General features: G+C 36.2%; 6 protein-coding genes and 1 long non-coding RNA gene across 16 annotated transcripts in view; 5 read left to right on the forward strand and 2 right to left on the reverse strand.

The window, feature by feature from the left end:
• The window catches only part of LOC126707641 (villin-4), a 12,180-nt gene extending 8,833 nt beyond the window's left edge, over positions 1 to 3,347 (forward strand). For 2 of the 3 annotated variants that reach the window (XR_007649040.1, XR_007649039.1), the window contains exons 18-24: positions 309 to 449; positions 894 to 1,019; positions 1,100 to 1,165; positions 1,908 to 2,235; positions 2,335 to 2,546; positions 2,645 to 2,833; positions 2,922 to 3,347. Coding sequence is in view for 1 of the 3 variants with exons in the window: in XM_050407395.1 (XP_050263352.1) it covers positions 309 to 449; positions 894 to 1,019; positions 1,100 to 1,165; positions 1,908 to 2,235; positions 2,335 to 2,546; positions 2,645 to 2,758 (987 nt within the window). In the remaining 2 variants the exon portion in view is untranslated. The remainder of the gene's footprint in view (positions 1 to 308; positions 450 to 893; positions 1,020 to 1,099; positions 1,166 to 1,907; positions 2,236 to 2,334; positions 2,547 to 2,644; positions 2,834 to 2,921) is intronic. The other variant, XM_050407395.1, reaches the window with a different exon arrangement.
• Positions 3,348 to 5,788: 2,441 nt separating this feature from the next.
• Positions 5,789 to 11,961, reverse strand: LOC126705704 (probable hexosyltransferase MUCI70). 5 transcript variants are annotated; one of them, XM_050404862.1, is made up of 8 exons: positions 11,823 to 11,961; positions 10,712 to 10,825; positions 9,668 to 9,820; positions 8,738 to 8,806; positions 8,453 to 8,652; positions 7,690 to 8,105; positions 7,334 to 7,518; positions 5,789 to 6,539 (listed from the first exon to the last, which is right to left on the reverse strand). In XM_050404862.1, exons 2-8 carry the CDS (start codon positions 10,791 to 10,793, stop codon positions 6,166 to 6,168), a joined length of 1,479 nt encoding a protein of 492 aa, XP_050260819.1. In that variant the 5' UTR covers positions 10,794 to 10,825; positions 11,823 to 11,961; the 3' UTR covers positions 5,789 to 6,165. The 5 variants fall into 5 exon arrangements, with proteins under 5 accessions (XP_050260819.1, XP_050260817.1, XP_050260818.1 ...); XM_050404860.1 differs by having other exon boundaries at positions 9,668 to 9,847; XM_050404861.1 differs by having other exon boundaries at positions 11,787 to 11,954.
• Positions 11,962 to 15,418: 3,457 nt separating this feature from the next.
• On the forward strand, positions 15,419 to 18,921 carry LOC126704648 (uncharacterized). The gene is made up of 4 exons (XM_050403681.1): positions 15,419 to 16,211; positions 16,487 to 17,398; positions 17,747 to 18,275; positions 18,414 to 18,921. The coding sequence occupies exons 1-4, from the start codon at positions 15,419 to 15,421 to the stop codon at positions 18,919 to 18,921; spliced, it is 2,742 nt and encodes a 913-aa protein (XP_050259638.1).
• Positions 18,922 to 26,869: 7,948 nt separating this feature from the next.
• On the forward strand, positions 26,870 to 32,030 carry LOC126706874 (uncharacterized). The gene is made up of 4 exons (XR_007648733.1): positions 26,870 to 27,095; positions 31,194 to 31,399; positions 31,479 to 31,580; positions 31,663 to 32,030. It is a non-coding gene; the product is annotated as an uncharacterized LOC126706874 (long non-coding RNA).
• Positions 32,031 to 43,452: 11,422 nt separating this feature from the next.
• On the reverse strand, positions 43,453 to 44,510 carry LOC126704649 (uncharacterized). The gene is made up of 2 exons (XM_050403682.1): positions 44,169 to 44,510; positions 43,453 to 44,049 (listed from the first exon to the last, which is right to left on the reverse strand). The coding sequence occupies exons 1-2, from the start codon at positions 44,508 to 44,510 to the stop codon at positions 43,453 to 43,455; spliced, it is 939 nt and encodes a 312-aa protein (XP_050259639.1).
• Positions 44,511 to 47,862: 3,352 nt separating this feature from the next.
• On the forward strand, positions 47,863 to 62,269 carry LOC126704556 (putative glucose-6-phosphate 1-epimerase). Of its 4 annotated transcripts, none has more exons than XM_050403532.1 (9): positions 47,863 to 48,211; positions 48,701 to 48,775; positions 53,124 to 53,180; positions 53,263 to 53,423; positions 53,599 to 53,739; positions 55,305 to 55,407; positions 55,473 to 55,572; positions 59,042 to 59,289; positions 61,249 to 61,689. In XM_050403532.1, the coding sequence occupies exons 1-8, from the start codon at positions 48,074 to 48,076 to the stop codon at positions 59,254 to 59,256; spliced, it is 990 nt and encodes a 329-aa protein (XP_050259489.1). In that variant the 5' UTR covers positions 47,863 to 48,073; the 3' UTR covers positions 59,257 to 59,289; positions 61,249 to 61,689. The 4 variants fall into 4 exon arrangements, with proteins under 4 accessions (XP_050259489.1, XP_050259488.1, XP_050259490.1 ...); XM_050403531.1 differs by lacking the exon at positions 61,249 to 61,689 and adding an exon at positions 61,894 to 62,269 and having other exon boundaries at positions 47,864 to 48,211; XM_050403533.1 differs by having other exon boundaries at positions 47,864 to 48,211; positions 61,426 to 61,689.
• Positions 62,270 to 70,526: 8,257 nt separating this feature from the next.
• LOC126706609 (peroxidase 45-like) overlaps positions 70,527 to 70,861 on the forward strand; it is a 5,135-nt gene continuing 4,800 nt past the window's right edge. Inside the window, exon 1 of the mRNA XM_050406146.1 lies at positions 70,527 to 70,679. Within this exon, the coding sequence (XP_050262103.1) occupies positions 70,677 to 70,679 (3 nt within the window). The 5' untranslated portion in view covers positions 70,527 to 70,676. The remainder of the gene's footprint in view (positions 70,680 to 70,861) is intronic.

Genomic DNA, 70,861 nt, shown 5'->3' on the forward strand with positions numbered 1-70,861 from the left:
TTTCTATGGTTTGTCTAGTGTAGCTCCTGATGGTTTGATACTTTGTCTTGTATTCAGTTATATTTATCATATGAGAATATCTATGAAACTTTAATAATGAGATGATTTATTATTCACCATTCATGGGGAAAGTCATGCTATAAGGGTCATTACCAATTGCTAGTCCCACTTAAGTGCGGTCAGGTCCTAGGGGGGTGGCTGGGAAAGTCTTGCTATAAGGGTCCTACAGCGTTTTTATATGAAAGTCATACCATATTAATTCTATTTTATTTTTGCACCATGAGTTTATTTTGATGTCATTCTTTCAGGTGACAGAGATATACAACTTCACCCAGGACGATTTGATGACTGAAGATATATTCATCCTGGACTGTCAGTCAGAGATCTTTGTCTGGGTTGGCCAACAGGTTGATTCCAAAAATAGAGTGCATGCTTTAACCATTGGGGAGGTAAGAAGAATTAGGCTTTGGCTGGAAGAAATACATTTACTTTGCTTAATCAGCTTGTACCTATAGTAATCAAAAAAATTTATATCATTGGCTTGATAAGAATCTCATGGAAGCTGGATACCACTATATTTAAGCTCGCTCAATTTTCTTCTCCAACCTCCCCCCACCTTTTTCTTTTGGATCTGCTAGGGGCCTATTGGACCTAGAGGCTACACAAAGGAAGGTGGTCATCTCATTTCTTTTAAGCCTTCCTTTTCCTGGTTTAGGCAGGATGTGATCTCAAGGATGGCAAGAGACTTTACTAGCAGATACCCACCTTCTCATTGAAGTCTTTGGTTTCAGTTAAATATTGAATTACAAGTTTAGAATCAATAATCTCTCAAGATTTCTAATGCCTGGATACTTCCATTGCTTTTCTTAATGTTGGTTTTTCACTTTCAACAGAAATTTCTTGAGCATGATTTTCTTCTAGAAAAGCTATCCCATGAAGCTCCAGTATATATTGTCATGGAAGGAAGTGAACCACCTTTCTTCACACGCTTCTTCACATGGGACTCTGGAAAATTTTCTGTAAGTGACTTCTATAATTATTTTTAAAATAATCAACATTACTTCAAATCTTTTGTAAGAATCTTTTCATTTGGGTGCAGATGATCGGGAACTCATTTCAAAGGAAACTTACCTTAGTGAAAAACGGGGCTACTCCAACTGTTGATGTAAGACCTCCTTAATCTTTTCCATTTGCTTAAAGATTTCATTGATCTTGAGTAACTGCTTTCTTAGGATTTCATTTACTTTTGCACCAAAATTCTGTGTCATCCTATGTTGATTTCATCTGTCATATCGATTCACATCTTTTTGTCTATCTTCAATAATTGTTGCATACTAATACATGTGACAGAAGGAACTCTCATTTATTATCACACTACCCATTCACCATTTTATGACGTAAAAGTAAATTACGTATACTTTGCCTTTGGAAATATTGTACATTAGGTACTTTGATTTTATTATGTTGCTGCACTTCATTTTTTTTCCTTCTGGATTTCACTTTCTATTAACTTTTTTGATCTATTAAAAAAATTAAGATCTTTCTTAAAAGTATCATAATCAATCTTTCTATCAAGTCATCAAATAGTCAGGTCTAAAAGTCAACATTTAAAGTCATCAAAGCTTGCACATAACTTGATTCTTGTTGAAAGTTAAAAAATGCTAACACTTGGCTTGTTTTGACAAATAGATATGACATCTTAACATACGAATCAATTAACTAATACTTTCAGTTCCATCTTCATATTTAGATGGAACACCTTGATATGACTTGTCTGGGAAAAACAAAATAGATTGATGAGATATGTTAACAGACTAACCAATTAACTGCTATGTTCTGACTCATGCATTTTCTGGATTCTTGTTGCCACTATTCTGTTTATATATAATTTTTTTATGCATTACTAGAAACCCAAACGGAGAACACCTGTATCTTATGGAGGAAGATCCAGTGTTCCAGACAAAAATCAGCGTTCTAGAAGCATGTCTTTCAGCCCTGACCGAGTTCGTGTAAGGGGTAGGTCTCCAGCTTTCAATGCACTAGCGGCTACTTTTGAGAACCCTAATGCCAGAAACCTTTCAACTCCACCCCCGGTCGTCAGAAAACTCTACCCAAGATCTGTGACCCCAGATTCAGCAAAACTAGCATCAAAGTCTGCAGCTATAGCAGCACTAACTGCCACTTTTGAACAGCCACCACCAGCACGAGAAGTTATTATACCTCGATCTGTCAAGGGTATGCATTTTGGAGTTTCTTGAAAGCAAATTTTATTATTATTGCACCTCAATCTACAAAGTTGCTTATATTTGATGTGCTTTATTGTCATCGGTGAAGTGAGCCCGGAGGCCATCAAGCCAAAGCCAAAACCAGAGACAAATGATAATAAGGAGAATTCTATGAGCAGCAGAATAGGATCCCTTACTATACAGGAAGATGTGAAAGAGGGTGAAGCTGAAGATGATGAAGGTCTCCCAATATACCCATATGAACGCCTTAAAATTTCGTCAACAGATCCTGCTGCAGAGATTGATGTGACCAAGCGAGAGGTACGAATATTGAGGAAGCAATATAACAATATATTATCATTTTTACATTCTATCATTCTCATTTCAGTTCTGACATTCGTTTAATGCACTGCATGCAGACGTATCTGTCGTCAGAGGAATTCAGGGAGAAATTCGGGATGGGAAAGGATGCGTTTTACAAATTGCCCAAATGGAAACAAAACAAGCTCAAAATGGCCCTTCAATTATTCTGAGTCCTTTATTCCCAGCCTTTTCAGCAACTCCCTGCAGTTTAAATTGCAGGTGGAAGAAAGCTTGCTTGCAAATCTGTACATACTCTTTCCTCACAAAGGTTTCACTTTTATTATCGTTAGTAAAACTCATTCAGTATTCTAACTGCAGTACTTTTATTTGCAGTGGGGGAACTCATTCTCAGGAGTACAAGGGACAGCATCAGTGCATTTTTAGCTGCTTCTGCTCCCAAGAAGCTTGTTTTCTTGATAAATGGACAGAAACAGAGATTTTTTTCTCCTACCTCACCCCCCCCCCCCCCCTTTTTCTTTTCTGGTGGTTTGAATGTCTAGCTTTGTTTTTTTGTTGAGTTAGCTGCTTGGTATTCTTTTTGGTCACAGGTTTGTTGTGAGCTTGCATTTTTGTTCATCTTCATTTTCATTTTTTTGGAAAAAAATTCAAATTGATTTTCAGTAGAGCGATAGGGTCTTGCGAATGCAGAGTCTACTTAGGTTGTATTGATAACTGAGGATGGAAGTATGTACAGCAGAGTATAAGAACCAGTTCACTTTATTTATTTGTTTTTGACAATAAAGGTGTGATTTTTTTTTTCTTGTTTATCTTCCTTCCCTCCCCAAAAAAAGAAAGGAAAAGTGGAAAACAAAAAGATTTTTCTTTTACTGTAATCTAATTTTGTTTGGCTGCATGGCAAAACTTAACCACATCAGAAAGATGGGTTTTTACTCAATTCCTGATACAAGATCCTGGGCTTAAAATTTTTATTGTTATTAATTTTACTGTGTTTCATGAATTGTAGCCCACTTCATTTTGTGTATCATTTTTCCATAGAAAGAAGCGAGGTTAAAACTTTCAATTATATGATTAGCTACTTTGTGCTAACAGATTTATTTATTAAAAAAAAAAAATGGTGGGGGGTCTCATTTTCCTTAAATATTACAGTTTTTTTTTTTTTTTTTCATTGTTAAAAAACGGTATCTCAGCTCTGCTAGACTAATCTAATTCATACCCATGAGATAGCCCAAAAATCTCATTAGTCGATAGTGTGATACATGTAATTTGTTGTTATCATGTTGATTTATCCATATGTTCATACTGTTTTGTGGACCTAGAAGATTTTTTTTTTTTTTTAAAAGAAAATCGAGCCTAATTCAAGTTATTTTCTGATGTTTTAATGGGATCCGGATAATTGTGGTGGGTGCATATGTTCATACTGTTTTGTGAGCCTGGAAGTTTTTTTTTTTTTTTGAGAATCGGGCCCAGAACAAGTTATTTTCTAAAGTTTAATGGGATAATTGTGGTAGGTGTCTGTATCCATGTTCGTACTGTTTTGTGGGCCTATAAATTTTGAGAATCGAGCCCAGAACAAAGTTGTTTTCTGTAGTTTTAATGGGGTAAATAATTGCGGTGGGTGTTGTATGAATGAAAGCCATAGATAATAATGATTTTGGTAGTTGGTAAATTGGAAGTTTGTGACCCTTGAAAGGTTGATAGGAATGGAAGAACGTGTGTGGGGAAGGTTACCTTCTGTAAAGGGCTGTCCTTTTTTTTTTAATAAATATTCTGACCCGTTGGTAAAAGTTACAACCTTCCAAATTTTGTTGCATTCTAACCCGAATAAACAAAAACACTTACTGGTGGCAATAAATTAAGAACTTCAAACTTTCTCACAGACAAATTCCATTTTGTGGAGAATGAACCAATTTGTGCGACAACAATATTAACTATTTTAAAAGGAATATATAGGTACTTGAAAATCAACTTGTTTACAAGGAATATGTTTTATAAACTGTTTTGGGTTTATCTGATCCATGCTTTTCAGTAGTATTTGTGGGACTGATTTCTGGATGCATAACCAAATAGGTTACTGATCAACTGTACGAGTTCTAGACTCTACAGAGATCAAAGCTATTTGTTGGTATGGGATCTCATAAAGCCCTTGGACTAGATGATTTTCTTAGCTGTGTTTTACAAAGCAAATACTGGTCTATTATTGTTGTAGAAGCTGAGTCTGAAACATTTTCTTTACTTATGCCCATATGCTTACACAAATGAATAACCCTTTCATAGCCTTGGTGCCAAAATCAAATAAGATTTCATATTAAGTGGTTTCATGCCCCTTAATTTATGTCACGTAATATATAAAGAATAATACTATATACACAAACTATTTTACAACAATTTTATAAACTACTGATATGGCAAATTCTTATTAGTTCTAATATGAGCCCGTCACTAACATTACATTTTTACTTACAATAATTATTTAGAAAATGTTAAAGCCACATCAGTAATTTGTAAAAATGTAGTAAAATAATTTGTATCTGTAGCATTACTTATATATAAAAATATTGTCTAAACATTTTTGCAAACACATTAAAACTTTGTTGCTTAAAATAATTTCTACATGGCAACTCTATTACCATTACACTTTCCTCATGCCTATCAGAACCGGTTGAGGCAAACAGTTAATTTTTCAAATCCTACAGATAGTTAACAAAAATCGTAAGGGAAAGACTAATCAAGGCTTGGCCCAAATGCTAAGTATGTCGGACTTCCAATGTTTGTTAACAAGCCTAAAAAGGAAATATTTGCTCATGTTGCTGACTGGGTTAAATCAATAACCAAAAAATGGAATGATCTTATCATAGGCTACCGAAATGACCTTACTAAAATCTATTGTGTCTTCTCTTCCAATAACTCAAGAATTGAAGGTTTGACCTGATTAAAATCAAAAAGTTCCTTCAACTTGCATTGCATACTTAATTAACTGCAATCTTATTTTGAAATGTAAAGGCTCAAAAACAAGACAACCCCAAACTTTAGAGGCTAAAGACATATTTTAGTTTATTGTGTTCCCACTTCATACTCTTATTTTACAAGTGTGTGTGTGTGCGCGCACACACACGTGCGTGTGTATAATTAAGGAAATACTGTAATGCTATAAGTTGAAGACTAAAAGGGTCTTGGGAAATAAATGATAATCTCCCCCCAGGAAAGAGAAGGAAGAGATAAGAAAAATAAGAGGAAAGGAATGGAGAAAGTTATACCAGATTGCTTTATTGAATTTTTACACAACACCCTCTAACAACCCTCTCTTGATCCATTCTTGCCATTTCTTACAACTAACCTTGCGATTTGTATATGTTACAACATTTACGTTCATTACACATACAATGTAGTGACAAACTGTTTTAACTTCTGTGACAAGTTGATTGGCAACTTCTTTGGCCTCAAGAGGTTGCCAATTTGGTTAACTTCCTAAAGGCTCCCACAAAAATAATCAACTCAACAAATTTAAATGCCTCAGTGTTCTTTTTTAGTGAAGCAGTGATGAGAATAATGAATTAAATCGTGAACAAATTATCAAAGAAGCTACTAAGAAATGACCAAAAAGTAAATTAATTGAGTTTCAGCCTGCTTTTGATGTTCTTGCTACAGGTGGTAGGACAACTGAATCAAGTTTCCCAGGATAAGGAGTCCATAAGCCTAATCCACCCCTACTCTCTTTCATTCCACTACCTTTCCCACTAAGCTCAGTGAGGTTCTTTACCCATTCAACCGCAGAAGAATGCTCCCTCGTGTGTGGGTGCAGCACAAACAGTGAGTTGTACTCGCAATTTGGAAACATAAAGAACTTGAAGAAATCCCGTAACCTGTATACAACATAGCCAAAGCTCAATTGATCTCTGGGTGTGAAGAGGTCAACCTCATTGAACCACAAGCAACTAAACAAGTTACTCATTGGTGTATGTTCTCGTATGATAACGGCTCCTTCTGGCACATCTGCATTTCACAACTCTGTCAATATTATGAAAGAACAAATTTAATCATATATATATATTAACTATCTTTCTTCTTCTTCTTTTTGAAATCGCAAATGTAGAGCACTACCTTTTTTGTAATATTACCATATAACATTTGTTAAATTACCAATTGTCCCAAAAATTTAAACTATTAAGATATAGCAAATTTAATTATTTAACCACATACTTCTAACGCTCTCCCTCACATGTGAGCCGAAACTACCTCTTTAATAGGTGAGACCAAACTCGTAGGATTTTAAATGGAAGGTAGAGTGAATGAGACAAGGATCGAACTTAGGACCTTTTGCTCTGATACCATGTTAAATTACCAATTGTCCCAAAAACTTAAGTTATTAGGATATGGTAAATTTAATCAATTAACCACATACTTCTAACAATCTTCTTCATTATTAGCTTACTATACTAGAGTAAAATACAAGATTGACTTTTATAATGAAAACAACTTGGTAGAGGTTGACCTCAGCGAACTAGTTGTTTTGCATCATGGGCAGGCTCCTCTGACACAAAAGGTTGTGCCCTCTCTCTACATATAAACTAAACTGTGGAAATTATCTTTGGAAAAGAAATACTATGGTCATAAGTCTTTGAATTTTCCAAAACCTCTAATGCAATTTTCCTCCCCAATAATGGCTCACTTTGTCCATTCTCCATTGTTCACAAATAAAATTTTATGATGTACGCACAAGCACTCTTGGATTAAAAAGACCGAAGAGAACCAAGTAAAGAACCAAAATGTCTAGTCTGCTATCTTACCACTAATGGTTTTTCCCCCAGGACTCCATGACGGCATCCCTTCATAACGGTAAATTTTCATGTGGAGATCAATAAGAGGTCGGGCATATCGCTTTCTCCGCTTGTTTGCATCAGCTTCCTCATAAATACTACGGTGATGCTTGTGCTGAGCAATAGCGAAAGTATGCTTTCCACGCCATAAATATCTGAAAACCAAAAGTGGTTCCTTTAGAAAGCAGTAGCTCCTTGATAACAGTAAGAGAATGCAACAATGTAGAGCAAGAGCAATTTCCCACCATCTCAAGACACAAATATACATACACAAATGTAAACAAAGATACACATGCCTGAAGATACTTAGGAATTTTAGAAGATACCTTTCTAGCATTAGCAATGGATCAACAATCAGTTCCATTTTACCATCAATCCAAATGCTGTACTGAGCTTGAGGGAACAATCTGTGGAGTAAAATCTTAGGAATTTTTCCATTCCTTCTGGGCTCATCATAAGGTGGATGCTTCAGTAAGACAAGACGCCAGATACCCACCCACTTCCCCCCATTACCATCATCTCTGATAGTAACATTTTCCTTTATGAATTTGAGGGAAATCTCATCCAACACCATGAGAAAACAGAAGAGCTTCTTAGAGCGAAGGCTTATATTTGAAGGCTGATGAGGTACATCGTATCCATCAAAAATTCCAGATGCAACCACAAACCGACACTTCTTGACATATTTGATGTCTGAAGGAGCCATTTCAGCACCACTATTTCGAATAAATCCACAGTGCACCTGAAGGACCAGCATATAGTAAATAATAGCTTATTTAAATATATGGGAAAAAGAGAATAGTGACAAACCATATGAATTTTCAACATACATGAAACCAGAAAACCAACATGAAATTGATAACAGCAGCCTTCCCTTCATCATTCTTCTTTTAGGTAAAAATATGTGCTATAGAATACGACAAAAGCATTTTATTTTCATTGTCAAAATACAAATAATCAATTGAAACTCATGCTTAACTTCATCATGACCATAAACATCCTAAATATTAGCAGTGGTAATAGTAGCAACAAAACTACAAACAGTAAGAACAACACCATCAATAACAATAATAAAATAGTCAATTTTACCTTCATGGTTGAATTTAGTTTAAAACTCTTCTCTCTCTGTGACCAACTTTCTTGTCCTCCAAACAGTGGAGCTGTCTGAGATCTATTATTCCATTGGTCATCTTCCATGACAAAGAATAAATCTTTGACAAATCTATCATGAGTCCTTCCCTCTGGAATAACTACTTTATCAGGGTCGTTGGCAAGGGGAATTGGACAGCCTAGTTAATATGAGCAAATCAATACCAATTATTACAACTAAGCAAAGATCAACACATCAGATAAGAAACATTGCCATGATCTTACGGTGAGGTTTTGATACGAGCCCCATTGTGTCTAACACTGTGTACACTTTGCTATCTTTGTTACATATAGCTGCATGACAAGCAGAAAACCATCATATTATCACAAACCAGAGAGAGATATCTGCAAATATAGTAAAAAAATATTTCAAAAAAGCAGATCTTTTCCACTAAACATACATGATGTAATTCTATCATGTTTGCATCAGTGACTAGCAATCCAGTATTCTGGTGTAAGTAATATCTGAAATATTCACAAGGTTCTCTAATATTAAGAATTGTTACAGAATGATAAGAACACAGCCCTGCCCTTGAACCCCTCAAAAATAAGATCCATATACATTCTTTCTTCCTGATTCAAATGCATTTCTTATTTTCCACATTAATTCATGAATAGCTGCCAAATTTATAGCTTTTACGGGCCTTCAAGAGCAATTTACTTTTTCCTCAGTCATTCTCCTGGATTTTAAATATGCATGGGATAAGAGATCAATAGATCGAAAAAGGATACATGTGTTGCAAGTAATATTTCAGAGATCAATGATACTCAGTTTACCATCATATTCCTATGCAAAGAACTTATATGATTTCCTATTTAATTACTGCAAATATGTAGCTCGATGAAAAGAAAATGCTTTGAACCTATGACATTTCAGCTTTCAGCACCCCCTAGAAAGCAAGACCTCCAGACAGGAGGCTTCCAATTACATAATGAGCTGGGGTAGAACTGTTCAGCTTTTGAAACACAGGCAGAGTTTTGAATTACAAAACAATACAAACATTAAATTCAAGTCAACAGCAACATTGCTTTTTGCCTTTCCACATGAAACCATTTGAGTGCAGATTAGAGTAGATACTAAACCAGAAATTAAAACAAAAACTTAAAGCAACAGATTAAAAATCCATGGAAAGATTTTATATCTTCCAGAAATACCTGAAAAGAAAGAAACTGAAGATTGGCAAGACCATACATGAAACAACAATGCAATTAGAATTAGCATCATCCACAAGATGCCCACTACAAGAACCAATCGAATAAATCCCTTCTTCCAAACAATCTTCATGGGATAATCTTGGGGCAACCTCCCTGGAGAAAATAAATCCCCTTCTGAGTCTGCAACCAACAACACAACAGGTCACAGAACCCACTTAAAATTTATGGTGCAAAACCAAATATCTAAATCCAAGTGCCACATTGAAACCCCCACAAAACAAAAATAACTAACTTTGCATTGCCATGCTACAACAATGCTATACCAAAAACTAATACGCCAAACATTCAAAATTTTAAAATAAAATAAAATAATTTTCACAGATTTTGATAAATGTGGAACTTTGCACCAGGAAAAAAAAATCTATACATAGTCATTCAATCCTTGTGCTCTCCAACAAAGATTCAAATCATTATATTGCATAAAAAATGCTACACCAAAAACCCATATACAAAACACTAAAAAAGTTTCACGGGTTTTGAAAAATGTGGAACTTTGCACAAGAATGAAAAAAATATAGGTTAAATTCAAAATGGCACCTTCTAACTTTGCCTAAAATTCAATTCAGTCCTCTAATTTTTAACTTTGTTCAATTCAGTCATCTCGATAGTCTCCATCAAATTTGAGCAATTAAAGACCCCCAAAATGACGTAATCTAGTATTAAACAAAATTGAAAGTTAACAGCGCAATTCTGACAGAGACTAACGGGAGGACCAAATTTAACAAAATTAAAAGTTAGAGAACTGAATTGAATTTTGAACAAAGTTAGAGGGTGCAATTTGTAATTTAGTCAAAAATTTATAATAGTCATTCAATCCTTGTGCTACAACAAAGAATTACATCATTTTATTGCATAAAACAATGATACACCAAAAACACATATACGAAAAATTAAAAATCATATTAAATTCTTTTATAAGGAAAAAAAAAAAACTTTTTTTCACTGATTTTGAGAAATGTGGAACTTTGGTGCTATATTCCTTACCTTTGGAATATGGGCTTTGGTTATTCCGCTCTCCTCTACGGTTTGACCGAAAAGACACTGCCCGTTGAGCCTCCCCATCCATAATCACTGCCAGCTAATGTTTCTTGAAATACACTGTGCAGATGAGTTTTTTAAAAACATTAGCCCAACCTAACATTAAAATAGGGAAACTTTAAGACAGTTCAAGAGAATGTTGTAGGCCTTTTCCCCTAATAATGAAAGTCGTAGCTTTTCTACAGACAGGACTTCAATGGACTGCTTTAACATTATATAGAAATCCAAATAGTAAGTATTCACAAGCCTAAAAAATCAGATAGCATCAATGATTAAGGGCATGAAGATAATCAAGAGCATTACTATATCTTGAAACTCATAGAAGAGCCTAGCCAATAAACACTGTAAGGAGTTGAGCTATTAAACACTACTTTTAAATCCTGTAACTTAATTTGGCCCCAGTGGGGCTTATGCTTTTACATTACACCACACAATGCACTCAAATACATGCACTCCCTCTTATCTCAAAGTTTAACATTGCACTCTTCTAAGCTCATGATTTTGAGGTTAGTATTTGAAGTGTGCCCCCATTATGTTCTACTTATACAGACATGGAGAAAGTTGATAAGATCAATCACATGACTGCTTTGCACATTGAATCAGATTAGCCAAAAAAGTTAAGAATTACAAATCAAACTTCTAAATCTTACACATTGTATATAATATATAGCAAACTAGCAATGCAGTATAAGAATATGAAGAAGTACCCAGATCTGGGAAACTCATAAGGAAAAAGAAAGAACTGGTTTTTGAGCAATCAAATTGAGAGCAAAGTCGGTAACTTTTTCTCTGTCGAATTTTTCTTTCTTTCCTTTTTGGGCAAATCTGGGAAATGGAAAGAGAAATATGAACTGGGAAAAAAGTGATTTACAGATTGGAGATCAGTTATAAACAAACACACACACACAATAAGAAGAATTTCAATACAATTATGCTAAGTCCAGACTGGAATTCAAAGCAAGTTTCTCAAAAACCAAACACAAATTATTACACCAAATTTAATGAACTTTTTTTTACTCACAGAGACAGGTTTGATTTTTTCATTGAGCGCTCAAACCTTGATGATGGTGAAGATGAATCAAATCCAGAAGCATCGATACGGACTCAGCTTTCTCTCTCTTGGAGCGATGGCTTGATCGAACGGAGCAAAATGTAAAGAAAACTCAGTTTAGCACTTAAAGCTACTTTTTATCAATTCTAAGTTTTAACACCCCCATTTCACAATATACCTTACACCCCATCTCTTACTCTCTCCATTTTTTTTTTTTTTTTAATTCAACTCCCTAAAATAATATAAACTTGCCAAAACCCAATAACCCAAATTAGAAAAACCAAATACCCATAAAAAAAAATAATAATAATAAGATAATTGTTACGTTTATAACATTTTTACAATAAATTATAATTGACAGGTTATTACATGTTTTAAATTTAAATCCAATATTAAAATTACTTTCGTATCGGTGAGAGAGAGAACTCAGAGGGGCGAGATAGAAGAGATAATTGCGTGAGTATTTTTTTTTTAATTATTAAAAGATGAGAGAGACGTGGAATAACAAATTTAAAATGTGGCACACCAAAAGTAGGTTTTTTCTTGTATTTATTTGAAATTTTGAATGCTAAAATAGCTAAACTGATAAAGTGATTGCCAAAATTCAATTGATATCTTGGAATATCATAAAAGACAATTATTTTATGATGGACCCCATAATTTGAAATTCTTTTATTTTTATTCACATAATTTGAAATTCTAAATAAGGTTAAATTGATTATTTGGAAAGATAGTAATAGTTTAATTATTAATAAACAAGTTTGTAACCTCATGCATATGTATGGATACACTTAAAGATATACAATAAATGAATATTATTATTCCATTATATATAATTTAAATATTATTGATTACCCCACAAGTATTAAGTACTTGTGGGGTATGGGGAGTAAGGGCCGAGGATCAAGTTTCTAAGAGAGAGTTTCACATACATGTATATTTAGATTAAGTTAGAGTAGAATTTCTATCTTGTATAAATAAAAAAAAAAATTACTATTTATAGTCATTCTTATATTTTGTTAACTCTTTAAAAAGTCTTGTAAGAATATTATTTATTTATTTTTTTATTTTTATTTTGTTAACTCTTTAAATGAATGTAAACTATCCATTTCTATTTTTATTTATTTATTTATTTATTTATTTTTATTACTTCTTAATTTTTGTTATTGTGAAGCACTTTTCTTTTTTAACGATTCATTTATTCTAAACTTTTTGGTTTTTATACTCAATAACTTATTTGAATGAATATTTATGATGTGGTCTCACATCATAAATATCTATATATTTTCTAAAATTAGGAAATAAAACTCTCTCTAAAAATAAATAATTTACATTAACTCACCTAGAAATTAAAAAATATATAGATAGGACACGTGGCGCAAAGCTAGACAACAATTAGAATCCAATTTGAAATCTAATTGGATTTTCTCTCAGTTTTACCTATTAATATATATATATATATATATACCAAAATAATAACTTGCCTGAATGTTTCTTTGATCTAATGGTTTTCAGGTCTCCAACACCTGCTAACATTAGACTGTAGAATTTTCTTGTGAGTGTTTTTGTTTGAATCCTTGAAGTAACTAGCTTACTCTCAAGGCTTGTAGGGCTTTGTTTCTTGGGGTTCCGAGAAACAGTGAGTGCTTTGAGTGTTTGCTCTAACAGTTTTTCTCTATGGAGGACATCATGAATGGATGGGACAAACTATCCCTCTTAGACAGAGAAGGGGGTGAATTCAAATTTCAGGCACAGCACAAATCTCAAGAGTTCTCGATTGTAGCGAAGTTCTTCACACCTAGAGCTCTAAATGTGGAAGCAGTAGCACGCACCTTTAACCCTATCTGGAGATCAAAGAATGGGTTTCAAATCCAAAATCTTGGTGACCATCGGCTATTGTTCATATTTGAAAATAAATCAGATGTTGAAAGGGTCTTACGCAATGAGCCTTGGAGCTTTGACAAGCATGTTATTGTACTACAATACTTTAACAAAACCCTCCCTTTGCGTGATGTGGTGTTTAAGGAAACCGTTTTTTGGGTTCAAGTGCATGACATACCGATTACATACATGAACCAAGCTACGGCAGAAGAGTTGTGTGCATCGATTGGAGAGGTGATACATGTGCCGGGGAGTTCCACCTTGGGCAGACAAGGTTTTATGAGGGTCCGGGTTCAAGTAGATGTTACTCAAGCCCTTTGTCGCGGGAGAGTGGTGACTTTGGAAAATGGTGAGCAGTCATGGGTGGCCTTTAAGTATGAGCGGTTGCCAATTCTTTGTTATTGGTATGGATGTCTAGACCATGCCTATAAGGACTGCGAAGCATGGATTCAGAGTAATGGCACCATCAAGCTGAAAGACAAAAGGTATGATTCTAGCATTAGAGCCTTGCCTTTCTATCCCTCAAGCAAAAATTATGTTTGTGTGTCTGGTTATTTTGAAACACAGAAACAGAAAATCAAAGAGAGGGCTACTTTCACGATGAAATCCAATCGGAAAGGAGAGTCGGATGTCTAGTGCCGGCAACAGAAAAAACCAGAAAAGGAAGGTGCGCCTAGTCCGAATGACTTTAATGCTGATTTCAATCCAGACAAGCCGGTTTCACCGCCTATTTTTCAGAGTCAACATGAGGCCGTTAATGATGATACAATCAATCCCATTAATTCAGAGCGCACGTCCAGGGATTCTGATCTACATGGGGTTAGCCAACATGAAGACACTGTACTGGATGACACGATGGAGTCCACTGGGTGTAATAATGCCCGTGTTGGGCTAAGCCCAACCAGCCTTGGAAACAAAAAGGACCCACTTGTGAGACCGGGCCTGGTAAGTGAATTTTCAGCTAAATGGGTGAGGATGGCTCAGCCCAACAATCATTACGTAGAAGTTAAAAACGCTGCACAGCTGGGAAAGCGCCATGTTGAAGCTTCTTCCTCTGAACATCCAGAAGCAAAGCATCGATTGCAGTAGAATGAGGCTTCACAGCCACTCTCTTTCTCAACGGTGAAGGCTGCCCAGTAGCCCCGCCAAATCCAATGAGTTGGCTATGTTGGAACGTGCGGGGGCTTGGGAACCAACGCACCGTTCATGAGCTTGCATCGATAATGCGGGCGCAAGATCCTGCTGTCCTGTTCTTGGCCGAGACGTGGGCAGACGACGATAGGCTTTTGAAGATTTGTGATGACTTGCATTTTGATGAGAAATGGGTAGTTCCAAGAGTGACAAGGGCTGGCGGTTTGGCCCTTTTATGGAAGAACACAATTCAGATTGATGTGGACTCCTCCTCTCTTAATCATATAGACGTTATAGTTAACAAAGGGAAGGAGGATTCATGGAGGTTCACGGGTATTTATGGGTTTTCGGAGTCTAGCCAGAAAAGCGAGACTTGGAATTTACTGCGTACTCTTCATCGGAAATACACCCTTCGGTGGTTGTGCGCCGGTGATTTCAATGAAATCCTACTGTCACATGAAAAGCTTGGAGGGGGACTAAGAAGTGAATTAGCAATGAAGGAGTTTAGAGAGGTTGTGGATGACTGTGGGTTCATGGACTTAGGTTATGTGGGGAAAAAATATACTTAGAAAGGCAAGAGAGGTGATACCATGGTATTGGAGAGACTTAATCGTGCTCTTGCTACTCATTCATGGCTTGCTCTGAATCCAGCAACTAGAGTTCAATGCATTCAATCCAATGTTTCTGATCATTACCCCATTATTATTAATCTTGAAGGGGTTGCAGATAGACCTTGCAAACCCTTTAGGTTTGAACACATGTGGTTGAAAGAAAGTGGATGTGGTGATACCATGAAGGAAGCGTGGCTGTCTCCTTCCCCTGTTTCAAGCTCTCCGTTGATGCATGAAAAAATAAAGCTTTGTGGTATTAAGCTTATAGAGTGGAGCAAGAGATCCTTTGGCAGCGTGAGGAAGCAATTGGAGGAAAAATCAAAACTTCTGGAAAAGGCTGAATTTGCAGCGGCAAGGGGGGCAGACTATGAGCCAGTGAGATTACTAAAAATGGAGGTCAATGAATTGCTGGACAAAGAGAGCTTAATGTGGCAGCAGAGGGCTAGAGCTTTGCATCTTAAGTGCGGTGATCAAAACACACAGTTTTTCCACAACAAAGCTTCTCAGAGATTTCGACGCAATAGGATTGTGGGTTTATTGGATGATTCTAACTCATGGTGCATAGATACTACGCAGGTGGCTAACATTATAGTTGGGTTTTATTCGAGGTTGTTCACATCTGAGAGACCATCCACTGCCCAAGGTATTTTGGAAGTGATACAACCAATAGTCACTAAAGAGATGAACACCAACCTAACTAGAGATTTTACTAAACAAGAGGTTGATCTTGCATTGAAGGAGATGGTCCCACTTAAGGCTCTGGGACCCAATGGTATGCCTCCTCTATTCTTTTAGTCTTTTTGGCCTTTGATTGGTGATGATGTCTCTAAAGCTGTCCTGGATTGTTTACAGTCATGTCATATTCCTAAAGAGTTCAATTACACTTATGTGACTCTTATTCCTAAAGTGAAAAATCCTGAAAGAATTGTTGAGTTTAGACCAATAAGTTTGTGTAATGTTATTTATAAATTGATTTCAAAGGTTCTAGCAAAGCGATTGAAACCTCTATTGCCTTCTATTGTGTCTGAGAATCAAAGTGCTTCACAGACAATATCCTCATGGCATTTGAAACTTTACATTACATAAAAACTCAGCAAACTGGTTCCACAAGTTTTATGGCTCTCAAACTCGACATGAGTAAGGCGTATGACCGAGTTGAATGGTCTTTTCTGGATTGCTTGTTGAGAAAGTTGGGTTTTCATAACCGTTGGGTTGATCTTATGATGGAGTGTATTACTACTGTCTCTTACTCCATTCTGATTAATGGGGAGCCTTCACAAACCATCTATCCTAGTAGAGGATTGCGACAAGGGGATCCTATCTCTCCATACCTATTCCTCCTAGTTACAGAGGGTTTACATGGCCTAATTTCCAAAGCAGCCACTTCTAGTGATATTAGAGGTATATCTATTTGCAGGAATGGACCTCTCTTAACCCACTTATTTTTTGCAGATGATAGCCTGCTTTTCTGTAGAGCTTCTATACAGGAATGCAATCACATACAAACCCTTCTTGCTACTTATGAACAAGCTTTTGGGCAACAGCTGAATCGGGAGAAAACAACATTGTTCTTCAGTAAAAATACGGGCATTGAGGTCCAAGAATCTATCAAAGATTTGCTGGGGGTTCCGGAGATTAAGCAGTATGAGAAATACTTAGGCTTACCATCTTTTGTGGGCAAGCGAAAGAAAGCAAGCTTGGCTTACATTAAAGATCGGATTTGGTCTAAGCTCCAAGGGTGGAAAGAGAAGCTCCTCTCCCAAGCTGGTAGAGAAGTCCTTCTAAAGGCAGTGATACAAGCAATCCCAACCTACTCTATGAGTTGTTTTAAACTCCCCATTTCACTTTGCCAAGAGATTGAGATTATGATTCGACAATTTTGGTGGGGACAGCGTGGTACTAGAAGACATATTCATTGGGTAAAATGGCGCACTTTGTGTAGGCCAAAAGCTTCTGGAGGTATGGGGTTTCGGGAACTCAGAAATTTTAATGACGCTATGCTAGCCAAGCAAGTATGGCGCCTATTAAAAAATCAAGACTCCCTTTTTTACAGGTTCTTTAAATCAAAATATTTCCCACATGGGTCTATTTTTTATGCTAAGGACACTAAAGGGTCTTTTGCATGGAAGAGCATTTTGAAGGGTAGAGAACTCATTAAGGGAGGATTGATGTGGAGGATTGGGGATGGTGCATAGGTGAGTATTTTTCATGATGCTTGGCTGCCTGGGTCTCAACACGGTAAAGTTTTTTCCCCTGCCCCTGAAAGCCATGCAAATGCCTTGGTTTATAGCTTAATTAACCATGAAGATAGGAGCTGGAATGTGGCAAAGATTGACAGAGTGTTCTTACCTGATGAGGCAGCAACCATCAAGGCCATCCCACTTAGTTTGTTTGCTCAGAAGGACCTCCCTTTTTGGCCATTTTCCCGTGATGGAATGTTCTCTGTTAAGTCTAGTTACCACCGTTTAATGGAGCTTGAGGATGCAAAGCTGAATGGTACGGCGCACACTGGGACTGCATCTCCGGTTTGGAAGGCCATTTGGCGCATGACTGTGCCAAACCGTGTAAAATCTCTCGTCTGGCGAGCTGGGAGAAATGCCCTTCCTACACGGATGAACTTGGTCTGTCGAAGAGTGCTTACTGATGCGCTATGCCCGGAATGTAAGGTGCAGCTAGAGGACACGCAGCATGCTCTTTGGTCCTGCCCGATCCTACAGGATGTGTGGAAAGTGAACTTTGGCAAGCTTGTGGCAGACACAGGCTCTACCTCCAGTTTTCTTGAAGTTCTGGAACGTGCAGCAGTAGACAAACCATCACTGGATTTGTTTGCTATGACGTTAGCAAAAATCTGGCAGCGTCGAAACAGGGCTTGTGTGGGAGAGCCTACTGTACCGGTCTGCCAGGTTGCTCCTAAGGCCACTAGTGCGCTTCAAGAATTCTAGCAGCTCTGCCCCATTCATGCTGTGATCCCAAGGACAGCTCGTGCAGTAAAATGGAGGCCTCCTTCTGCGCCATGTGTGAAGGCGAACTTTGACGGTGCTATCTTCTCCCAAGATGGACTAGCTGGCACCGGTGTGATAATTCAGAATGAGCAAGGATTGGTTATGGCTGCTTTATCACAACAAATTCCATCACCTACTTCGGTGGAGATGGTGGGGGTGTTAGCGGCTCGTCAGGCTCTGGTTTTTGCTAAGGAACTTGGGTTTGACAGGATGATCTTGGAGAGTGACTCTGAGACGGTTATTAAGGCTATTCTTGGTGACTATATGGACTGCTCTTATATGGGTCATGTACTGCAAGATATTAAGTTGTTGTTTTCTAGTTTTTCTTTTATTTCAGTCAAGCATATTCATAGGGAAGGGAATTGTGTTGCCCACAAACTTGCTAGACGGGCTATTAGAGATCCTTTTCTTCTCTGGATGGAGTCTGTTCCTCCAGATATTCTTGATGTTTATCAACTTGATCTTTTAAGGATGCATTAATAAATCATTAACCCAAGGGGGTTGTTTCTCAAAAAAAAAAAAAATATATATATATATATATATATGTATATGTATATATATATTATTGATTATTATTAGATAAACTAGCATGCAACACGCGTCATGTGCAAACACAATCCTACATACACTAGTTTCTCCAAAAAAAAAAAAAAAAAAACAATCCTACATGCACTAAGATTTGTACATCATATGTTTAGCTATAGTATTTTAATATTTTAATATTTTAAGTTTTTATTTTATTTTAAATCTGTTTTGATTGTAGCTTATATTTAACTCTTCTTTTTTCTTTTTTTCTTTTTTTCTTTTTTTACAACAGTTTATATTTGACTAAATCTTGATAATTTCATGTAATTTTTTGTTAGCACTATTCAATTTTAATGAGGCATTTTGATCCTAATTAACCTGTATATACTTACAATTTGGTTAATAACAAATATTTATATTTTTTGGGTAATAAAACGAAACCTAGTAGTTGTCCACACAATGCTTCTAGCATGTTGCATATAGTCCATAAAATGACACATATTATCCCAAATTCCTATATCAAGCTTAAGGTGATTTAGATTATAACTTATAAGTATTTATAAAAAAAAAATTTAATTAAATTAGGTGCATAATTGGTTTTTTTATATGGTTCATTTAATATTAGACTCTTCATTTTTTTTCTTTCAATAAATAATTAACTTAGCACAAAAATTAAAAATATTAAATTGGACACATAGTGCAAAATCGGATCTCAATTAGTTAATTATATATATATATATATATATATATATATATATATATATATGGGTTCTACTAACGTATGCCCTTAGGATATCTATTAATAAACCATTTAAGGAAATTTTTTATGAGAAATTGAAAAGGTTAGTAACTTTTTTTTTTTTTTTTTTTTTTTTTTTTTTTTTTTTTTTTTACAGATTTTCAATTTCTCATAAAAAATTTCATAAAATGGGTGATAGTCTTATAGCTCAACTAGCATTGTCTACTAGTTGATTAGGATTGATTTTAAGATTAATCGACATTCAAAACAAATCACGACGGGTATATAATTGCATGACCCATTGTCGATCATGGGTATACGACCATACAAGTCACTAACCACCATGACTTCAACATTCATGGTGATTGAATCAGTCGAAATTGACTCAAACTTAGTGGCATCCACATGTTGTGGCAATACTAACATTTCCAGTTGAAACTCACTAGATCTCACCCGTTTTGGCCTATATCTTATTGTATATGGTCAAGATCTAATTATAACTCATCGAATCTAATTGAAACCTTGCTAGAAACTCAATCAATCAACATAAATAGGCAGCATGTGATGAAGAATGATGGAGAATGGACTTTTCAATCGGATTAGTAGAAATTGGATTTTTTTGGAGGAGGAACCGGCCACTCGAACTGATCTGGTAGGATTTATTGGGTATAGAACCATTGTCGACCTTTGCATTTATCAAATTGGTCGATTTTTAGTTTGGATCCTTCTAAGGTATTGGTTTCAATGTTTCATCAAGTTCAAGTCATGGACGAACAGTTCTACTTCCTGGTGTTTCCAACGTGAATGTCTGGTGTTCATATTCTTGTAATTATGGAATTATCCAAAAAATAAATAAAAACTGTTTGTATACTACTTAATAACTAGTTCTTATGTAATATGGGTATTATAGTAAATACAGAAAAATTACCTTTTACATCCTCTCATAAAAATAAATAAAAACTATTTGGGCACGTTTGGTATAATGTAATAATTATTATATGGGAATAGGAATAAGTATTACAAGGAATACATTAAGATGAAATGTAATAAGTATTACTATTCATTAGTTTGGTGACCATTTAGGAATAGAATTTTGAATATGCATCTACAATTTAGTAGAGTATAAAAAGAATGTGTAATTAAATCATTTTTAAATCAAATTTCCTAAAATACACTTATTTTAGGGTGTTCAAAATAGAGCTAATAATTAACAAGAAAGAAATTTTATTTTCTTTCCTTTTAAAGATGCGGCAACTAATGGTTTTTTAGGAAATTTTTATAAAAAGTTATTACATAAGATGAATGAATAGATATTCAGTACTTTTGATAAGGAATGGTTATTCTTCATTTTGAAGAATAGCTATTCATAAGGAATAACTATTCATAAGGAATAACTATTCATTGTAATAAAAACATAACCAAACAACCAAATAGTTATGTCATAAGAATATTTATTACATTACAGTGTTTATTACAATCTACCAAACATGCCTTTTGTATACTACTTAATAACTAGTTCTTATGTAATATGGGTATTATAGTAAATACAGAAAAATTACCTTTTACATCCTTTCATTTTTCTTCCCAACCAATCAAATGAAATTTATCTTTATTTCCCATTCTTTCTCTTTTCCACCAACATACCAAGCACATGAAAAACTAAAATATTTTCTATCATCCCAACTATTTCCATACTCCTACCATTCCACCTCTTACCAAACATAGCCTTAAAGTCTACAATTTTGTTATTCAAACTCTAGAATATACAATCCTTGCAACCAAACTACCCAAAATGTTTACATTCATGACCAAATAGCCCAAATCTCTTTCTCTAACACCTTCCCAAACTTGTACCCTAACTTTGAACTTATAATTTGATTTATTAGATTTTTGGTGGTGTACTCCCAGGACCATGTTTAGGATGAGCCCACACTGGGTTGCTAACAATCACGCATCATGATGCTCACACCACATTCCTTGTTAGTCAAGTTGAGTTCCTTCAGCTTGTATTGTGCACTTCATCAACTATGGATTACACTTTAATCCCTCTAAACCCTTAAAATTGAGCAATGTCCCTTTGAATATTGAAAATTAGCAAATTACCCCATGTCATTAGTAAATTATGTGAAGTTCAAAAATATTAAAAGAAGTTTTTTCCCACAAATTTTTTCTAAACTTAAAAAATACCATGTAAAATGTTATGCATACCCTTATAAAAAATTTTACTGAAAAAGAAATAAAAACCCCATCTCTCTCTCTCTCTCTCTCTCTCTCTCTCTCTCTCTCTCTCTCTCTCTCTCTCTCTCTCTCTCTCTCTCTCTCTCCATTGAAATAGGGTGTAGGTAGACAATGAAGGCATGAGGGTTTGATGGGGAATGAGTCCTAAAGTAAGGCTAGGTCACATGTTAGTTTGTTGAGGACAAAGAATGAGAGAAGTTTATGGTTGGTGGATCTATGGCACATATGAAATTTATGGTTTGTGTATCGATAGTTAGGATTTGAAATTAGTGGGACTCGAACTAGAAGAGGTCATAGACGCCTCTTATGTAATGTCAAATTTAAAATAGAATGCAATTTTCAATATCAACATTAGGGATGGCAATTTTTCCCCGCCCCTCCCCGCTTCGCCTCGCGCGGGTTTTCCCCGCCCCGCAAAGGCGGTGGGGCGGGGATGGGGCAAGATTTTAGCCCCGCACCACGGGGCGGGGCGGGGATGGGTTTAGGCTTTTTAGACCCACCTTGCCCCACCCCTCCCCGTCCCCGCCCCGCCCCGCGTTACTAAATGTTATAATTGTAAAATTTTTATACCCTAAAACCCTACTATTTAAATAAACATATTAATATTAGCATATTTTATTCTACCTAATGTGATTCTCTACCTTTATTTTGTTGTGTTATACTATGAGTTTTTTTTTTTTTTTTAATGATTGTCTTGTTAAACACTTGGATATATTATTCAATTTTTTCTAAAAATTGATTCGATTTGATGGGATAAATTTAGTTGTAACTTCAAATATATTTTTATTAATGAAATAAGTTTCATTAAAAAAAATTGTACTAGTTGTAGGGCAAATTAACAAAAAGTAGAGTTTTACGGGGTGGGGCGGGGCTTCGTGGGGCCCCAAGGGGCGGGGATGGGGTGAGAAAGTATTCCCCGTCATGCGGGGCGGGGCGGAGCGGGGATGGGGCAAGATAAAACCATGCGGGGCGGGGATGAAGACCCCATCTTTCGGCCCCGCCCCGCCCCATTGCCATCCCTAATCAACATCAATACTATATATAAAAAGGAGTTTGTTTGGTGAGTAAGGGGTTGAATTACATTGTTGCCCTCTTAAGGTATATATGGGTTACAAAATTGTAAGGTTGTTATGGTCTTTTTGTTTTAATACATCTTTTTAAGCTTAATGGGGTTGCAATTAATATTTTACCCCTAAAGATATGGATGGCCTAAAAATTGTTGGGGATATTATACAAAGTAATAATGGAAGAACAAGGTTAACACAAAAGACAAATAGAAAATAGGTAACTTGAAGGTATAATATCGTTTTTCTTAGATAATATTTGCCCCCCACACTATTGTTGCTAAAGGGTTATCATAAATTTGTCCCCAAGATACAACCAAGATGTTGGGTTCTACAGATAGCAATTCTAGAAAATGACCATAGGATTTATTGTATTTCTCTCTAACTTACTATTTTGTGGAGCTAGTTATTTTTCAAGTGAACATAAACCTCTATTTATACGCATAGGGTTATATTTCATCAAAAGGCAAGTATGGAGAGTTAAAATATTTCATAAAACCGTTTACTAGGCTTGAAACCTCTTCAAACTCTCTAAACAGTCACCAGAAAATTCTGCAGAAAAATCCTGTTTCACGATTTTCGATCAGTTGAAAGTTACTTTTTGATCGATCGAATGCTCTTTTCGATTGGTCGAACAAGAATCGTGTAGCGATCAAGATATCCAAAGACTCTAGGATTTTTTCTTTACCATTTTGATCGATCGAGCCAAAGTTTCGACTAATCGAAAATGCTGTAATTTGAATTATCACTTAGAAAATTCCAAAACTTGAATTTTCACTTTAACAACTTTATGAAACAATATTCTCCAAACTCAAACATCATTATTACAACCTATCCATGTATATACTTATATATACAACAAAAATTTGTAAGGCTTTTATAGTCTTTTTGTTCTCATTAATTTTGGGGTGATGCTATTTTAACCCTATAGAGCTTTTATAATATTTTTGTTTGCCTATACAAATTCTTTTTTACCTATTATATTATATTTATATTTTTTATTTTCTGTAATACAAATACAATAATACAATGATACGTTCTCATTTTAAAACGAGGACTATAGAGTACCCGTTATAGTCCTCGTTTGGTTCAACTTTTGGAGTCCAAAAGTTGCGTTTTGCAAAAAGTTGGCCCAAAAATTGCGTTTGGTTATTACAAAACGCAACTTTGGGTCAAAAGTTGCGTTTTAAAAAATGCTCTGAACGCGCATCTCCTATTATGGACCTCATCAGGTCCATTTTCCAAAAGTCCTTGGACGTTTTGGGGTATCCATTGGGGGTGAGTTTGTAATTACCAAATTGCCCTTCAAATGCTCATGTCTTCAAAGATTGCACAGTGCCTTCATTCCACTTTGGGTCATCTCTCTGCTCTGCGCAAGCTCCTTCATTCCTCTCAACATTCATATTCTCTCTTTCACCATTCTCCAACCCAAGCAAAAGAAACACAGAACAAACACAACATCCCAACGGACACAACAATCTAGCAAAAGAAGAATAAAAGAAGAGGAGGGGCACCACCCTACCACCAACCCAACACCACCACTGCAATCCATTTTCAACAGTTGATAATCCACCACAAAATTGACCTAAAATCAACAAAAAATCAAACCAAACCATCATAAAGTCCAACTTAAAATCAAGCCAAACCCACCGTATCTGCCACCATTACTGCCGTCAGATCTGCCACCGTTGTTGCCGCCGCCGATCTGCCTTGTTGCTGCCCGGATTTGCTTGCTTCCGCCGCTGGATTTTCTGCCATGTGTGAGTTTTGGGTTTGATATATGAGAGAAGAAGAGAGTTCAAAGAGTACTAGACCTTTTGGTTTGAGACATGAAAGAGGAAGAGAGTTGAGGGAGTCCTAGAGGCAGAGAAGAATTTAGAGAGAGGGAGAAACACGGTTGAGACTTGAGATGAGGATAAGATGAATTAGATATTAAAAAGATACATATTAATAAAATAATAATAAATATTATTTAAATAGAAAATATGGTAAAATGCGAAAATGAGAATTTAACCATAATTTTCCAACTATATAGTTAGTAGTTTCGGTTTCCAAACTATATTATTTACTAGCCCTAGAACTAGACATGAAAAATTTAATCATGCTCACTCATCTCTTCGATGTACGATTGAGCGCACTTTTGGTGTGTGGAAGAATAAATGAAGAATTATCAGAAACATGTCATCTTTTCCATTCCATATCCAAATACTTATTGTATCTGCTACTATGGCTCTTCATAATTTTGTTAGACTAAATGATAAGAATGATAGGGGCTTTATAAACGTCAATCGAGATTCAATTTCTAGAAGAGAACATAATAGTGAAGCAGGTAGCAGTTATGAGCAGAACTCAGGAACTTTAACAGATCCTACGATGGTGGTTCTTCGTGATTCCATTGCTAATTCCATTTGGAGGGATAATAATTAGTAGTTGTCTTTTTTTTTTTTTTTAATATCATGTAGTACAATTTAAACTTGGAATATTAGTGTATATTTTATCATCTTTTTACATTTTCATTTTGTGCTTCATGATGATGAAAATGATTTAGATTTAATTAATATTGATAAAAAGTCATTAATGGTAATAACAAATAATTATGACACTAAAAAAGAAAAATTACCCAAACATTATTAAAATAATACCAATTATATATATATATATATATTATTATTATTTTTTAGTAAGTATATGAAGTAGTTGATTTAAGTATGAAATAAACTTCTCATAAAAAAAAAAGTATGAAATAAACCCCCTTATATATACATTATCATTTTTGGTAATTTGTCCCTCAAATTGCAACTTTTATAGTGATAGCCAAACACTCAGTTTTTTCAAAAAGCACTTTTTAACAGTTTTTACCAAACACTCAGCTTTTTGAAAAAACATTTTTTCATTATGCACTTTTTGAAAACTCAACTTTTTCAAAAAGCCCAACTTTTGAAAGCCGAACCAAACTCACCCAGACTCTTGATAGTTTTAGCATCCGCTTGGACAAACTTTTTAAAAGCTAATTTATTGTGAATAAATTATTAGTTCTTTATGAAAAAAAAAAAAGTCCTTACACTTAATGATAGAGTTTTTTTTTTTTTTTGGGACAAGTATGATATAGAGAAAATTACCAAAAAAAAAAAAAAATTGAATTAAGAGAGTGTGACATACAATCATAAGTTTGTTATTAAATATTGTTGCCTAAAAACTAGTAGTCATCAAATATGATAGTTGAAAATAATATTTTGGGTCGCTGTCAAATTGATCCCTACACTTTAAGTTACAATCAATTTGATCAATGTTATTTTTAACTTATAGTCAATTTGATTTCTACAGTAAAAAATTGACTGTAAATCTCTCTCTCTCTCTCTCTCTCTATATATATATATATATATATATTAATAGACAAAACTTGGAGAAAATCCAATTAGATTTTATAAATGAAGTCCAATTTTACGTCATGTGTTCTAAATTATTTATTTTTAAAGAGAATTTTATTTCTTAATTTGGAGTCAAATGTGGGTACACATCATAAATGTCTATCCAAGTGAGCTATTGCGTACAAAAACCAAAAAATTTAGAATTAATAAATATAATTTTTTTTTTTAAAAAAAAATGAAAAATTTACATTTTTACCTAATAATATACTTACAAGACTTTTTAAAGAGTTAAAAAATGTATATATAAGAATGATTATCAATAATATTTAAATTATATATATATAAAATATATCATATATTTTAATATATACCTTTTAAATATATGCATGCATGTATTAAAAATAATAAAGGTAAACAGTGCTAAAAAAGTAGAAATCAAAATGGTATTTTAATGCTACGGCGAGGTCAAAGGATAGCCTTTTTCCTCGAAAAAAAGAAGAAAGAAATGGCAGTGGCTTCTATTCTGAAGCTTTTAAATTCATTCATGCTATAAAGTAACAAATCAACAAAAAGAAGAAGAGCTTAGAGAGATTAGAGAGTTATTACTCTACCGAAAAGGTTCTCTCTTCAGCTTCAGCCTCAGCCTCAGCCTCTGCTCCTTTGGCTTCTCCTCACGTTGAGGTTTGCAAAGGCATCAATGGCCTCGACAGCTCCGCCGAGGTATCCAAAATTCTTCCCTAATCTCATCTCATGCTTCATTTTCCGTTTATCTATGTCTGCATTGTTTGGAAATTCTGTTTCACTTTGTTTGGACTACTTCATCAATTGCGTTTAATTCTTTGTGAATCTGATTGAAAACATTTCAGAAGTTTAGGGTTGTTTTCTAGGGAGAGTTATACTGAATATTGTTGTTGTTGTTATTGTTTTTTTTTTTTTTTTTTTCTAAAGTAATGGTAAGGGAATTTTGGAATATATATTTGGGAGAGATATTATTAGGCCAATGAGGGAAAAATTTGCAAAATAATTTTATTTTAGTAATAATTATTATTATTATTTGAATTGGCAGAATCTAGTTTTTTTGTTTGCAATTGTGTTTTAGAAACATGATTTTTAAGTGTTGAAATCGCGTTCACTTAAAATTCAGCCAATTTGGTTGAAATTGTGTTTTGAAAGCACGATTTTTAATGTTTGTTCAATTATATTAATGTTTTATTGTTAGTTGTTACCTATCTAAAAAAATAAAAAAAAAATTTAAATATTAATGTTTTGTTGTTTACTTTGAAACATTGTTTCCATGAAGTGAACTCCTGGCTTTGCCACGTACTTTTTCGAGAATGGCAAGATAGAGTTGATAGAAAGAGTTAGGTACTTACAACATTTCCAGTAGTTTCTCCAAATTACTGTACTATTTGGAGAGTGAACAATTGCATTTACCTTTTACCTACCTACTCAGAGCGTCTCTATTGTTTCTCTATCTCATTTAAATATTATTTGATAAATTTCAAATTATATAGAATTTATAAAGTATGTGCAGACTAACATAAATGAAGAGAAATTTCAAATTACAATAAAGACTAAAGGCATAAAAATTAATGCAAGCATGAAACTTAAAATTAGATGATCCTACGACTTTTACAGATTATGGATTTTAGATTCCCTTTCCTTTCAAGTCCTTAACACCCCATTGAAGGAGTTCAGGCCTGATCTGCCTTCTTAATTGATCGAGTTAGGCTTAAGCTTTCAATCTGGAGCCATAATCCTCTTGGTGAATGGGTATTCAAAGAACAAGTGATCCTTGTATTTTATACAACTCCTACTACAAAAAATGCACACAAATAGTCACCTTAGTTACCCCATTTCAATAGTTCATCCCGACCAGTCAAGCAATTTTTGAATGATAACCAGAAAATAAAAACATGTCTTGGTATATTAGATGTGTGCTAAACCAACCTCCACCAATTAGCAACCAGGAGCTTAGATCTAATTGCCTCTTATGTTTAAGCCCAACTAAAAATGCCAGACATAGCTGTAGACTGCAAACCACTTGAAAATAAATTTTCTCAGCTAGAGTAACTTGGAATACTTTAGCCTGAATCTCAACCAAAGCATCATACTTTGTTGGCAACTTGGCATCCAACATAATATGATCATATGAATTTGGATTAGATTCACATATATTTACAAGATTAATCGCTGTTTACTTTCTTCCCTTTTTGGCACAATTTTAATGGTTGTTAACCTAGAACATACATATATATATATATATATATATATATATTGGCTCAATAAAGTTCAGTAAAAGTGTAAAACAACAATAAAAGAAATGTTATGAGCTACATAGATACAATCTCTGCAAATGGAAACATTAAAAAAAGCATAACAAAAATATCTGGCTACGCTATAAACAACTAGAGTTCATTGTATCTCATAACTACAAACAGGATTTCAATCATAATTGATTAATTCCATTTCTGTAAAGTGGAGTCCAGACCCCATCAATTATTTAACTGTTATATTATTGTAGGGGACAATTCTAACTACTAAGACGTCTTGATTGAAATCAAAGCCAACATTTTTGGCAATATAAACCAGCTCACTTCTAGCTTCTTACATTACTCTAACACATGAATCAAAATGCATTGAAAAAAAAAGAACAAGAAGAAGGAAAGGGAAGCATAACCCATTAGAACAATATGTATCATTAGAGTGGTTTTTTTTTTTTTTTTTGTGTGGATAGCTGGTACTTCTAATAAGTCTTTTAAAAGGATCTTATGCTCAAAATTAGTCACCACAATTAACCTTTGTTGCATTTCTAAGCTCATGCTTTTAGATCTGTAGCTTGTTTGATGCATTGTCTGCAAACTCAATACATGTGATGGTGAGCAGGAAAAAAAATTGCATTAATACCAATAAAATTACAATATTTATCAATTCCCTTGTTGATTTATTTAGTTCTTGAGATTAGTGCCTATGGAATACTACTAAGAGACATGTGAGTACTTAGAGAATCTGATAATGCTGATAATGCCTATGGGATACTTGTTGATAAAATTTTCTATACTTACCTCAAAAGAAATATCAATATGATATTCTTTATCAGTGCTTCTTCCTTGAGCACATTGTTTTGGCTGTATTGCACAGCACACAAGTATCAAACACACTGATTTTGCAGGCAGATTTACCATCACTATTGTGTTATGGTTATGGCCCCGGTTAGTCTCACTTGGGATATTAAAAAACAACCAAATTGCGCCCAAAGCAGATTACTTTTGCTTAACAATGTGCTGACAATATCATTGGTTCTGTATATCAATGAGGGAAGGCCTTGAGTCAAACAGTTAGCATGTAAATATATAGAGATGAGGCCATTTTTTTTTTTGATAAGTAATAAGTTTTATTGATATAAAAAAGGGACACTCTAGTACACAGGGAGTGTACATGGGTCAACAATCAAGTACAAAAATTACAAGAATTAAGAAAATCAAGGAAATAGGTGAATGATTGGTTTTGCAAAGCAACCAACCAATCCAATAAAATTCTAAAGAAAAATAACTTGAGGTCTGGTATGGATCTCTCATTATTTTCAAAACACCTACTATTTCTTTCCCTCCAAAGACACCACATTAAACAATGGGGTACAATTAACCATATATGACCATTTCGATGACGACCAAGCCTGTCTTGCCAGTAGGCTAGGAGCTCCACAATAGACTGTGGCATAACCCAGCTTACTCCAAATAAACCCAAGACCATAGGCCACAAATCCATAGCAACCGGACAATGAAGAAAGAGATGGTCCACCGATTCACCATTACACTTGCACATATAACACCAATCCAAGAAGATTAGCTTATTGACTCTAATAAGATCAATTAAATAGCTAGAGATGAGATCAAGAAACAGAGTGAAAGAGAAAAACATAAATGAAAGAGACAGAGACAAAAAAAACCCAGAAATCCAAAACCTAATTCCAGACAATAGCAATAGCAAATCATGTAAAACCACCAAATCTAGTATAAGCCAATAAATTCAGACATGATGCAAAAAACCCCTAAAATCAAATTTTGGGTACTGATTTCTGTTGCTGAGCAGATGTTCTCAGATCTCCATACTCCCTCACAGGTTGTCGAGCCACAATTTGGGAGTTAAAAGATGTGGGCAGATAGTTTGTGAGAGAAAGCTGCATCAATTTTGTGAGAGAGTGCACTGCTTCCCTGATGTTTTCTAATGAATGAGAGAGAGAGAGAATTTTTTTTTTTTTTTTTTTCAACCGGGTGATTATTTTAAGAGAGAAAAATGTTTAGAGTTGCTAAAGTAGTTGCTACAGTGCTCTCTTCTTCAAGAGAGTTATTGTAGTAACTCTAAAAGATATTTAGAGTCTTGACAGGCTGTTGGAGGGTGTTTTTTGTGTGTTTGCTATCGAAAAATGGCTTTAAAGAGCCTATTGGAGATGCTCTTAGGTGTACCATTCAGTTGTATAAATGAAAGACGTGGCATTGACTCAAATGGGTATGAATATTCTTTTAATCAAGTATTTTTATGCTCGTGTCAATTTAGATTTATGTAATCATATTAAATTGCTATGAACTTGGCTAATATTATTATTCAATTTAAAGTTGCAACATTTATTTTGGTGAAATGCAATACAGTTAACTTGCATTATCAGGAGCGGACACTATAGGTTGAAACTCTCTCCCAAAAAAAAAAAAAAAAAAACTTGCATTATGCATAACTATAAGTAACTTGATAAGATATTATTCAATTTAAAGTTGCATCTTTTGTCATATGTGAAGATATCTGAATGTTCTTTGTTTGTAGACTTCTACACATGGTTTGGGGAGCTTTTCTCCGAGTAGGACTGCTCCTCGTCCTTCTAGTAATGTTGATGGTCCTTATGCTTCTTTTGCGGAGAGATATCCCTATTTTCCACCATGGAAATATAAAGTGATGAATCCTGATGGATTTTTAGCTTTGTGAAGTTGGACCGGCCTAAATATGCACAAAATGTACCTTGGAGTGGCCCGGTATATCTTGGACCTTTGCTTTGAGTCTAACATTTCATTTTCTTTATGCTTGTTCATGAATCTTGATTTTATGTCTTAGATTGATGTTGATCTTGTGGAAGAATGTATGAGGATGATTGCAGCTTTGCAAAGAGTTGCACGTGACCAATCTTTTCAACACTCGATAAAAGAAATTTTACTGGTATGAAACAATCATTTTTCTTGCATCTCTTTGCTTTGAGACTCATGGATGGAAACTGACAACTGTTTATTGCTTCTTGTAGACCATTAGACTAGCAATTGCTAATGCTCGTATAAGAAGTTTGGAAGAAAGAATCAGAGACTTTGAGTTTCATGAAGGGCAACCAGGACCTCAAATTCATGCAAATCAGGAACCGCAAGGTCATGAAGAAGCTGGCTCTTCCAGGGGTGGCCCCAGGAGATCTTCCCGTCGAAGAACTCGTGGCCCAAATGATGCTTGATTGTATTCCCCCTTTATTCTCCAGCACATGACAAAACATTTCTTAGTTAGTTAACTTGTATTAACTTTCAAAGTGAACTCCTTCATCTTTGCTGAACTCAGTCTTGTAGAACTTTAGAAAAAGTTTAGAGTTTACCTGATAGGACTTTGTTATGCAAAATTTTACACTTACTTGATAGGTCTTGACATGGGTGATCTCTCCTGAATGAGGCATAGCCGAATGCCCCTAGTTTCCAAATTAAAGCTTTTTTTTTTTTTTTTGGTTGAAAATCTTGATTTTTAGAAAAGAGATGATTTTTATTATACAAAATGGATGGGGCATGGCTGAATGCCCCTTGTTGATTATTTACAAAAAAATGGATGAGACATAGCTAAATGCTCCTAGTTTAACAATCAATGTTAATTTTGAAAAATTTTATTGAATAAAGACCTTATATGGAGCAAAATTTGAGCAAAATAAAGTCTAAATTACAAAACCAGGCAAAATTGGAAGTGTGCCAATTGGGACATCCTCAGCATCATCATTTTTTTCTCATTTTGACATGTTTTCAACCCTTTTCTCTTTTTTTCTTTAGGACATATGGCAGCATCCAAACTGAAAATTGATGGTGAATGTTTAGTAGAAGAAAGATCCATGTCCACCTCCTGCAATTTTATTTTTCTTCATAAGCTTGTCAGTAATTAGTTATTATGAAAATATTTTGGGCCAATGCCCCTAATATAGAGTTATAGACATGCTTGCATAGAAAATTGTTAATATGTTTTGCACAGAAGATTGATGACATGTTTGCATACCAAGACTAATGGGTCAATGCCCCTAGTGTAGACATGCTTGATGCAAAACAAATGTTCCTACCCTAAAATTCACCCAAACAAATGTCTTGATTTTGAGTCTTAGGGTTATTTTTAAATTTTTTTTTTTTTGGTGATTGTGACTTGGTTTTTGAAAGGCTGTCTACGTGCCTCTCTCATAAAGGATCAAGTCCAAACATAGTTTGAAAAAACTTGGTTTTGAAAAATGAAATTTTTTAATAAATTTTTTTAAATGAATTTTTTTTTTGGAAAAAGCAATTTAAAGTAGAATGAGATTTTTTTGAAAATTTTTCTCTTTCAAATGAATAGAAGGTGGTCCTTTTGACCAACCCTTTTGACCAATCATGATGCTCAAAAGTTAACTCGATCTTATTGTCTATGAAGGATTTGAAATCACTAAAAGCATGCAATCAAATTTGCTTTTTCATTTTGAATATTTTTAAATTAAGTCTTCAAAGACAATAATAATAATAATAATAAAAAATAAATAAATGCTTAGAAATTATACATGTTGGAAAGATGCAAGAGGGGAGAATGTCTCAAGTTTGAAAATTTAAAGCTATTTGAGAATTTGGAAATTTTGTTTCTTAAAGAGTCATTTTTTGTTGGAAGCAAACATGGGAGTATTATGAGCTTAAAAGTTTTTCCAAGTCACTTGAGAATTTGATAAATTTTGTCTTTAAAGATGTTAGCCAGTGGGGCTTGATAATCCTAAGCAATTTTTCTTTTCAGTCCAAGAAAATATTATCAGAGCTAAAGGTGTACCTACAATAAGCAAGACTTCAAGTAAGTCTTTAATTTTATTCAAAGGTTTTAATGTAGGCCAAGTTCTGGTTATAAAAGGAAGGATATAAAAGGCTCAAAACCCTATGATATTTCCCCAAGTATGCAATACTTTAAATTTAAGCATTGGAAGAGTTTTCCACATCTTCCTTCATTGATTCTTGTGCTAAAATCTTATCATGTTCTTCATTGATTCCTTTCATTTTGTCTTGATTTTTTTAGCTTGACAAAAATTTCCTTTTTGGTTTTTTTTAGTATCCCATATTATGATTAGATCATTTACTCCCATTTTTTGATTTTGTTTTTGTTTTTTCTTTTTTGGCCATAATTTTTGCTTAAACCACTCTTTTAGGTTTTCAGCCTAGTAAGCTTAATTGTTTTTTGTTTTTTTTGGCCCTAACTTTTGCCAAAACTGCCCTTTCGGGTTTTCAGCCTAGCAGACTTAATTTTTTTTTGATGGATTCCATTGGCTTTCAACCAAATGCATTTTTTGTTTCTTTCAGTTTGACAGAGATTCATCTTTCTTGGGTGAATTTGCATTTTTCTTTGATGTACTCTTATCTTTTCATTTCTTTTATGAATTTTCATTTTTTCTAATGCACTTTCATTTTTCTTGACTTGACTGAACATTTTTTCTTTGATGAAATGACTCTTGATTTTTCTTTTTCTCATCCTTCTCAACTTTAATGAATCTTTTATGGAATCTCATGTCTCATGTGTCTTTTGAATAGATCATTATTTCTCTCAACTTGATGGAAATTCTTGCACTCTCATCTTTTCTTATTTTTCTTCCTTTTTGTTGGTGCCTTTTCTAGCTTGATGACCTTCTCTTTTTTTTTTCCTCATAGTTTGATGCTTTCTCAGAATCTTATCTCCTTTTGATGGATTTTCTTCTCTCCTTACTTGATCACTTTCTTTGATGAACTCTCTTTTCTGAACTTGATGAACTCTTCATGTTTTTTTTGAACTTGTCCCATTTTCTTCATTGAGGTCCTTGCCATGTGGTGTTGACACCATGAGGTCAATCCTTCCTCAACACGAGATTTAAGCATGCATACCTAGTTTTCCCACCCAATATTTAAGTTTTTAGTGGATTCATTAGGGAATGAGTCCTAGAGCAAGACTAGGTCACAGGTTAGTTTTTTTGAGGACATAGGAGTTTATGGTTAGTGGATCTATGGGGGTTAGTGGATTTGATGGCATTGATGAAATTTATGGTTTGTGTATTAGTAGTTGTCTGGGATTGGTGGTACTCGGAGTCTCGAACCAAAAGAGGCCATAGACGCCACTTATGTAATGTCAAATTTAAAATAGAATGCAGTTTTTAATACTATATATATATATATATATATATATATATATATATATATATATATATATATATATAAATGAGTTTGTTTGGTAAGGGGATGAAATTACATTGTTACCCCTTAAAGTATATATGGGTTATAAAATTGTAAGGTTGTTATGGTCTTTTGTTTTAATACATCTTTTTAAGCCTAATGGGGATGTAATTAATATTTTACCCCTAAAGATATGGATGGGCTGAAAATTTGTAAGGTTTTTATGGTCTTTTTGGTCTCATTATTTTGGGGTGAAGCTATTCTAACCCTTAGAGCTTTTATAATATTTTTGTTCTAAATTGCTTGTGTAAATTCTTTTTTATCTATTATATTTTAAGTGCTAATGAATTGTTTAGCTTTGATATATATATTTTGAGTGACAATGATGGCTCGGTTTGCTTTGGTAGAAGTACAATGATACCATTTTTTTTTATAGAGTTTCAATTTATGGCTTTCACTTCTGATAATTGCATTTTTTATTATCAGAGTAAGACACCAATCATTTTTTGGTGTAGGCAATTGTAGGGTCGGTTTTTAGGGCCCAAGCCCAGCAAGTAAGTGATTCTGGCCCAAAGGATCCTAGACAATGAATTTGTAGAGAGCGGGTTACAGAACTAGGGCTTGACGAAGTGAACGTTGGTTAGTTATATGCCATGCAACAGTCTAGACGTAAGAATATTTCCTTTATGTCCACGGGATACTCGGTCTGAGGAGACGTATGGGTGCACCTCTTGTTATGATTAAAGACTACAACATTCCTCTCTCTCTCTCTCTCCTTTCTCTTCTCAAATTTTCCGATCCCTTCTTCATGGGGATTCCCTTCTCTTATATAGTCTCCTTAAATTGATAAGAACCTTACACTTGTTAAACATCTGGATCTTCACTTAAGTGCCTGTCCCATCGGACATCCACCTTATCTTTTTGTGAGTTGCATTGGCCAATGTAATACTGTTCGTCTGTCTTCTCCACATTAATGTGGCTGGAAAAGTAGCTTCCTTGCATTTAATGCGGTAGTTGTGGTTTCCCCTTGGACGTTTTACATTTTCTTCCTTCTTCCTGCTTTGTGAGGCTCATCCTACTACCCACATTTGTTTGGGATGATTCTTCACTGTGGATGGGGCGCACATTGGGCCCATATTTGGTGTGTCCGAGGAGATATTCCTCCTCGGACGTCTTTTAAATAAGTTGGGCTCAACAGGGTTGGGCTGGAAGTCTTTTGGTCCCCCTTTTCCCTTTTGGTCATGGTTGGACTCCGTGCGGGGCCCAAGGCCCATTGTTGACTTGGGAATTTTACCCCTACAATAGCCCCTCAAAATTCCGGCTCTTTCTCTCTCGTCCGAGGAGGAAAGGCGGGATTTTGACATTCGTAGGATCATTTATTGTGGATTCCTGCTTCACCCGTGCGGAGATATGCTTCCCATGTGCCTCATTAATGCTGAAGGTGTTTAATGACCCATGAGATGCTAATTATTACTTTTAGCAGTTTTATATCTTTTCAATCTGACGGTTGGGTGCCAAATCATCGGTTGATATCATTTCCATTTCTCTAGGCGGGAGTATGTCTGTCTAGCTTCTCCCGGATATATAAGATTTTTAAAGGCATTTCCTCCCCATTTTTTTGGACAAGCACTCAAGCACTCAGAGCACTCCAGTACCTTCCCTTTCAAAGTGTTCAAGCCTTCGCAGTCATCCCCTTGAAGATTTCCGGCAAGTTCCTCACCCGTAAGTGCACATTTCTTTTCCGTTGCCTTTCCCGGCATTCTTCCTTAAGTAAATCATCTTCGCGTTGCCTAGGATTAGGGGGATGGGTAAGCTTGAGAGAATGGTAGACTCTCCGGCTGGTATGGAAGGCTTCAGGGCGAAGTACCGTATTCTGCCGGAAGTAGGTTTAGAGTATTGCCATTTGGAGGAAATTTTGATCAAGAGAAAGACGGGGCAGGTCGCCATTCCAATGATAGCCTTCGTGGAAGGAGGAATGACGATCCCAATGGGGAGGATAACTAGGGACTATTTGCGTGGTCATAGATTGGCCCCCCACCAGTGCGTCGCGAACATGTTCCACATCCTGGGGTGCATAGATGTCTTGAACGATCAGATGAACCTCGGCCTTTCGTGGCACGACGTGGTTCATCTATATGAATGCCATAGCCTCGGCGACTCATATTACCTAAAGTCCAGGTCCAACGAGGTGAGGTTGATATCCTGCCTTCCCAAGTCCAACAAAGGCTTGAAGGACGACCTTTTGATTGCCTCTAGACCATGGCACGACCGTATTCAATGTCCAGTTAGGGTAGGAAAACCAGGTGGGGCATCGTAGAATTAGATCCCCTGGAGGGGACCTTAGTTTTGAGCTTTCTTTTCCTTTTTCAGTTCTGGTTCTGTTTATTTGCCTCCTCGGACTAACGTACCCCTTTTCTTTGGGCTTCGCAGACAAGGAGTGAACGTCTCCTCGGCTAAGCTTGGTTAACGTCCCGACACTTAATTTTCTTCTAAGATCTGAGATTTACGTAAGCGCGGACGGGTAACTGCGGTCCGCTCCTTTGATTTTGGATTACGTGCCTCTCTTGCGATCCGTAGTAGACGCTGGTCAAGCCATTAGGGCCGGTAGTCCAAGGTTGGCACGCATTGACGTTTCCATACCGGGATTTCTCGCTTCGAGAGACTTACCTCCCATTCAGCTGCCTACTCAGCGCGTTCTTCCCGCAGCAGTTGTCCCTGGGGAAGAAGCTGGTTCCTCGCAATCATCCTTGGAGGATCAGATTGACCAGTTCCACTTCGCCGAGGAGGGAGAGATGTCGGCTAGGCCAGTAGAGCTATCAGACTCCAATTCAGACCTAGACCGAGCCTCGGCTACCCCCAATCTTGGTCTGGTAATTGCATAAGTTGATACCAGCCAAGAAATCGAGGAAGTAGGCATGGATCTGAAACCTAGGTCTGGTCTCAGGGGCCTCCTTTCCAACAGGAACAAAGGGCAATCTTCCAAGGATGCCCCAAAGGAACAAACTACCTCTAAGGCTCCTCCTCCCTTTCCCCCCACATCCGACGCAACACTACAACCTATGCCCAATTTGAGGCGCAAGAGGCCCGTGGAGGAATTGGAGGAGGGCGAGGTCGGCCCTGAAAAGGCCAAGTATCAGAAGAAGGGCAAAGAGCCCAAGGAGAAGAGGACCAGGTCAATTGACAGCCGAGACGAGGTTGCTATTCGGAGGGAACAGCGGACCTGGTCGCCACGACTGGAGTTGGATGGCGCTCCGATCTCTTGGGACGCAACTCTCTGGGAAGCCCAATGAGGACAAGCGTCATTCCTGGCCGAGGCCTTGCAACAATCCCTCCTTTTGCCTCGAGATATGGAGGGTCTTCGGGCTACTCGACAACCAGACCTTTTCATGTCGCTAAAGAGGGACATGACTATGGTAAGTAAAACTTCTCTTATCTAGCTTTCTTATTCCGTATCTGTTTGTTTGTCATTCTCTTTTAATTTGATCTCTATTTTTTGCGTAGGTCACTCAACAAATTTTCATTGCCGAGGAGTGGGCCAAGAAGGCTCGCGAGGATATGCACAATGAGGCTAAGTCCCGCCTCGTTGCTGAGACGGCTGCCGGTGATCTTAGGCAGGAAAAGGATCGCCTGAGCAGCGAGGTGAAGGAGGCGCAGAGGGCTCGCGCGAGCGCCGAGGCCGGACATAAGAACGTCACCAAGCAGGCTGAGGATCTGCGCCAACAGCTCCGCCAGTCCAAGGAAAAACTCGCGACAGAGAAGCAGGCGGTCTCAGATCTCAAGGCCGAGCTTGCAAAGGTCAAGGAGGAGGCCCGCTTGGCCAGGGAGGCGGCCGAGAAAGCGGTGGCGACCTCATATGATCGCGGAGTCAGGGACACTGAGATTAGGCTGACCGAGGAGGTGGCCGCCATATGCAGGGATTACATCACCATGTCTTGGGGTGTAGCCTTGGATCGGGCAGTAGTTCTAGCGGACTCCGATCTCCGGAAAGTTGAGAATATCTTTTTTCCGGAGGATATTCGTGAGATTCCGGACGCGGTTGCCCCTGAGGAGCCTCTCTCAACGAAGGCCTTAGCCTCGGACTCCCCTATGCCTGAAGCTGAGGATGCACAGCCGGCTGCGAAGGACAAGTCGCCCGAGGACAATCTCTTAATCAGAGATGTTGTCGCACAGGCTAAGGAGGCTGTTCTGGGACCCTAGGCAGCAGATGATCAACCCGAGCCTACTCAGGGTTTAGACTTAGGAAAGTAGTGTAGTAGTGTAGGATTTTATTTGTAGCTGCCCTTTTATATTTTGTTCTGTTAATGTTTGTAAAACAATGCTTTTGGATTTCAATGAAAGGTGTCGTTTTCCTTTAAATCATGTTGTTCTACTGTCTTTCCTGCTTTCATCATAAATGAATGTCTATTCTGCCACTAACTGTTGAAAACCAAGCATGAATGAACGAATATGTAAAAAATGATAGTCGATAATCATATAAGACTGATTCGAGGTTAATTTCCCCCAAGTCTGTGGTCTGAGGAGCCAGGCAGGACTTGGGTTTTGTTTAACACTTAGTGAAAATGGCTTCGATGTTAATTTCCCCCAAGTCTGTGGTCCGAGGAGCCAGGCAGGACTTAGGTTCTGTTTAACACTCAGTGAAAATGGTTTCGAGGTTAATTTCCCCCATGTCTGTGGTCCGAGGAGCCAGGCAGGACTTGGGTTCTGTTTAACACTTAGTGAAAATGGCTTCGAGGTTAATTTCCCCCAAGTCTGTGGTCCGAGAAGTCAGGCAGGACTTGGATTAGTGAAAATGGTTTCGAGGTTAATTTCCCCCAAGTATGTGGTCTGAGGAACCAGGCAGGACTTGGGTTCTGTTTAACACTCAGTGAAAATGGTTTCGAGGTTAATTTCCCCCAAGTCTGTGGTCCGAGGAGCCAAGCAGGACTTGGGTTCTGTTTAACACTCAGTGAAAATGGCTTCGAGGTTAATTTCCACCAAGTCTGTGGTCCGAGGAGCCAGGCAAGATTTGGGTTCTATTTAACACTTAGTGAAAATGGCTTCGAGGTTAATTTCCCCCAAGTTTGTGGTTCGAGGAGTCAGGCAGGACTTGGGTTCTGTTTAACACTTAGTCCAAGTAGCTGTACAGTAATGTGGCGCCAAGAATTATGTCTTTCGTTAATAACAATACATTTTCAGATTATTTACATTCCAAGGGCGTGGCACTACATGTTCATCTAAATCTTCCAAAAAGTAGGCTCTTATGCCGGCTATGGAGGTGATACGATATGGGCCTTCCCAATTTGGTCCGAGTTTCCCCCACGCAGGGTTTCTCGCAGTGCCAAGGATCTTCCTCAGTACCAGATCCCCAGGCGCCAAGGGCCTCAGCTTAACCTTGGCATTGTAATCTTGCTTGAGCTTTTGCTGATAGTGGGCAAGCTGGACCATTGCGCTTTCTCTTCTTTCCTCGATGAGGTCCAAGCTTTTTTCCAGAAGTCCATTGTTGGCACCGGGGCAGAATGCAGTGGTCCTTTGTGTTGGGAAGTTTACTTCTAGTGGAATGACAGCTCGGCCCCATAGGTCATCGAAAAGGGGGTTTCCCCTGTGGACCTGCAAGGCGTGGTGCGGTATGTCCACAAGACATGGGCCAACTCTTCGACCCACCTCCCTTTCGCGTCGTCTAACCTCTTTTTCAGCCCATTCACTATAGTTTTGTTGACGGCCTCCGCCTGCCCATTACCTTGCGGGTAAGCTGGTGTGGAGTATCTGTTGGTAATTCCAAGCTCACTACAGTACCTTCTGAAAGCTTTACTATCAAACTGGAGGCCGTTGTCCGAGATCAGTGTGTGAGGTATCCTGAATCTAGTGACGATATTTTTCCAAATAAATTTCTTGGCATCAACATCCCTAATATTCGCCAGCGCCTCGGCTTCAACCCATTTCGTGAAATAATCTGTGCTGACGAGAATAAATCTCTTGTTCCCTACCACTTTGGGAAATGGTTCCAGGATATCTAGGCCCCATTGTGCGAATGGCCAAGGGCTGGACAGCGGGTTAAGGTTTCCGCCATGTTGGTGTATATTCGGAGCGAATCTTTGACACTGGTCGCACTTCTTCGCATATTCCTGTGCCTCTTTCTGCATGCTCGGCCACCAGTAACCCTGCGTTATGGCCCTATGGGATAGGGACCTACCCCCTGTGTGACTTCCACAAATTCCTTCGTGTAATTCCTCCGGGATGAGTTCAGTGGCCTTTGGGTGCACACACAGCAAGTACGGCCCTGAGAATGAGCGCCTGTACAATTTGGAGTCCTCGGACAACCAGAATCGAGAGGCCTTCCTTCTAATCTTGTCGGCCTCGTTCTTATCGTCCGGTAAAGTATCATGCTTTAAGAATAGTACTAGAGGGTCCATCCAACTAGGCCCAGCCCTGATGTTGTGGACCCGTATTTCGTTAGCCCTCGTCGTCGTTGGGCTGTAGAGATCTTCCACGAGAATAACCCGGGGAAGTGGCTGAGCCGAGGAGGTGGCTAGCGTTGCAAGAGAATCAGCATGGGTGTTCCCGCTTCTTAACACATGCGACAGATTGAAGTGACAAAAATGGGTCTGCAGGTGTTTAACTTGGACCAAGTACTATTGCATTCTTTCATCCTTCGCCTCCAGCTCCCCGTTTACTTGTCCCACGATGAGTCTTGAATCCGAGAACATGTTCACGAATTTTCCACCCAGTTTCCGGATCATTGACATTCCTTCCAATAGTGCCTCATACTCGGCTTCATTATTTGTGGCGGAGAATCCAAGCCTCAGCGATTTTTCGATGGTTATCCTTTCGGGGGAGACCAGAACGAGCCCCACTCCTAAGCCCCTTTGATTGGCTGCACCGTCGACGTGTGCTTTCCACCAATTGTGTTCCTGCTGAGAGATTGTGCTGATCAGTTTCCCATCAGGACTTAGTGATCCTGACCCTTCCTTTCCTTCTAGTGTGGGCTTCGCGAATTCGGCTACCAGATCGGCGAGGACCTGACCTTTCACAACGGTGCGAGGCATGTACCTAATGTCGAAAGCGCCCAGAATCGTTCCCCATTTTGCAATTCTGCCTGTGTAGTCGGCGCTGCGGAGAATGGATCTAACCGGAAGTTGAGTTAGTACAACCACAGTGTGTGCCTGGAAATAGTGGGGGAGCTTTCACGTGGCTTGTACGATTGCCAAGACGGCCTTTTCGAGAGGTAGGTAACGTGTTTCTGCTTCGTGCAGCGATTTGCTTACGTAGTAGACGAGCCGTTGCATGCCATTGTCTTCTCGGATTAGTACTAAGCTCACTGCATGAGAGGCTACTGCGATGTAGGCGAACAACACCTCGTCGGCATCAGGACTGGACATAATTGGTGGTCGGGCGAGGTATTCCTTGAGCTGTTGGAAAGCTAAAGCACACTCCTCAGTCCACTCGAAGCCCTTCCACTTGTGCAATAGGAGAAAGAAAGGTCTGCATCTGTCCGCTAAGCGGGATATGATACGGTTTAAAGCAGCTATCATGCTGGTGAGCTTCTGGAACTCTTTGGGATTCCGAGGAGGCTGCAGGCTATGAATAGCTCTTATTTGGTCAGGGTTAACTTCTATACCTCTGTGGGTCACCATGTAACCTAAGAATTTCCCTGATCCAACCCCAAATGAACATTTGGATGCGTTTAGTCGCAGCTTGTATTTTCTCAGAATTCGAAAGATGTCCTCGAGATCTCTAATGTGGTCGGCCACTAATTTGCTTTTCACCACCATGTCATCTATATACACTTCAACGCTCTTACCCATCTGCTGTTCAAACATCCTGGTCATCATCCTTTGATAGGTCGACCCGGCATTCTTTAAGCCAAAGGGCATCACCTTATAATGATAGTTTTCGACTGGGGTGACAAAAGCAGTTTTCTCTTGGTCCTCAGCAGCCAGGGGTATCTAATGATAGCCTTGGAAGGCGTCTAAAAAACTCATTCGGGGGTGTCTGACGGTCGAATCCACCAATCGGTCTATCCGCGGCATGGGGACGGGATCTTTTGGGCAGGCCTTGTTTAGGTCCGTGAAATCTACACAGACCCGTCATTTTCCATTCTTCTTTTTTACCACGACTGTGTTGGCTAACCATTCGGGGTAGAAGACCTCCTTGATAGCCCCTGCTTTCTTCAATTTTATGACCTCCTCTCTCACTACATCTGTGTGTTCTATCGACGGTTGCCGAGGAGGCTGCTTCTAAGGCGTTATAGCCGGGTTAACATTAAGATGATGGCAGATGAAATCTGGGTCGACCCCAGGGGCCTCATAGGCGTCCCAAGCGAATACGTCCACGTTTTGTTTGAGAAAATAAACTAGCGCTGACTTCTCTTGGGGTGGTAACTCTGAACCGAGTTGAAAAAACCTCTCTGGGTCTGATCCGACGAGTACTTTCTCCAGATCCTCATAGCTCACCTCTATGGCTGGTCCTCCACCACCCGAAGCTGGGACCGGGGTCATTAATTGCTATAAGCGGTTCTCGGCTGAGGTGGAAGGTTCACTATTTGGTCGTCGTGAGATTGCGGACACCATGCATTGCCTGGCCATGGTTTGGTTCCCTATTATTTCTTTGACTTGACCTCCTGACGGATACTTCACTTTTTGGTGCAAAGTTGATGGCACAGCCCCTAGTGCATGAAGCTATGGTCGGGCCACGATAGCTGTGTAGGAGGAGTACGCATCTACCACAATGAAGTTCACCTCCACCACGTCTAAATTTGTTTGTATAGGCAGCCTAATCATGCCTTTCGGGGTGACGGTTTTTCCTTCAAAACTGACCAAAGGGGAGTCGTATGGCGACAGGTCCTCTGGCTTCAAGTTCAATCCTTTATACAAGTTAGGATACATTACTTCCACGGCGCTGCCTTGATCAACCAGCACTCTTTTCACGTCATAACCTCCAATTCTGAGCGTGACGATTAGGGCATCATCGTGGGGTTGAAGGGTTCCTTGTTTGTCCTCATCCGAAAACCTGATTAAGGGCGTGGCAATTACTCTGGCTCTCTTGGATTCCCTGTCGTCCGGCTCAGTCGGGAACCTGCCCACTGACATTACCCTGAAAGGGCTGGAACCGGTCCTTCCAGGTGCGGCAAGAATGACATTTATTGTGCCAATAGGTGGCCTCAATGTACTTTGTCTAGTTTCGATATTTGACTGTTCCTGCCATCCTTCGGGCGATGCAATAGATGCCTCAACTTCCCTTCTCGGACAAGCCGGTCGAAATGGTTTTTCAGATTCCTGCAATCATCGGTGGTGTGACCTGGCTTTTGGTGGTACGCGCAATATAGATTCTGATTATGTTTCGAGGGGTCACCTGCCATCCTGTTCGGTCATTGAAAGAACGGTTCGCCCTTTACCTTCTCTAGGATCTTGTGTAGTGGTTCTCGGAACACAGCATGGACCGTTGGTGCCCCAGTGGAACCAGATTGTTTCGAGTAATCTCTCCTCGGCCTATTACTGTTGATAATGCGGTCCGACCTGAAGTCCCTCCTCTCCTGAGGGACAACCTTAGCTTTGCCCTTCCCCGTTTGCTGGTCTTCCTCAACCCTTTTGTACTTGTCAATTCTGTCCATGAGTTGGCGCACGCTGGTGACTGGCTTCCCAGTGAGGGACTTTCTTATGCCGTGCTCTGTCGGCAAGCCCCTCTTGAATGTACTAATGGCGACTTCATCGTAATTTCCTTCTATCTCATTATACATTTCCTAGTACCTATCTGAGTAGGCCTTTAGTGTCTCCCCTTCCCGCATGGACAAGGATAGAAGGGAATCTAGGGGCCGAGGGACTCTGCTGCTGGTAATGAAGCGGGAACCAAAAGCCTGTGTCAGCTGTTTAAAGGAATCTATGGAATTCGGCTTAAGGGCATCAAACCATCTCATCGCCATAGGTCCCAAGCTGGACGGAAACACCTTACACATTAACGCCTCGTCCCTGGAATGGACGGCCATCCTCTGATTAAATTGGCTTACATGCTCTACTGGGTCAGTCCGACCATTGTATATGGCAAATGTTGGTTGATGGAACCGCCGAGGAAGCTCTGCCCCCTCTATTCTACGCGTGAAAGGCGACTGAGAGATGCGATCCAGGGCCTTGCTCATGGCATCGTTGGCCAGGCCTTGGTAAGATGGGCTTTTGTGGCCGCGTTTGCAAGGTCGCTCTTCCTCGTAGGAAAAAGTCTCGCTTGGAGGGGTTTTTGATCTCCGCCTGTATTCATTATCCTCATCACTGCTAGTGTCCGAGCCGGGTGAAGGATGTTTTCGCTGCACTCGGCGCAGCTTCTTCTTCAAATCATCAATTTCTTGCTATAAAGCCTTTCGATCGTTTTGCTTATGGGATGCATGACCTTTCCCTTTCGAGCGGCTTCTGCTCGTGTGAGAGGTGTTCACACTGCCCTCTCGTTGCTTGTCTTGGTCTTTCTCCCGTTCGAGATTCAAAAATTTGTCCTGCCATTGGGAATCTGCACGTCCGGTTTGGCGCGGACCTGATCCTTCCATTTCTTACAGTTTCACTTGTCAAGACACAAGTTCTTCCCACAGACAGCGCCAATTGTAGGGTTGGTTTTTGGGGCCCAAGCCCAGCAAGTAAGTGATTCTGGCCCAAATGACCCTAGACAATGAATTTGTAGAGAGCGGGTTACAGAACTAGGGCTTGACGAAGTGAACGTTGGTTAGTTATATGCCATGCAGCAGTCTAGACGAAAGAATATCTCCTTTATGTCCACGAGATACTCGGTTTGAGGAGACGTATGGGTGCACCTCTTGTTATGATTAAAGACTACAACATTCCTCTCTCTCTCTCTCTCTCTCTCTCTCCTTTCTCTTCTCAAATTTTCCGATCCCTTCTTTATGGGGATTCCCTTCTCTTATATAGCCTCCTTAAATTGATAAGAACCTTACATTTGTTAACCATCTGGATCTTTATTTGAGTGCCTGTCCCATCGGACATCCACCTTATCTTTCTGTGAGTTGCACTGGCCAATGTAATACTGTTCGCCTGTCTTCTCCACATTAATGCGGCTGGAAAAGTAGCTTCCTTGCATTTAATGCGGCAGTTGTGGTTTCCCCCTAGACGTCTTACATTTTCTTCCTTCTTCCTGCTTTGTGAGGCTCATCCTACTACCCACATTTGTTTGGGATGATTCTTCACTGTAGATGGGGCGCACATTGGGCCCATATTTGGTGTGTCCGAGGAGACATTCCTCCTCGGACATCTTTTAAATAAGTTGGGCTCAACAGGGTTGGGCTGGAAGTCTTTTAGTCCCCCTTTTCCCTTTTGGTCATGGCTGGACTCCGTGCGGGGCCCAAGGCCCATTGTTGACTTGGGAATTTTACCCCTACAGCAATTGTGAGGCCGGGGAGCTTATGATCCGGCCCACGTTCTATTGTGAGGCCGAGGAGCTTATGATCCGGCCCACGTTCTATTAGGGCTCAAGGCCCATGCCGAGGAGGGTGTGTGCCGAGGATGGATGATGAAAGGCCGAGGAGTCAAGGGGGACAATTGAGGACGACCCTCTCCTCGGCACTCCAGGACTTCAAGGGGAAGAGCAACGCCTCGATGAAGGCTATCCCCAAACAGCCCCTTGAAGGGGATGCGAGTAGAATGGGGCCTACGTGGAGGTACGGTGCAAAATTGGTTCAAGGTAAATACGTCCCCTCCGCATTAAATGCACCAGCCTGCGTCCTGACCATGTTAATGAGAAAAGACGCCTGGGCAGGATGACTTCGATCATCGCAACTAACAGAAAGTAAGGAGGGACAGCTGATAGGACGGGTACAGAAGTAGGCACCTGCCTGACCAACAAGTGGAGGGCTAAGATTAACCAAGAAGGGTTATATAATGAAAATGTTAATGCACCACAGAAGGGGCTGGGAAAAATGGCCAAAAATCAGAGCCTCCCAGCCCGCCTCCAGGAGAAAAACTCCTAGGGCGAACACGATTTAACTATGTTTGAACACCACGAAAAACCCACCGTCTGGTGACTAAGGCCTAACCTTTCAAACCCATGCTCTATAAATGATATTGTTTGGGCCTTTTTACGTTGCGAACCCAACGCTGTTACGGGTCGTTACAAATCGTGTCCTCACAACAATGATTGAACGTTTGAATACCATATCTTTTATTTAATTATCTAAACTTTATCAATTAAGTTAACTAGAACCCATGATTACATTCTCATTTTAAAATGCAGACTATAGGCTCTAGATTATTTTAGCATCCACTTGGACAAGCTCTTTAATAATTTATTTTGAGAAAGATTTAATATTATTAGTCTTCTATGCAAAAAAAAAGAAAAAAGTCCTTATTCTTAATGATATAGATAAATTTTTTTTGACAAGTATGATAAAGAGAAAACTAAAAATTTTGAATTGAAGGAGTATGATATACAATCATAATTTTGTTGTTATTAAATATTGTCTAATACACATTTATCCTCCTAAAAACTTCTATTCATCAAATATGTCAGGCCCAAATAATAATTTGGGGTCACTATTAACATGGCCCCCTACATTTAAGTCGCAATCAATTTGATCAATTTTTTTGTTTTTTTTTTTTGTAGTTTTTTTTTAATTATAAAAAATTAATGTTATTTTTAACTTGCAATTATTTAATTTTTACAGTTAGAAATTGAGTAGATAATAACGGATATGGTGGGTGAGGTGTCGGGTATTCATTGAAAGTTGGAAGATCCGGAGTCAATTCGAAAATAGTAGATGGCGAAAATAGCCAAATAGCACCTTTTTGTAAACTATATTGTAATTTATTACTGTTTCGAAAATATGTAGAGGTATACCACTGTTTGGATACTCGAGTACAGGGAAATTTAGTTTTCCATAGTACTCCATGAAAAAATTTTGAAATTTTTTTATGATATTCGAGTTTCATGAAAAACTCAAGTTTCACAAATTTTTTTTTTTTTTTTTGAGAAACTTGAATTTTAAAAAAGATGGTAAATTTCTACATATTTAAAAATCAGTAGTATATTACTAAATTTTTTAAGAAAGAGCGGTAGTGGGCCATTTTTGCCGTCAAGGCAGTGGACAGACAAAGTGGAAGAGTGAAATAGACAACAAAAAGAACTACCGTACGCGAAATTTCCTCACACACTGACAAACAGACGGAAAGAGAGAATCTTGTCCAAAAGCAAAACTAACAGTACTGGCTTGGATTCAAATCGAGCTTTGAAAATTCATTCATGCTATAAATAACAAATCAAGAAAAAACAAGAGCTTAGAAGAGATTAGAGAGAGTTATTATTACCATTATCATGAGTAGCGAAAAGGTTCTCTCTTCAGCTTCAGCCTCGGCCTCTGCTCCTTTGGCTTCTCCTCACGCTGAGCTTTGCAGAGGCATCAATGGCCTCGACAAGGTCGTTCTCCGCGATCCACGTGGAAGCTCCGCCGAGGTACCAAATCTGATGATCACGTGCTTCGTTTTTCCATATCTGTGGCTGGATTTGTCATTTTGTTTTGGAAATTCGGTTTCGTTTTTGTGAAATCTAGGGCTTGGTGTTGTTGTGAACCGTAAGGCTCAGATCTCTGTAGAACTCAACGCTGTGTTTGGTTTGCTCTGCTTAATTCTTTGTGAATCTGATTTAAAAGATTTCGGAAGTTGAGGATTGTTAATGAAGGAAAATTTTGCTAAATGATATCATTTTAATAATAAATTGTATAAATTTGGCAGAATCTAGTTTTCTGTTTTCAGTTGTGTTTTAGAAACAGCGTTGAAATCGTGTAAACGCGCGATTTCACTTAAAAATTCAAGCCAATTTGGTTGAAATTGTGTTTTGAAAACACGATTTTTAGAGTTTGTTGAATTATATTGATGTTTTATTGTTAGCTATAGAAAAATATATTAGTGTTTTATTTGTTTACTTTGAAATACTGTTTTCCAGGTGTATTTATATGGGGCTCATGTGACATCTTGGAAGAATGACCATGGGGAGGAGTTGCTTTTTGTCAGTAGTAAGGTGCAATTTTTTTATTAGTTTATTAATGTTGATTAGTAGAAGCTGTAGACAGGAGTGTTTTTTGTCAATTAGTAGATGCTATCAACATTTCAATCATAACTCTTAGATAATTTGGGTGGGCCAATCTTTCTATTTAGTTGCCTGATTGACTGTCTCGCACCAAAGATGATTGTGTATACATCATCTTAATTTCCACCCTTCTAACTGTTATACTATAATGCAATTACCTATTCTGAATTAGTAAATGTCAGTATGGCAAAAATCACATAGCTTAGTGAATTTGATCTTGCCATGCATTGACAAAGTCTCAAAGAAGCAATGTAATACGTGATGAATTAGGTTTGTAGTATTTGAGCACAATGATTCTTAGAATTGGTTGTAAAAGCACTCATTTTTGCATCTCCTATCTTGATGCAAATTTTGATTCTCTATCTTCTGGTCAATCTTTGAAAACAAGTGAGAAAAGAACACTAAATAAAAAATAAACAAAAAGTGACAAAAGCAAGTAATGCTAGCATAGCAATAAAGACCTCATTTCTAGTTATTCATCCATTGCCTACCAATGAGCTCTACCTCAAATGGCACTAATTGGGGAAAGGTGGGGGGGAGGTGAGGTATTTTTCATATTCAATCTTTGAAACCAAGTTAGAAAAGTGAAAAAAGCAAGTTGTGCTAGCATGGCACAAAAAATTCTGTGTTTCTAGTAATTCATCCATTGCCTGCCCATGAGCTTTAGCTCATATGGAACTTGCCCCATAAGAGAGGGGTGGAGGATGAGGTCATGAGTTCAAGAGCCTTGGATGCGTGTGTAACTTACCAATTAAGAAAAGTGTAAATTCATCCATTGCCTTTGAATTTGTTTCTTCATTATAATATCTAAGTAGGTCTTAAGATTTAGTAAGGTTACATTGCTTGATCGATTGTGTGACACATATGAATTGCAATTTATATAACATGTTCTTTGTGTGGTTTCCTGGAGGTCTTGTAATTGCGCCATTTGGTAGACTGTTCCACAAATTTCTTATGGTTGGCTTTTGAACTTTTCCTCCAGAGCACTTCTATTTTTTAACTTTAAACTTGAGATGTTGTCATGGAAAAGGAAAACATACCCGTGCCACATTCTGGATTTGCTGTTTTATCAAATGTTTATTTCTTGCAATCAATGAGATGCATGTTGGCTCTCTAATTATGTACCTTTTTTTTTATAAGAAAAAGTTTTATCAGAAAAGTAGACATGAAAAAAAGATGTGTACAAGCCCTTTTTCAAAGAATACAACTCAAAAGGAAAGAGAGTCAATAAAATCAACAAAAGACACGGAGCGGGTGCCAACTAGAGCACACATCCAATCAAACAATGACCACAAAACATGCTCTTTGATTAGGCAGGCTGTTCGATTCCATCAAAGACCCGTTTATTTCTTTCATACCGCAGATTCCATATGACGCACAAAGGCAAGGCTGGCCAAACCTTGGCTCCTCTGTGGTGCTGAAACTGACATTGCCAAAATTCAAACAGTTCAACACAGCTTTGGGCATCACCCAAGACAAAGGACCATTTATCTGTTGCCATTGAGCAATGAAGAAGCAGGTGATCAATGAATTCCCCACTACACTTACACATACAACACCAATCAACTATCAAAATGTGTCTCTTGCGAAGATTGTTAACTATTAGAATTTTTAAAAGGCCTGCAGTCCACACAAAGAACACCATCTTACTTGGAACTTTAACCATCCAAATGCTCTTCCAAGGGAAAAAAGTGCATGTAGAACTCCTAAGAGCATTATAGTATGATCTTAACTCAAACACTCCTTTCTTCAATGGTAACCACATGACACAATCATGACTGGACGAAGTAGGCAAATTATCATATAGCACCTCAAAAAAAGTATCAATGGATTCCAACTCCCAATCTTGTAAAGGCTGGATGAACTGAGGATTCAATGATGGTTCTCTTCCTCTGACAGGTTAACTATATAATAAAGTACTGAAGCCTCCTAGACCATTGCTAAGGCAAACAGATCGGGAGCAAATCCTTTAGAGATTGGTCGCTGCACCAAATGTTTGTCCAAAACCTCACTCTAGATCCATCTCGAACCCAAACTGTAAGAATTTGGAGAAAGAGTTCCATCCCGTACGTATACCCTTCCACAAATTGACCCCATTTGAACCCAGAACTTAAACTGTTGTCCAACCTCCCCAACCTTCACCATATTTCTGGAGCTTTATCTCTAAGTGTTTTTGAAAAGTGACTTTATCTCTAAATGTTACAGTCATGCAGACCACAATAGTGTATTGTAGTTATCTCTTTAGATTTATGTGCCAAGGCTTTGCTGAATTTGGATTTATGGTGCTAGGTCTCTGCTGAATTTGGATTTATTTGCAAAGGCTTTCCTATAGTTGAGTGAGGTTGGCCTGGTCCTCTATCTCACATATCTTGCATGCTATTGAAGGATCAGCCAACTATTTTTATAAATACACTTTTTCACTGCTTCTTGTAAAGTGTTTCCTTACTATGGTATATATTTCAACTTGATTTTTGTCATGCATAGTCTCCACTCTCCAAACAGGTAATTGTGTCTATTGTTGATTTTAATCCTTATGCATTCACTATGCATGTCCATGATCTTTGTGTATCAAAACTGTCAAGATGAGTTCAAACATGAAACAGAAAATGTAGCTTTGCATAAGAGTGCTGTTTGGTAATTGTGTAGAATAAGCTTTCAATAGAGTTAACAAAACGGATCTGTACTTTCTTATTGATACATTCTGAAATGAGTCAATTTGCATTAACAAAAAAAAAAAAAAAAAATATTGCATTGAGTTTATTTGTCAACTTGTGACTTATGAAAGAAAAAATTACTTGTCAACTTGCAAGGCAATGCTAGTACCAATTTACAATGTGTGGCTCTTCCAATTACTTGAGTTTGTTAAAATATGTGGCATCAATTCAATTTATGTTGTTCTTAAAAAACTACAAATATACAAAGATAATTCAGAACTTTTTGTACTGGTGCTAGACTTATTGATAAGGATAGGTCATGATTCATATATAATGGTTACATATGTTTATTTCTTTCTTGATTCCTGGGCACTCTCTCTGGTGGCACTAGTATGTATAGAAGTATTGTCCTCATGTGAAGTGGTGTCTTGTTACCTAAGTATGCAAATACTTCTCTGATAAAGGAGTTTGAATGTAGAAGCAAACTCTGGCTTACTAGCAAGATTCCCCTTCTAACACCCATTATGTTTTGGTGGTCTTTAAAAGTTGATTAAGGTGGTCTTGCTAGCTACTACTGGGTGGCTTTTCTATATACTGGTGCAGGACAATGAATTGTACAACCGATATTCAAATTAGCTGGCTTTATTGACTTTTGCATCATTAGTAAAGCTGATTAAGATGGTTTGCTGGCTTACTCCTAGTTAGTTTTTCTGTATACTGTGCCTAGAACAATGAAGTATACATCCAACTGATGCAGGATCTTTCAAAATTCAGCACTATACTAGGTTTCTTGATGAATTCTTGAGTAAGGGTTGATGTTTAAGAGTTTTAGGTTAGAAAAGAATGAATACTGATGGCTGTTTTGGGGTTGAAATAGGGGATAAACAGAAAATAAAATAAATAAAATACTAGGCAATCACACCTAGGTCTTCCTAAGCATTGCACCTCAGAGAAGAAGCTTAAAATAAGCTGTTGAATTTTATTAATCAATCATTATATCAAATAACATTGACTACAATAGAGCCTTTATATAGAGGCTATAGTTATCCCTTTCCTAGTAGGACTTAGACTCTAAATAACCTATTCCTAGAATGAATAGGAATACCTATAACAATTAAATAAAAGGCTTAATAACTCCTAAACCAAATAGGAGAAGGACTCGAAACATAAAATAAGACTCATGGGCCTTTGGTACAGCCAAGGACAGCCCATTCCAGATTTGTGGAAATTACCAAATTGCTCTTATTCTAGTAGAACTTAATTAAAACTGATCCAACAACTTCCCAACCTAAAAGACTCAATACTAAGACTCAATAATAACTAAAATAACCTGATATCAAAGGTGCTAAGAAGGTCTAACATCAAAACTAGACCACAATTCTTGAATCTCTGTATATTTAATCTTCTTTTTCCTTGAGCTCTTCCTTGTCCTACCATCACCAATACTGGAATTAGCTGGCTTAATTTGCTTTGGCATTGTTATGTGCATTGTACCACTGTGAAGACTTCTATGCTTTGTTTCCATCACGCAGATTTTCTCATCCGTGTTTTGTAATGTTATTTATGGTTGCTGAGAAGTTGAAGATAAAGAGATTTCCAATGAATATGTTTTAAGTCTTGTGCAGGCTATATTTAAGCCTCCAAAAGCAATACGTGGAGGAATTCCAATATGCTTTCCTCAAGTATGTTCTTCTTCACATTTTCCTTTCTTGCTTAATTCGGTGGCATTCATCATGGTTGGTGAAAGTTTCTCTGCATATGCAGTTTAGCAACATTGGTTCTCTAGAGCAGCATGGATTTGCAAGAAACAGGTTGTGGGCAATTGACGCCGACCCACCTCCTTTTTCAACTACTTCTTCCAGTAAGACTTTTGTTGATTTAATCCTTAAGCCCTCTGAAGAAGATATGAAGATCTGGGCTCATAGGTAATTACCTGAAAATATTTCACTTTCTTATGCATTTTTTTTTTCATGGACTTTTTAACATGTGTTTCTGAAACGAAAGATAGATTCTTATTAGAAACTTCATAACTTTTTCTTCTTGGATAATTATTTTTTTGATGTTTTTTTTAAAAAAAATCTTTCTTTGTGTTAATTCTAGTTTTGAGTTTCGTCTGAGGGTAGCACTGGGCCCTGGAGGAGATCTGCTGTTGACATCTCGCATCAGGAATACCAGTGTTGATGGAAAGCCATTCTCATTCACATTTGCTTATCACACCTATTTCTCTGTTTCAGATATCAGGTGACTTACGAACTTGGTTTATGATTCTTTACTTTATGATGTGGCTGTATTCCATCAGATTGTTTATCATGCATACAGTTAACCACTTTTCTTTTCCTGTCTCTGTGGCTTGTTTATCTATTATTCTTGTTAAAAAAAATTGAGAATATATAGAAACGGTCAGTCAAGGTTATACGATTGATTCCCATAGTTACGAAGCCAAAAGCTTCACTAAAGTTCACTGTATATCGGTGATTGGTTTTTCTGCTTTCTGGTTCAAAGAAGGCTTAAATAACTTCTTGAGAATGATGATCTGCTTGAATAGTCTTTAAGTTTGGAGTATCCTGGGTTAGGCCTAATCAGTTGAATGAATTGTTGGCTTGTTGGCATGGAGGTGTTCGGTGCATACTGCAGCTTTTATCTGGGGGGCTATCCCTCATTGTATTGTGTGGACTATTTGGAGGGAGCAGAACAATCGGATTTTTGAAGGGGAGGAGCGGTCTATCATTAAGTTGAAGCGCATCTTCATCTTATCTTTGTTTGAGTGGATTCTGTGTTGAGTGGTCTTTCCATATCTTCTTTGTTGGATTTTTAAGATTTATTTAGTTTTGTATAACGCCTTGTTTCCCATTGTACACTCCCTGTGTACCTGGGTAACTGCTTTCTTTGTTGTAACCTTTTTTTTTTCAGTGTGGTTTTTATTTACCCAAAAAAGAAAAAAGAAAAAAAAGAAGTTCGTGTAAGTGTCCTTGGGATTTTAATAACTTAAAAAGAGTTAATGCATGTCTGATTGCTTGTCAGTCTAATAACTAATAAACCTCCATTCTTTCCATGGTGGGAGAATAATGATACCCAAAGAAGGTAAATTACATCACACCTTGTTGTGGGTACATTTGTTGGTGAAGACATTTGTGAGTTCATGTTGTAACACTTAAAAGGTAATCTTTTGTCAATTTATCTATTTTCAAAAACTGTTCCTTATGCAATATCCAATTGATATTCTGGTTGAAAAAGCTAAAAGTTGTCAAGCTTGTAGAAGGTAAAAAACCCTTTGTTGTGTCCTAGGGTCACTGCCTGGGGTACTTATCCAAAAAAAAAAAAAAAAAAAAAAGGTTCACTGCCTGGGGCACTAATTATGAAGACAAGACCAACTGAATGAAGCTTGCAAAATATTCTGAGTATAATTTGTAAACTAGGTGTAGATCACTAAATCTAGTCCAACTGATGTAGACAGCTTTTTCTGTACTTATACTGTAGCATGGTTGGGGGAAGGGGGGTTAACTTAAAGCCAGGTGCGTAATATGTTGCCAAACTTGAGTTGAGCTGTTTGGACACTAGATTTGACAAGAATATCTGGATAAACCAAGGTATGATCAAATAAGTGAAATTCCGTTATAATTTTTGGCTGTTTGGTGAGGAATATATATATATATATATATATATATATATTTATCACTTTTCCAAGTGGTATAATGATTTTGTGGGTCATTTTTGCTGGCAATTCTAACTATTTTCAGATAACATGCAGTTGAATTTATAATCTGCATTTTTAGATTGTATCTAATAGCTTACTTGATTGTGTCCAGTGAAGTTCGTGTAGAAGGACTGGAGACTTTGGATTATCTTGACAACTTGCAGAATAGGGAGCGTTTTACTGAACAAGGGGATGCTATAACATTTGAATCAGAAGTGAGTTTAAGATGCACCTTTTGTTTTTCATATGAAAGTTTGATTCTAATGCTTTGGTTAAATAGGTGGACAAGATATATCTTAGCACTCCTACAAAGATTGCAATTCTGGATCATGAAAAAAAGAGGACATTTGTTCTACGCAAAGATGGACTTCCAGATGCTGGTAAGAGCTACCATCTCCCTGCTGATATCGTAATACTGTTATTTTACTTATGATTGGAGCTTGACTCAGTATGTTCTTTAGTTGAAGTTTCATTATGTGTAGGGATCCAAGTTTATTATCATGAAGTTCTTTTTCATTCTGCTTAGGCCTAGGTCTCCTTTCTACCTTGTAGCACAATAAATACCACGCATGATTAGGATAAACTAGTGTATAGAATGTCTTTATCTTTCTGCTGTGTCTCTATATGCTTTTACTTGTCTTGAGCCAGCTTAGGCATTACCAATTTGTCATCTAAAGCAGATATTACGAACATTACTATTTTAAGATGAATTAGATGCAGAATTGTTTTGATAAGTAAAATCTTTTATTGAAAAAGGAAAAGAGAATGAACGTAGTAGGATTGAACAGTCCCCTTTTCAAAGAATACAAACCACGAAGGTGGAGAAACTAGGAAAAACAAGTGACATTGAAAGGATATTTTCCTGGGCACACATCCAATTATACAAGGACTGCAAAATGTGCTCTATGATTATGAAAGTAGGACACTTAAAATCATTGAAGACCCACTTGTTTCTTTCATACCACAAATTCCACATAACACATAGAGGCACGGGCTGCCACACCTTTTCTTCTTTATGGTGATGAAATCACCTTGCCAACACTCCAAAGTCCAAAAGCTCAATTGCATATTTGGGCACCACCTAAACTAGCCCAAATAATGCAAAGACAAATGACCATATATCTGTTAATAAAGAACAATAAAGTATTCCCTGCATCTTTTACACATGCAACATCAAACAACTATCAACATATGCCTTTTGCAAGGATTACTAATTGTCAATATATAACCTAGAGCCATAGTCCACACAAAGAGGCAAAGAGCAACACCTTTTATGTGACCTTGGCCATCCAAATGCTCTTCCATGGCAAGGGAATACTTGTGGATGACCTAAGGGCATTATAGAACGATTGAACCTCAAACAACCCTTTTTTGCTTGGAATTCCAAGGCTTGGTATTCACCTGACGACGAAGGCAAATTATGATAGAGCAACTCAAAAAAAGAAGAAACTGATTCCAGTTTCCAGTCCTGAAAAGACTGAATGAAGGGAGGAATGCAATGTCTAACCCCATTCTTAGAAGTATTAGCTAAGTAAGATGCCACCAAGCCCCCCTTGTCCATTGCTAATGCAAACAGGTCTGGGAACAAGTCTTGCAGAGAGGGGTCACCACACCAAATGTTTTTCAAAACCTCACTTAGAGCCATCTTGTATCTCAAAGTGTAATATTTCTTTCAACCAAGCCTTTTTCCTTAAAAAGGCTTGGTTGGAGAACTAAGTTTTCTAATACTTAAACCTACCTCTTTTAAGGGGGAGCACACCACTCTCCAGTCCACCAAATAGAAATTTTTGGTATCACCAATACCTATCCATAGAAAATTCCCTTGGAGTTTCTCCAATTTATTGGCCACATGAATAGGCATCGTGAACAATGACATAAAATAGGTAGGAACAGAGGATAGCGTACTCTTAATCAAGGTCACCCATCCTCCTTTTGACAAATACAACTTCTCCAACTGTCTTCCCACCTTTTCCATAATAGGATTCCAAATACCTTTGGCTTTAAAAGTAGAGAACCCAAGGTTAAGTCTATGTAGGTCATAGGTAATGATCAACCTTGCTCCTTAGAATGCAGTGGCGGCTCCAGGAATTTTTTTCAGGGTGTTCCTTAAGAAACATAAATTACACAATCTAATAAAAGAGATTGATCTTGGGCTTTTTTCCTGGGGTCTATTGGGCATTTGGGCTTGCTATGTAATAATAATAATAATTTTTTTTCAGATTTTAGTTCAAATTTTTTTTTTGGGATTCTTTTTGCTTGAAAGCCCCAATATATTGTTAAGTAGAACAAATTATGGAGCAAAGTTTAATTTTATTGGCATAAAAAAAAAAAACTGAGGGTGTTCCCAAATTTTTTTTGAAGGGTAGACAAATATAAAATTTTAAATTATTATGTATTAAAAAAAAAAAAAAAATTTCAGGTCAGGGTGGTCCTGTGACCACCCTGGCCTTCAAGTGCTGCCGCCCCTGCTTGAATGTCAAAAAGATCAATAAGGTTCGAAACATAACCATTGGGATAGCGGATAGCCAAGTTGTTCAGATGGGGCCTCACAAAACATAAGTGTCATTTGCAAAGAGATGACAGGATATATCCATAACTCTGCTGGCCACCCTAACTTTTAGGGCAACCGCCATCTGTTGCTCTCTGTACCATTGTGCTCAAAATCTCCATAAGCATGAGAAACAACAATGGGGACAAAGGGTCCCTCTACCTTAGACCTTTTGAATTGTTGAAGAAACATATGGGAGAAACCTTAATCATGATGGAAAAGTGGATGGTTAATATACAGAACTGGATCCACTGACACCATTTTGCACCAAACTGGCATTAGCAAGCAGTTCCAATTGACATGGTCGCAAGCATTCTCAGAATCAAGTTTACAAATAACTCCTGGAGAACCTATTTTCAATATACTGTCTAGGCATTCATTTGCTATGAGCACAGAGTCCAAATCTGTTGTCCCCCACAATAGTATTCTGTGTTTCCGAAATTATATCCCCAATACCATGCTTCAGACGATTAGCCACCAATTAGACTTTTAGGACAAAAATCCCTTATGTTGTAGCTGCTTGCTTTTTAGGAATCAAAGTAACAAGTGTGAAGTTTAGGGAGTTTTTAAACTTACAGTGAGTGATAAACTCTTGGATGCAATTTATTCCCCTCCACTGTGTCCCAACAATGTTTGAAAAATGCTATAGTGTATTCATTTGGATTGAGTGCTTTGTCTCCATCCATGTCATGAAGGGCCTTCAAAATGCCTTCTTTAGTAAAATCTCTTTCCAGCCACCTGCAACTTGTCTCATTAAGAGAACAAATAAAGGTTTTCCACTCAGGGTTTCCATTCTTCAGATTCAGAGTAGAAATTTTTATAAAAACGAGCAATCGGTTCCTTCACTTCCTGCTCTTCTGAGAGGCTTATTCTGTCCATTTCAAGATTGCCAATATGATTAAAATATCTGTGGGAGTTGGCGAGCCTATGAAAAAACATCATATTGTTATGTGATTCTTTCAACTAGAGGTTATAGATTTTTGACACCAATTAATTCCTCAAGATGTGCAAATTTTTCTAATTTCAACTTTAGCTTATCCCTTCTTAAGCTCTCCTCAAGTGAGAGGACTTCTGATTCTTCCTTCCTGTCCAGCTCCTTTATTCCATCCATGCTTGTCTTCTTCCTATCTCTTGGTAAAGATAAACTAGAAACCTTTGGAATAATATAATGTAAATGATTTTTGTTTATAAACTATTTTCGTTTATATATTTTGAACTTCCTGATTTGTTATTTGAAATTCCCTTTCACTGTGAGCATTAATCTTATATATTTTATGTTATGTATTTTTTCCCCTCATAAGTGGTTTGGAATCCCTGGGATAAGAAGGCAAAGGCTATGGTTGATTTTGGAGATGAAGAGTACAAGCATATGCTGTGTGTGGAGGCTGCTGCTGTTGAGAAACCTATCACACTGAAAGCTGGTGAGGAGTGGAAAGGAAGGCAGGAGCTTTCTGCTGTTCCTTCCAGTTACTGTAGTGGGCAACTTGATCCTCAGAAGGTTCTCCACGGAAGCTGAAAGATCCATCATTCTGGACCTTATCCTGTACAGGTACTTTTGGCTGGAAATTCAAATAACCTATTCTGAATTTAATTAATATCTTTAAATACCGACTTTCATCATTTACATAATAACCTTCAATATTGCTAATAATCAAAGAGGGCTTGCTTGAAATGTCTAATCAGATGGTTGCATATGTGGAGGTTACACAGATCTTTATTTTGTCTTGTAAATGTCATTATTTGTTTCTGATTGCGTTTGTTATATGTTGTCAAAGAATGATTAAGGGCCATTTATCCATTATTTTAAAGCAAGTTCAAGAAGAGTTTAACTATAAAATGATAAGATCACTCTCCAAGCCTTGCGTGCTCTTTTGAGGAGAATTTTTATGTATTTATTTTTGCTTCTGGCAAAAACCATTTCTTGTCTTCTGCTACAAATACGCTGCTAAGAGATTTTAAGCTTATTTGTACTGTCATATGAACATAATTTTTATAAGACTGCTACGACACCAACTATGCATAAGATATTGAATGTTAGGCTGTTAAGAAGTAACATGTTAATAAAATGAGTGTAGCTGAAATGAGAATGTTAAGATGGATATGGAGAAATACAAGGAAAGATAGAATCTGAAATGAGTAAATTCGCTTAAAGATAAGGGTGGTCCTTATTGATGAAAAGATGAGGGATAGTCGTTTGAAATGGTTTGATCATGTGTAGAGGAAAGTTACAATGCACTATTGAGGAAGAGGGAGTTGATTTAAGTCCATGGAATGAAAAAAAGTAGATGAAGACCCCTAAAATAACTTTAGTAGTAGTAAAAAGGGTCATGCCAATTATATAGGTAACATAGAGTATGATTTTAGATAAAATAGAATGGCAAAAGAGAATACATGTGATTGACTGACCCCAAAATTTTGGGACTAAGGTTTGGATGTTGTTGAATTGTCATTGACAAAGCTATTAGATGTATCAATTCCATACAATTTTAATGACAATATTCCTTTTTCCTTGTAAGAATGGCAGTCATGCATCGCTCTAAACTTTTTTATTTTTTGGCTAAAGAGGGTATTGAGCTCTTTGAGTATCTGACTATTTTCCTGAGTGTTTAGTTCCCTCCTCCCACACATACCAGGTAATAATAGGGAGAAATCCCTTCGGGTTGGCCTTAAGATGCTGGCTAAAGGTTTCAAACCCAAGACCTCATGAGGCCTTAGGAACCGCTAGGCCAACCCCTTGGAGTTATGCATTGCTCTAAACGTTAAAAACAAAAAGAAACATAATGTATAATATAGCCTAACAAATTCTTTGACACTTAAAGTTTGTTTGACATTGTATGAGGGAACTTTGATGTCTTTTTCTTACTCCTCAATTTTGCGTGTTTTTTTATTTTTATTTTTTTTATTATATATAAAATGAATTCTGGACAATTCATTGTTTCCTTTTCTATTTGCTCTTTCTTTGTATATGTTCCAGGTTCTAGAGTTGTGCCCCCCCTTTTGAACTATTGAATGAAATTATTACTTATTAAATGATAAAAAGAAGTTTGTTTGAGGCTACCCTAAACAACATTAAGACAATTGTCTTAGGATGTGTTTGGTTGAGCTTATAATTATTACTTTTTTTGAAATAAGTTGTGTAAGAGTACGGTTGTATTGAGAAAAAGTGTGGCATTAAAAAGTTGCACAAAAGCTGAATCATCCACCACAAAGGGCCTCGGTGTACTTTATTTCATGGCTTTTTATTTTTTGAAAGACTCCAAAGGGGCATATTTCATCAATCTTATATCATTATGTTACCTTGATGCTTAGATGTTCAACTTTTATACTTTCATGATCACTTTAGATTTAGACTATAGCAGGTCTTCAATTGGTTAATTTATATTGTGGATTTGCTTTATCTAGGAAGTTTGATCTCTTATAAGAGTAGTAAATTAGATTTTGTTTAATTTATTTGGAGAATCTTAGTCTTACATGTATCTGCATTGATATTTCTTTATTGAATCCTTAGAATTTCATGAAGGAGTTGGTGATAGAGACCTTGTTCTGCAGGTGTTTTGTTGCAAAATGTAGATGGGTCATGACAGCAAATTCTGTCCAGTATTCTTATTTGAAATTTACTTTAGTATTGGGTGGAAAGAAGGATTTATTAATAGATATGACGTGTCAAATAATTTGTTGCTTTTAGTGAGGGACCGGGTTGGGACTTGGGAGGCACGTTGAAGAGCAACAAAGAAAGCATAAACTGAATGGGCACCACCACCATCATGGTTTCCTTTTAATTGAAGCCATTGGGTTCTGTTATTCCTTGTAATCTTTATGATGTTCTTGTGACATAGTAATTTTGGATAGTCTTGAATTTGTATTTTATGCTTGATATAAGAGAATGATGTTGAGAACTGCATGATATGCTATATACATGATGCATGCTTAGTTTTTGGAAATTTGATAATTATGTTTGTACAGCCTTTTTAAGTGTGAATTTTGGATCTATGATGGTAGTTTTAAGGAATTCCATGAATGAAGAGTAGTACTCCGTTGGATTGACGGAAAAGACTCCTTCAAGAGTATTTCTTTCGAGCACTGCTTGAGATTATTATGGTTTTAAACTCCTTAGTCCTAACATAGTTTTTGTATTATTTTTTCTTTGGGCTAGGGGTGAACTTCAAGGTCCTAGCATGACTTCCATATTTTGCAATGGACATACTTGCTTATGTTAACGCATTATCCAAGAGTGTTGTGGAAAATTTTAATGGCATATATGGCAGGAACAGAGACTACTGTAACCCAAATGCACAAGATGGATGGTTATTCATCTAAAAGAAAAAAAAAAAAATGCACAAAATGGTTCACCCAAAATTAAAATCTTCAAGTTATCATCAAATTTGAGACTATCCTTGATACCCATTATTGAATTGTCTATGTAACATACTTTTTGATGTTAATTTGTGATTGGCATTGTTTATGTTGTATAGATTTTTGTGGTTGGAATCCTTTGATCATATTATATAGCTTGTTTACGTGCTCCTTAATTCGGATTCGTGGATTCCTACATATATAGGTCAATTTTTATTGGTTGCCTGTTTAGGAGTTCTTAATGATGATTCATGCTAAGATAATTTGCAATAAAATTGTTAGATCCTTTAATAAATTCATCTAGGTATAATTTGCAATGGTGTTGTACCATTTCAATCTTCCTTTAGTGATATATATATTTTTTATTTGTCAAAAAGTTTGACTACTTTATCAAATTAAAAAAAAAAAAAAAAAATAGTCTTCATGTGTAACTGCAACATAAATATTAAAGCTCTTTATTGCTGATTTAACTGCTAAATGTTTTCAAATATCATATAATTTTGTTCATTTGTTTTTTTATTTTATAATTTTCATAATTATATCCACAAATTAATTCTTTTTAGGGTAAAATATTATCTTGGCCCTTAAACTTTACTAAAAGTTTGTTTTTCGTCTCTAAAATTTAAGAAGTTCATTTTTCATCCTTAAACTATTGAAAAATTCATATTTCGTTTCTAAACTATTGAAAATGTTTTATATATGTTCTTAATCTTTACTAAAAGTTTGTTTTTTATTCTTAAACTATTAAAAAAACTTCTTTTTTCATCCTTATTTTTGTCTCTATACTATTCAAAAAACTCTTTACAAAGTTTAGGAATGAAAAAAGAACTTTATAAAATTTAGGGACAAAAAATAAACTTTTAGTAAAGTTTAGGGACTAAAATAGTATTTTACTCTTCTTTTTATTTTTGAAGTATTCTAGGAGTAGGATTTGTTTTAGATCTATTTCCTATTCGAAACTTTTTAGGTTGATGCTCATATTATTGTCAAATTTCTAGTATATATCGATTTTAAAATGCACACCTAAAGCTTCAAACAAATGTTTATTTGTCTGAACTTTGAAGCATTTGCTGGAAGTATTGGTTTATCTACCTTTTTAATTACAGGAAAATAAACCTCAAGTAAATTTTCTATTTTTATTAAAATTTGTTTAACTAATTCTGGCTTTTCGTCTACACAATTTTTTTTTTCTCGAAAAGAAAGGTTATTTACTTAGAAATTTATTTATTTTCATACAATTTCTTCCATAATTAAGAATTCCTAAAATTTTTAAATAACCTTAACATCACCAAACCTAAAAAATTTTAAATAATTTTTTTTTCCTTCTTTAAACTTCTAATTTTTTAGGCAGTTCTCTTATTCTATATTATATGTTTTTGTATTTTAAAAATTGGTTAATTTAAAACTAAACCTATAAATTTTACAGATTCCCTTTTTACCTCAATTATCTTTGGAGGATTGATTATTCAAATTTTTTTTTTTTGAATATTTCACAAACAAGTTTAAGATTTATTTATTTTTCTGAATATGTATTGTTTATGAGAACATAAAAGTATCATCTATATAAACTACACAAAATCTTTAAGTTTTATAAAGATTTTGTCCATTCATCCTTGAAAGACTTGAAGAGAGTTATTAAGTTTAAGTTCAAAAGGCATTACATTCAAAGCTAAATGTTGTTAGGATTTAGGGCAATTGGGCAAATTTGGTATATTGAATGTAGATTACAATAAGAATAATATGCTTTATTATTGGAAATAAATGATGTTGTAATGGGACAACTATTCCTATTCATATGTTTGGTTGTAAAATTAGTTGTTATATTTTGTAAAAAATGATGTATATAGAAAGTTTGTATTTTTTTTTAGAAATATATTAATTTCAAAAGTTGTTAAACCTACTAAGAAATAACTATTCCTAATTAATAACTATTGCTTGTAATAAAGAAGTAACCAAATAATTTAATGTCTATTATACATGAATAGCCATCTCATTTCTAGATCTATTACCAAACACTAAACATGCCCTTATTCTACTATAAATATCCTTGAATGTTTTCAAATTATAAACATAGAACTTGATACGAAAGATCAACTCGCTCAAAGACTTTTCATCATAGACATAAGTTGTCAGGTTGAATAACTTTGATTCTACTTTGCCTTCTATTCTCTCTTTTGTATCTCCCAATCTCAAGCACAACAGCAATTCGAACGGTAGTAATGAATATGAACTTTTAATAGGGAAAAGAAGTCAGTACTTTATGGCTATAGCATTTGTATCATGATGGATATATGGGAATTTTAGCCAAAATATGCCTAGTCCAATCCAAAAAATGCCACGCATCATGCTAGCGTGTTGCTAAAAAACTCTAAGATGTTGCCATCCCACATCAAGTTAGGTGAGATAACATAGCTTATCAACTCTCTCTCTCTCTCTCTCTCTCAAAATGGTGCAATCCCACATCAAGTTAGGTGAGGTACTATAGCTTATCATCTCTCTCTCTCTCTCTCTCTCTCTCTCTCTCTCTCTCTCTCTCTCTCTCTCCCCGTGGCTACCACAAGACCATTTATATATATTAATCAAACAATTTCTCCATTATCAAAATAAAAATTAAAACAAACTTTCTCATGAATTCAAAAGATACGTTAGAAAAAAATATTTATGCTTAAATAACATTTACTTACAAAATTTTGTATATTATCAAAGTACGCTGGAAATTGGCAATTATACTCCAATAAATTTCTTAAAATCTCAACTTTTTTGCCTATATCCAAAAAAAAAAAACATATCTAAAACATCTATTAAGAATAAAAAAAGAAATAGAAGTTCAATTAAAAAATTTTAGGACCCAAAACTCAATAAAAAAATCAGCATTCAAAATGAAAAATAAAAGGGCAAATTGCACTAACACCCTTGAGGTATAGTGAAATCAAAGAAATGATGCTTTTCCCTCAAATGATCAAAATAATTGAGATTTTGCCTCCAAAATTATTTAAGAAAGGGAACAAAGTGTCTATTATTTTGATCATTTGGGACAAAGTGTCATTTTTTGAAAATCAAGTGTAGTGAGTCTAATTTTTTTATACATTGGGGGTGTCAGTGTAAGTTATCCAAAAGAAATAAAATCACATCAAAATCCAAAAATTTTCCCCCTAATATCCAAAACATAGAAAACATGCTTAATTTTTATTTTTATTTATTTTTATTTTTTTATAAATCAAATAAAATTAATAATAAATGAAACAAACACTTTCAAGACCTAAAGCCCAAAAAAGCCAAGATTCAGAAACAAAATGATAAGAGAAAATTCATAGCAATATCAAAACTCTCTCTCTCTCTCTCTCTCTCATGAAAATATAGAAAACGTAACTAAAAAGTCATAATTTGAATAAAAGAAAAATAATGTAAACAAACACTTTTAGGACCCAAACCTAACGAAACTATGATTTGAAAAAAAAAATCACATAAATATCCAACTTTATCTCCCCAATAATCATACACAAAAAATGTATCTAAAGCAATTATATATTGAAGAAAAGAAAGAAAATGGATCAAACTCTTCCAAGACCCAAAATCCAACGAAACAAACTAAAATTATAATGAAATCAAAGCCATAAGGGATAGACTTTGTAATAATAAATTATCCAAACAAGCAGTAGGCACATTTGAATATAAAGCCAAATAAAATGTATTATGATATAAACCCAAATTCTCACTTCCAAAACATTTAAATATTAACAATAAGTAAAATAAATAAAAAATTATAAGAGAGAGAAGCAGAGGTGCCAAAAGCACAAAAATGTATTTATGCGAAGCAGAGCTACAAGAAAGAAGCAAAAATCCATAACAGAGATGGTGTGAACAATTAAAAAAAAAAATCCACTAACAAAAAGAAGAAAATCAAAGAATGAGAGAGTAATATTTTTGTTGTTGTTGTAGGCGGAACATGGAATGAGTGGGAGAGAGGTGTAATAGCAAATTTATGAAAAAGAAGATGGGGGGAGAAGAAGAGTCAAAAAAGGGAGAAGAAAGGTTGGAGGAAGAGTAATAGTAAGGTGAGAAATGATAGGAAGAAAAAGAATTAAGAAAGGCAGAGGAAGTTTAATGGTGTAGTGAGGAATGATTGCGAGAAAAAGAGTCAAGAAATGTTTTTGACATAGCACAACAGGAGATTAACAAAATTAATTGCTAATATTCTGTTAGTATATATTGTATAGATAGATGCGCCAAAAGCTGTGTAGCTTAGTGATATTGCTTGATTCTTCAAATGAGAAGAATTTGGGTTCAAATTTCCCCTCCCACCACTTATTATGATGGAAGAAAAAATAATGATGCAACAAAAACTATATATATATCATGTGATTATATGTGTTATTTTTTTAATGGTAAGTTCTTGTCAAAGGTTTAATTTTTTACAAAAATAGATTACAAGGAATTTTTTTTTTGAGAAAGTAAAATTACAAGGGATCAAATTGAAGTTTAAGCAACCAAATTGACATATACAATAAAGTCCAAGAGTGATATTTGTAAATAGCTATAATTTAATTTAAATAATAAAGACTGTTTAATTAATCTATAGAAGACATAAGCTACATGACATTGGTTGAAATATGGTTCCACTTGAAAAGTTTTGAATCAGAGTTAAGTGATAACCCAATAGTAATGATATCATTTATGGTACCTCATGTCTAGTGGCGGCTCTAGGATTTTTTTTTCTAGGGGAGTCAATAGTATTGTAATTTTTGTGTGCTGAAAGTTGTGTAATTTTTTGCTAATGAAGAAGAAAAGTGCAGGAAAAACAATTTCATTCTGCGGCCAATGGCAAAGTAAGCTAGAGTCTGGAGAGAGGATTTATTTATTTTAAAAAATGAAGCAGCATTTTTAAGAGCACAGCTAGCCACTGACATGACACTTTTACAACAAAATTTAGGTGACAAGTTGTCAAAGATATATAAAAAAGTGTTGTTATTTGTGGGTTTAGATAGAAACTAATTAAAACTTGCCACTTAATTTTTATTGTAAAATTATTGTGAAAATAGCACTAAAATGATTATATTCAAGTTTATTTCAATTGGGATTAAACAAAATTTAGGGTTAAGAGTGTTCAAAATTTTATTTTAGGGGTCTAAAAAAAATATATTTTATATATAATTTTTGGTTCTTGGTCGGGTCAGGGGGTTCAAATGAACCCCCTGGGCTGGCTGTAGAGCCGCCTCTGCTCATGTCTGTGCAGGGTTCAAACTCCACCTCTTTCTTCCCCTATTATATACCTTAAAAAAGAGAGAGAGAGAGAAAAAGGATGCATAGTCTGTTTTGAGGACGATTTTATCTATTTATTTTTTTATGCGCCAAACTTGAGCTATTTTCTTTAAGGACCTCTATATGTTTATATTGTACTTATAATGAAACTTACATTGTAGACATACAAAAAGTGACAAATATTGTGCATATTTGCAAAAAAAAAAAAAAAATATATATATATATATATATATATATATTGTACACTTTTTGCAAATGTGTACAATATTTGTCATTATTTATATCCCTACAACGTAAATTTACATTATACCGTATAATGTATAAAAAAGAATTTCCCTTTCTTTAGGATATATAATATTTCCCTATACAAGAGAGACATCGTGTTGTCCTTTAAAAAAAAATGGTTTTGTTTATGGCCCTTCAGTTTGTTATTAATTTCTGACAACGATTGCCATTGGAAACCCATGTGGGGGTGTTTTATCAAGTCAATGGACCATTATTCAGTTGTGCTTAGGTAATAATGCACCAATATTCCTTATTCTTTTCACTGTCCATATGACGCTTAAGAATAAAATTTTGAAAGTCATGTCAGGAATAATTAACTTGATCAACCTCATCAATATGCTTAATTAGGTATATAATAATTGATCCATGTTTCACGGCTTCAAATGTGATCAATTAGCGTAGTGCACGAGAGCTCGTCTCACATAATCTAGTTAATTTTGTCTTCATAGTTGGTGTTGTCTAAGCTTAATTATGAGAATCTTTTTGCTGTTAATAGCATGCATGTCAAACTTATTGTCATTGACATTTACATTGTGCTAAAACTGCGGACAAACCATGTTTCCAATCATTCATGAATTTAGAATAAAGTCAACAAACTCTGAGCATGACATTTATTTATTTTGGATAGACACAGTAGAATTTCAATTTATGGTGCCTATTTCATAATAATTGTTCTTTATTATCAGATCTGAGATAGTGATTAATTTTTAAATAGAGTTTAAACTCCTCATTTTTTATTTGACGATAAAAGACTTAATTGGTTAAGCTAACTGGAATCTATTATTGTAGCACGGTTAGGCATATTAATATAGCAGTACTATTATGATATTATGATAATTGTGTCATTACTAAAGTAAGAAATTAAAATACTGTTTTGCACTATCACAAATAGCTGACATGTGAAGCCTAATACTGTTTTCATTATAATGAAAAATCCCAGAATATCCACAGCTTTATGAATTGTTACACTAAAGATAGTTTATTTCAGTAATATTAGAGTCATCAATGTATTGATAGGTGCTAAACAAGCGATTGTTTTAGTGGACTTGTGTTTGTGTTGGTTTGACATTAGTTTATAAACTCAACTTTTAACTTATATGTATAGTTTTTTAAAATCTCATTTTTAAAAAATTTTTCAAGGTACAAGTATACTTTAACACACTTTCAATAAAAAAAATTTTAACAAAAAAATAGATAAATTATTCCCAAATGGATACAGTCTTACAAACATTTTCAGCATATCTATTTGTCAATTTATTCCAAGTCGTAAACGGTTCATCTCTAGTAGAGGTTGGCAAGTGACAACTGAAATTGGCAGATAAAAAGGGCTGAAACCTACGTTTCAAATATCATAATAAATGTTTATTTATTTGTATTATTATATAAATATATATATATATATATATATATATATATATATATATATATAGTTAGATAGTGGGAGAGAGAAAGGTGATGTTTGAAACTTTTTTTTTTTTTTTTTGAGAATACTAAATTTTTTAACACACATACAGCGAGAGGGGAAAATATTAATTTTAAAGAAACTGACAGTAATGTATATTCAAAAGGGCCTGTGATGTTTGAAACTTTGAATCACAAATAAAAAGTATTACAAAAAATGTCATTACTATTGGACTATTACTTAAACCTTATATCATAATAGATAAACGATTAGCTTCAAACCAATTTGGAGCTATTTTCCTCAAATTCATTATGTGGTAATTGAAGAGACCATTCATGTGTAATTTTAGTCACATAACTTTTTTAAGGAGTATTGTGACTTATTTAAATAATTCACATAAATGACCTTATAAATCAACAACCTATTAGTGCTACGCTCCTTTTCTAAAAAAAAAAAAAAAAAAAAAAAAAATCTCTTTGACACAAAGCCTCTCAATCAGTCAAAAGAAAGAAACAAAAATGCAAGAATCTAGACCCTACCAATTGGAAGCCAAACGCTCAAAATTCAGAACTCCTAGGGCAGAAACTTGATCATTTTATAATTCGATTATATAAAAGTATAGGCCTAATCAAAACGTTGTTGAAGCTAAAACCAATCGCCACCGCCACCATCATCAGCAATGTTGGTCATTTGTTTTTATTATTTAATTTTTTTTGATAATTCAATATTTATAATAGAAAAGTAGAAATTTGAATTCTAGGGGTTCGTTTGGATACAGCTTATTTTGCTGAAAACTATAAACACTGTAGCAAAATAATTTTTAAATGTATGAATAGTGCCGTGAGACCCATTTTTAATGAGAAAATTACTGAAAAGTGAAGTTTGTGGGTCCCGTGAACAGTGCACAGGACCCACTGATGTGCACTGTACACTGAAAAAAAGTCAACAACTGTGGCTAAAAAAAAAAAAAAATAGAAAAAACATGGAAATGCAGACGTGGGAAGCGCAAAATGTGCTTCCCAAATGCACACTAGATGTATATGTTGGAAACACTAGAAAATGCTAGTTAAATTATCAGATTCTTGGGTATTTTTTTGGTTGAAGAAGCAATTAGAATCCAAATTGAATTTAGATTTCAATTGAAACTTAATGTTGTGCCATGTGTCTAATTTAAGTATTTTAATTTTTGTGCTAAGTGAGTGATTACATGAACAAAAAAAAAAAAAACCCACTAAATATCAATATTAATGAATCATCTTTCCAACTTTTTTTTAATAATAATAAAAAAAATGAATCATCAAATTTCTCATATATCAACTAAAAAAAAAGACTGCAATTTTATCTTAAATAAAAAAGAAAGAAAAAACACTCAACAAAAATCTCCACAGGATGGTCTCAATTCACTCAATTACCATGCCGTGTGATTGGGGATAAATCCAGTCTCGTGCAACATATGTCTTCACAGGGTGCCCGTGCATCTTCTAAGGTTCATATATGGCTAATAACGTTAATTTTTCTTATTTCCTAGCCAACTTTCAGAGCAACTTCCATTGAGTTCGTGGTCAGATTATAGTCTGCTCATCTCCTGGTCCTTCTGGTTCGTCTTCTTCCCAAAGAAACTTATAGAAGCTGATCACATGGTGAGCTGTGAAAAATTTTATGATTAACTTTTATGGATTAATGCACCATTTCATTTCATCATATTTCAAAATCTATGGGTTATTTACTTTCCTTTTTTTTTTTTTTTACCTCTCCTATAGTGTCATTTTCTTAGTAGTCTTCTTTTCTGTTCTTTTTTTGATAGCTCTTGTTTTTTTATTCT

The sequence above is a fragment of the Quercus robur genome, chromosome 11 (genome assembly GCF_932294415.1).
Source record: "Quercus robur chromosome 11, dhQueRobu3.1, whole genome shotgun sequence".
Lineage (NCBI taxonomy): Eukaryota > Viridiplantae > Streptophyta > Magnoliopsida > Fagales > Fagaceae > Quercus > Quercus robur.

Excerpts from the sequence above, each read along its gene's own strand:
- LOC126705704 (XM_050404860.1), bottom strand. The coding sequence starts at position 10,793 with ATGGATGGGGAGGCTCAACGGGCAGTGTCTTTTCGGTCAAACCGTAGA. Across the intron at positions 8,653-8,737 it reads GCTCGTATCAAAACCTCACC|GCTGTCCAATTCCCCTTGCC; the intron begins GTAAGATCATGG and ends CATATTAACTAG. Across the intron at positions 8,106-8,452 it reads AACTAAATTCAACCATGAAG|GTGCACTGTGGATTTATTCG; the intron begins GTAAAATTGACT and ends CTGGTCCTTCAG.
- LOC126704648 (XM_050403681.1), top strand. The coding sequence starts at position 15,419 with ATGGTATTGGAGAGACTTAATCGTGCTCTTGCTACTCATTCATGGCTT. Across the intron at positions 17,399-17,746 it reads TAGGCCAAAAGCTTCTGGAG|ATAGGAGCTGGAATGTGGCA; the intron begins GTATGGGGTTTC and ends TTAACCATGAAG. Across the intron at positions 18,276-18,413 it reads CTGGATTTGTTTGCTATGAC|GACAGCTCGTGCAGTAAAAT; the intron begins GTTAGCAAAAAT and ends TGTGATCCCAAG.
- LOC126704649 (XM_050403682.1), bottom strand. The coding sequence starts at position 44,510 with ATGTATAATGAGATAGAAGGAAATTACGATGAAGTCGCCATTAGTACA. Across the intron at positions 44,050-44,168 it reads TACACAAGATCCTAGAGAAG|GAATCTGAAAAACCATTTCG; the intron begins GTAAAGGGCGAA and ends CGATGATTGCAG.
- LOC126704556 (XM_050403532.1), top strand. The coding sequence starts at position 48,074 with ATGAGTAGCGAAAAGGTTCTCTCTTCAGCTTCAGCCTCGGCCTCTGCT. Across the intron at positions 48,776-53,123 it reads TGCTTTTTGTCAGTAGTAAG|GCTATATTTAAGCCTCCAAA; the intron begins GTGCAATTTTTT and ends AGTCTTGTGCAG. Across the intron at positions 55,573-59,041 it reads AGATGGACTTCCAGATGCTG|TGGTTTGGAATCCCTGGGAT; the intron begins GTAAGAGCTACC and ends TCCCCTCATAAG.